A 72089-nucleotide genomic window follows, 5' to 3' on the forward strand; every position below is an offset into this window, starting at 1 on the left:
CCCAACCCAGTCTCACGGCATTTCGTGTTCACCAACACGATTTTTAATCTATTGATTCGTGTTCACCATCACGATTTGCCCCTTTTTTTCGTGTTGTACAGCACGATTTTAAAAGCAATGTATTTCTACTGGTAACGTGTTTCGTGCCTGCAGGCTGCAGCACGTCTTTTTCTCCGGTCGGTTCGTGGGAGACCGGAAGCTGTGTGGTTCATAAAAACATGTTCTTACTCAATATCAAGCCACAATTATTGCTTTTATTTTAAATCGTATAATTTGGAACTTTTGTTGCCATCTGTGAGGAAAATAAATGGGGCTCAGAGCCTCAGGACACTGAAATCTGTATTTTTAAATATTTCTTTCCTTCTAATTTGTTATTCTTTTCAAAATAACACACAATTATCCTTGCTTTTATTTATTGGTTTAATTCCATAATCTCGGGCTTTTTTGGTGTCCGTCAGGAACTGAATTTCAAAATAAAAATAACCGGAAACAGACGTAGGCCTATAAGGGACATTTCGAACATCATTGCGATTGTCAACATTTCTGAGTTTAGGATGGCCGAAGACACTAGACTACCCATAATCCCCAGCTATCGTTTAGGACTACAGTCCTTACGCAGAACGTCAAACAGCTGTGTGAAATGGAACGAAACCACGCCAGATTATCCAAAACTGGAATCGAACACCCCTCCAGAACTACACACTACACTATTGTGTTTCGCAAAATGTTCAATGGGACGTCTCTACTGAACGTTTTCGTTTTTCCCACAATTAGAAGTTGCCATTATTAAACACATTGGTGTTATCAAATGTAAAACATATAATTAATAAATGGGTGAAAATCACTTGTGTCCATAATGCGCAGCATTAATATATACCCACATGACAGCTCATTGCTACTTTGTAATTCTACTCCACGACAATTCAGAGGTTAACCTGGTATTTTTACTCCACTGCATTTATTTGAGTTACTTTGCAGATTCTGATTAATTATGTGAAATATATAAATAACCCTTAAATCAGACTTTAGTTACACCTGAGTAAAATTCAGGTAAGGTGATTGTCAAGTGCCAACAATCAGGAGAGATATTTGATAGTTGGTGCTTGAGAAGACTAAACATGTATCTGCAATTGACATGAATGGAAACAAGTAATAAAGTATATTCATTACTCGTTATTCTCTACTAATAGTTAATTAAAGACTGTATATTATGGCTATTTTGCACATCCCTTTCAAGATTTTCAAAGGTTTATTGACATATCATACACAACTACGGTGTAGTTATGCAATGAATGAAAAACTTGGGTCACAGGTTCCTCAACAGTGCATTACAAGACATCTATCAATATGTGTGTACCTCCACCATTAAATTGTCATATTCTGCACATTTCTTATTCTATCTACATACATAAGAGTATAATTAATGTGTATAATATCAGTTAAAATAAGTGCTTCAACATAGTTAACATTGCAGGAAAGCAATATAATAGACGTTAATTACTTTGTCAGGCTTAATATTTAATGTTTAAATAAAGGTTAATCCGTTTTTCTGTTTTGCACCTCCTCCTATTAATATATTTGTACATCCTGCACTAAACTGTTTTATTGTAGAGATCACTTATAGTATCTTCTTGATTTTTTATATTCTATATTTCTATATTTATACTTTCCCCCTATGAAAGTATGTAGTCTTAATATTTTTTTTAATCAAATATAACACATAAAAACAATAATTCAATAACGTGCTTTAACCACTAGGAGGTGCACACAAGGTACACACAGCCATAACAACTTTGTATTATTAGTGTGTATGTACAACATCTGAAGATGTATAGTTTTATGCATGCTTTCACATCATTTTACAGCATATTGCTATACTATTTCAGACTCAGTATTTACATTCAAAGAAAATCAGTAATATCTTTAAAAACTACAGTCCTTTTCTATCAGCTGTGCACCGTTATGGTGTAAATATAACCTATCTATGAATTACATCAAATGTAAAAGTCAGCCGAATTAGTGTTGATACTGCAAGGAGACGTATTGTGTGAAGAGAAATTGAAGATGTTGTTTAATTGTTGATATATTTATGATCCACGTCAAGTATTCAGTTTCGGTGCCATTTCTTCCAGTTTTTCCAAAGGTCTTCTCATCAGGGCTCTCTAAATAAAGAACTACGGCAGATCTGTAATCAACGTTTTACGTTGCTTAAGGTAAGTGAACATGAAACTATTCAGCATAACTTTCAATAATAATCTATGGTATTTATTGAGTTTTGGGATATTACTTGCATACAAATCTATAAATGCCTTAAAACATACAATATGTGGTAAATTCAACAGTGGACCCAGCAAAGATTCACATTTTTGCACGATTTGTTTTTGATTTGTTGCTGTTACTTAATTTTACTTTTAATAAATTCAAGTCAAGCTTAGTTACATGTGATGGTAGCTATATGCTCTTACCTGTGTGCCTCCTCCGCAACCAGACTGTATTAAAACTCTTAAGTACCAGTTCTATCTACTTTAAACAATTAAAAAGACAAAATCAACTACATTTATTGATATACCAATCTTTATTTTTGGGGCCTCTTCTTCTTTTAAATTAAACTTTCAGACATGAGATATTGAAATACAGTAATAGTTTTGTCTATTTAAAAAAGAATGAGCCATTCCTTACAGTTAACTTCATATTTCTTATTGTCTAAAGCATTTATGACACACATTTCCCCCTCATATTCACAGTGTGGATCAATTGAGACAGCGTGCAGAGACTTTGGGAGAAACCTCAGCGTGACGGATGTCCTGTCTGTGGGTTTGGCTGGAGAAGGTGGAGAGGTCTTTCTCTGGGATGAGGATGTGGCCTGATGGAGGAGGACGTGGCCTGATGGAGGAGGACCAGGCCTGATGAAGAAACCCCCTAACTGCATCTGTGAGCCCATACTGGGCTCAGCTGCCACAAACAAATGATGGTCCTGTTTGACTTTGTGTTCACAATAAAAGTGTAGTTTCTTAGTGAATGTCCTGTATTGGTCTTTAATCTGAAATCAGCTTTTCATTTTCTTCTTGACCCTCTGAGAAAACGGTGAGGCAGTTGTGTCCTTCAGGTATGTCCTTTCCTAACAGAAATGACAAGAAACATATGACATTATTGCAGAGCAAGTGTGTTATTTATGAAACGTTTGTTTATTTAGCGGCTGTAGAAATAATGTATTTTTTAAATGTCAATGTGTTTTTTTAATTCATCACTTTGTACTACAAAGATAATCAGATTATGAATGAACAGTCTGCAGTTAATCAACATTAAAATATCTTATTAAATAATATTCAACTGCTCGGTTGTGTCACTGCAAGAACCACTTTTACCACGTCTTTTACAGACAACATGTCGAGACAAATGGTAGCAATTCTCACAATGTAAAATAATAATTGCCTTAAATACATTGAAATGTGAAAGCTGATTATAGTTGTTACTTTATCTATTTAAACCAGAACGTTTCTCGATTCTTTGTACCTTTGAGTCCATGCTGAAGTTCACTGATGTTAGGAATAGGTCTGTCTCTCGTGGTCAGCATCCTCTGGTCTGTCTGCTGCATCACCTGGAAACTTTAAACAAAAAAAAATATATATATATATGTAAAGTAACAATGTGTTGGTCACAGACTTTTTTTACATGCAAATGTCATGTGATAATCTTTTTGTTATCCTTAAAGAAAGTGCTGGATATCAAAGCCATTACTGTATCTTATCAGTTGGATTTTGTATTATTGTATAGTTGTGGTCCTTTTTATTTTAGAATCGTTTTTCATGAGACAGTCAATTTAAATATTTGTCCTATGCCATATTCACATTCATTTGTAACACACACGTAAGGGTAAAAGACAAACATCTTCAACAAATGTAATGCAATGAATAAGCTTCATTGTCACAGAAGCACACATAATGTCATATCTAATATTTAAACAAATCATTTCCTTGTCCCTAAAGCATTGACTGAGCTATTTTTCGTCCTCAAATGCAGGCATTAAGTTACATGTTCACGTTCTGCTGCCACAATAAGTCGGTTTCTCCAGTGTAATGGTAATAAAATGCTAAGTAAGTATTGGTAATAATATTAATAAAAACAACAACGTTTGGGTTCGTTCGTTTAATATGATGAACGTTAACCAGTAAGCTTCAATAATCAACTCCAGCTCAACAAACCATATTGCAATATCTACGTTAACGTCATTTCTGGAACCAACTGGAAACGTGAGTTTCATATTTTTCAGATACACAGATCTTATAGTGAGGTTAATCTCATACAGTACTCTGCTCTTCAATCAACACTAATGTGACGCTAGCTGTCTGCATCGACGAGCATAGCTATTTTAAATTAACAATAACAATCCATACAGTTACCTAACTAGCAAACTAACTAATGTACAAGCATGACCTTATTTTACCAACCTCACCGAGAAGCCTTATGTTTTACAGTATAATCCTTCTTAATGTTTTACACTTCTCCATTATGTTTGAACTTGTATGCTACGGATAGCATCGTTAGCACAGATGTAGCTTCGTCTCGCTTGTTAGCTGACTAAAAAGACAAGTAAGAAATAAAGTGCTTGAATTTCACTTACCGAATAAACTGCATTCATGGACGGTCTGTTTGAACCGCAGAGCCATACGATAAGTGCGATATTTCAATGAAGAATACTCCACCAGGCATCAACACAACAAACACTTCGGAGTAGCAGCCTGGAGCTAACGGGGCTATCAAAGAGACCACTGACTTCCGTTACATTAGAATGACTTCCGTTACAGCAAGAATCCCCTCACACACACATAGGTGAAACACATGCACATTCCATACTGAGAACCTTTCAGTAAAATATTTTTCAGGAGTGTGTGTGTGAGGTTAATTTTCAGTATTGTTTGTGTGAGGTGTTCAGTAGTGAATGTGAGAGGATTTCAGTAGTGTGTGTGCAAGGCCAGATGTTTTCAGTAGTGTGTGCGTGAGGTGTTCAGTAGTGAATGTGAGAGGATTTCAGTAGTGTGTGTGCAAGGCCAGATGTTTTCAGTAGTGTGTGTGTGAGGTGTTCAGTAGTGAATGTGAGAGGATTTCAGTAGTGTGTGTGTGAGGCTTAATTTTCAGTAGTGTGTGTGTGAGGTGTTCAGTAGTGAATGTGAGAGGATTTCAGTAGTGTGTGTGCAAGGCCAGATGTTTTCAGTAGTGTGTGTGTGAGGTGAGTTTGAATTTTGGCCTACACGGCCCTTCATAAGTACCGGCGCAGCGGCGCTGTGAAAGTCCACGGCCCACATAAGGGCGACTGTGGCTGCGAGGGAGTGCGGTCGTCTTTCAACCAGAAGGTTGTGGGTTCGATCCCAGCCCATGCAGTCAACATGTCGATGTATCCTTGGGCAAGATACTTAACCCTGAGTTGCTCCCGATGGCATGGCCAACGGTGTGTGAATGTGTGTGAGAGTAAGGTACACTGCTCTGTATGAATGGGTGAATGATATGTAGTATGTAAAGCGCTTTGAGGGGTCTTAAAAGACTGGATAAAGCGCTATATAAGTACAGTCCATTTACCATTTACCTATGCCAGAGCCAGCGGCCCACCGAAGACTGCCCACCAACGGCAGCGGCCCACCGGGAAAAGTCCCGAATCTCCCGATGGCCAATCCGAGCCTGCTCACACACAACTTAAACCAAAATAATTTACAGACATATGGAAAAATCTCTCATACACACATGTGAAACGCTCTCACACACACACACACACACATTGCAGTCGGGGAGAAAAGCAATGTGGAGCGGCATCTCACCACTTCATAAGGAGTTTAACCGTGACACTTTTAGAAATCCCGTTTGTGTCCCCCCACATTACAAATAGGCCTATGTTTATTATTATTTTTTAACGCAAGCTGTCATCGCCACGGAGGAGCACATAGCCTCTGTGAGCGAGCGAGACAGAGAGAGAGAGAGAGAGAGAGAGAGAGAGAGAGAGAGAGAGCGAGAGAGCTAGAGAGAGCGCACACTTATCTATTTAACATAGCCTAGTTATAAAAAATAAAGTAAGAAATCTACAGTGGCCCTGAAGTGCAAGACACCACAGCATTTCAGAAAACACTACAGCATTTCAGAAAACACAAAAGCATTTCAGAAAACACAACAACAATATTTCAGAAAACGCCGCAGCATTTCAGATATGGGCATAGATATGTCTCATAATTATTTGTGTGAACATAAAAATAATTTGTGTGTAAATATGTGATTTGTAAATGTACAACACCATCCACAAATGCATTTAAAAGATTTGCAAACTCACAAATAAATTTGCCAATGTAAAACGGATCTGAAAATACGCTAAATATTTTCACAAATTAAAAAAAAGATCTGTGAATATCTCTTTTATACATTTACAACTTTCGATCAGGCATTTGTGAATCCATTTTGTATTTGTCGACCATAAATGCGCTTGCGGATCTCAAATCTCTGCTCGTGGATCTCACATTTCTGCTTGTGGATCGTCTTTTTACACACACGGATTTTTTAGACATATTTTCTGCCGGTCTCGGCTAAAATCTACTCGTGTCACTCGGTTATTTTCGGAAACCACGTGATGGCCCACTGATGACGACATTTCCGCATGATTTCAAAGTAAGAGCATGATGGTTTGTTTAATGCTCTGTTTTTATATTATAATATAACAGTGGAACGTTAGATGCATTCTTTAACACCATCATGTTATAGTGATACAGTTAGTTTGTGTTAGTTTATTGGATCAATATAGCATATATCGAGCACTTTCGTTGATGTTGAAGTACAGGCTATACGCCACTTTCGGATCCCGGGGGGAGCAGCTGGCAGCGAAGCAGCCCAGATAAAACTCTTTCTTCATTGTTTGTTGTGTATTCAGTCAAGCGGGTCAAAGGAATACGCTCGTCTTTAAACTTGACCTCGATTTTGACCTCATCTACATATCCATGAAGTTTTGTGACTTCATCAGGCAGAGGTAGAAACATAAACACCTAGCAAAGCACTTAAACAGCTTATCCAGAACATTTTGCCTATATCTGTGTTGTGCTTTTGGGTTCGAGTTTGACTCTAATAGTTGTGATGGAAACCTCTGTGCAGCAATGCAGAGCCAAGGCTCAGGAAAGGATGGAAGCTGGAGCGGCTTTAGTCAAACACTGTTATTTATTGAGAGTATAATACGGCCGGAGAGATCATTTCATTTCATTTCATTTCATTTCAAACCTTTATTTAACCAGATTGGTCCCATTGAGATCATAGATCTCTTTTTCAAGGGAGACCTGCAAAGATCACAAAGTATATCACATGTTCATGTGAGCCAACCAAGCACACTCTGAAGACAAAGAGTGAAAACATGGATCTGTATATCCCAAAAGGAGGGACCTAAAACCCCCGCCTTTCCTACCTTAATCATTACCAGACATTGGAACAAAGACCTGTTTGTGTTACAAACTCACATGAGCCAAACTTCTCCCCCACAGGAAGGCAGAGGACCTCTTGACCTGTGTCCTCCTCAAGTTACAGGCAGGAGCATATGCGACTTAACGAAAAGCATGTCTTTGTAATTTAACAGTTTCTCAGAAAAGCTGAGAACCTCTAGACACAAAGAGATCGGATTAAAATATTCTCTGACAGTTCCATTCTTTTTATCAATATATGATAACCAATTAACATTAGTCTAAGAATATTTCAGTCAATACTTAAATCAATAAGCATCTTCAGTGTTGTGTGGGCTCACATACATCAATTACATCAAAAGTAAAACAAGATTGAAAACATTTCAATCACCATGATTGAACACAGTCAATCATAATAGAAAAAACCATCTCTCTTCAGTGTTTGGCATCATTTGTCAAAAGCACAATAATAAACACACATGAAATACAAAAATATAATAGCAAAATATATGTTTAAAAAATAAGATCTTTTATCATTTATCACTCAGTTAATCTCATTCATCAAACACAAATTCAAAATCATCTTACATCTCAAAGATTTACTTCAAGGCAATTACTTATTAAAACACAATTAGAATTTAGGATTATAAGAAATCCAATTGAGGTATAAAATCAGAATCATGAGAGATCCAGTTAAAATTTCCAGTTAAGGTATAAATTCACAGTGATGAATCGATCAATCTGTAATCTGTAAAGTTGCAGTGTCCTCAATCTTTAACATTACTTTACGTTTACTTTATTACACTTTATTCAAGAGTAATGCACTTAGTAGTACATATATTTCATTCAAATACATTTGTTCAAAATCTGAAAAGGAAGAATCAGACATGTATTGTATAACAACCTGAAAAGGAAAAATCAAAACATATGTTCTTTATTCTGAGTGTCAACTGTAATCAATTTGTCAATCGCTGAATGGGGGTACCCATGGTGCAGAAACTGCGATGGAGACCCATGGATCACCTCTGATGAGACCCTGGAAACACAATAATACAGTTGGATGAGTCACATATTGAAGTTGGGCAGTTAAAATAAATAGTCTCTGATTTACGATCAGGGAGGGAGACAATCCTCCTGATTCTTCCTCATTTTCTCTCTCTTTGTGTCTCTCGCACCATACTGAATGTCTGTGTGGTGATCGGATACAACCTGTCCTTGTCGCTAGGCACTTATTTGCCCGTTGGTGTTGTTTTGCCCTCAGGGTCTGGGCCCTGAGTGGTCAAGTCGTCTGCGCTCTTAGATAAGAGCAGCTTATTTTCTCCCTCAGAGGGGCGAGAGCCCTCGCCACCTGTCGTTGGGATTTTCACAGCTTCATCTAGCAGGGCGTCCTTGGCCAGGTATAGTAAACCCAGAATGATAATGATGATGACTGCCTTCACACGCCAGCATCCGGTAGAGGAGAGAGACGACATCTGGAGGCGTGAATCCACTCCGCTCTACCTTGTATTCTCAGGGCTGTTCTGGTCACTATTAACACCTGGAAAGGACCTTTCCACCTGGGAGACACGAGATTTGATTAATACATCATCACCAATCTGAAAAGGGTGAGTGAGCTCCTCTCCAGGCTGAGGGAGCCTGTCAGCCACCTGCCTGTCAAACTTTCTCAACATGTAAGTTAGATATTTTACATAGTTAGTCATGTAATCATCTGTCCACAAAATAGTGAGTTTGTGGGGTGTTACTGGGGGGCTAGACCCTGTGAACATTACCCTTCCCATCAATACTTCGTGTGGGCTAAGCCCTGTCGTTGCATTTGGTGAGCTTCGGATGGAGCACAGAACTAGCGGCAGCGCGTCTACCCATTTTAGTCCTGTGGTCAACATTGTTTTAGTGAGTTTCTCCTTTATAGTCAAGTTCATTCTCTCAACCTGAGCTCTGTGGGTGATAGGGAACATGCAATTACCATTTGAACCATAACACTATAGCTAGACTCTGGGTTATCTTAGAAATGAATGCTGGACCTCTGTCACTGTTAATCCCTGCTGGAACACCAAATCTAGGGATAACATCTTTGAGAAGACACTTTACAACTGTTCTAGCATCTTCTTTTCTGGTAGGGTAGGCCTCTACCCATTTGGAGAACTGGAACACTATTACCAAAATATATTTGAATCCTTGGCATGGTGGCATATGCGAAAAGGCAATTTGCATATTTACAAAGGGCCCCGAGGGGGGCGGTAAGTGTTCATGCTGAACTGGACCACTTCTTCTTCTTGTCTGCTGGCATATCATGCATCTATCTACAAGGGTCTGTGTAGCTAGTGTGATGCCTGGAGCAAACCATTGTGACTTTATAATCCCATTCATCCCTCCTTTTCCTACATGTGATTTGTCATGTGCAACATGTGCCAAAACATGGAGGAACGAACGGGGACAAACCATCCGTCCGTCTGGGTGGAGCCACAAGCTGGACTCAGCGTCAAGTGTACAACCTCGTCTTAGCCATAAATCGTTCTCCCTAACATCAGCGCGGGCTTGCATGTCATTAAAGGAAGGCAAACAAATGGGTTCTGCGGGTTGTGTTGAGGGACATTGGAGCACCATAGAAGAGCAGGAAACTGCTGCTTGTTTAGCCGCGGTGTCGGCTAACGCATTTCCACGCAAAATAGGATCATCAGAATTTGTGTGAGCAGCACATTTAACTACTTCTAGCTGTGCATGGAGAAGGATAGCGTCTAATAGCTCAGCTACTAACGCATGATGTTGAATAGGCTTACCAGCCGATGTTAAGAAACCGTGCATTTTCCCGTCTGTGTATAGAATCATATCTGAATTAGGGATAGGAGTTTGCAACATATCAGTTCTGGGGGAAGAAGACATGTCAATCGTTGTGATTAGTGCTGCGTACCGGTACGCCGAACCGGTACTGGACTTGTAAAAAGTTTCGGTTCAAGTCCGGTTAAAACCGGAACGTCAGGAACCGGTACTTGGACTCGCAAAAAAACTAGCACTTACGTATATTCTGGTGTCTGTGGTTATTTAAACATTCCCTGATAAACGTTATTCAGTGTCAATAAATGAGTGCTAATCCCAGTGTGCTCAGTGTACAACATCATATGTCATTTCACCTTCGATTCACGGTTTAAAGACGTAGCATTTCGCCACATGCTAATGCTAACCGGAAGTGAAGACTTTTCAGAATAAAAGTATTAAGTAAATAGTGTGAACTTCCGGATTTTCAGAATAAAACTGATTTAAATTAAATAGTGTATTTAATTCAAAATGACGCCATATCAACATTGATTTTAATTTCTAACAGTATGTATGTATGTACATCACTATGTATGTAGTATGTACTGTTTAATGTAAACATGTAGAGTTGTAGAAAAGACATGGTGTACAGACAGTACAGTACACTCTGACTGTACAGTCACTACAGTGTAGCCTATACTGTATAGTAGGTGTGTAACAGTGTAATGCGTATAGTCTACTCTACACTCTACCTTTCAGCAACGTTTTAGGGATTTAGGCTCAGTCAGCTCAGGGACTGTTTGGTTACTTTAGTTTGGTAAATGAAATAAATGTTTGAACTTTGTAGTAGTTCACTGTAGTTGCTGTCATAAGTCATTTGTAGACTAAGTGGCACATGTACTTTGTAGAGAAATGTAGACACAAGTTGGAAGGGAGCACAATAAACCTGACGAGTTTGAATTTGAGTTGTTTATGAGTTAATTTCAATTGATAATTAGCTCACAATAAGTTCACTTTAGTTACTCGCACAACTTGACACAAGCCATGGGTTCAGGTCCGGACTTATAAGTCCGGACCTGCAGAGACGCAGAGACGCAGCATGTAATGCTCCTCTCCAAGGTTAATTAGATTAGGTGGGTGTGCGTGAGGGAGAGAAGCTGTTGCAGCTCCCAACCGAGCATGGCAGTAGGCTGCCATAGCCCCCACCTCCTTAGGACTACTGCCTGGAGTGACAGCTAGTGTGACGTGAGGGATAGTTTCTACAGCTAGAAGAGCCTGCTGTGGGGGTGTGAGCCTAAGAGGCAACGCGCATCCTTGTGGTCCTAAAAACAAAATGCTCGCATTCCAACTGATCTGAGCTGTTGCAAAAACCTCTTACTGATAGCGCATAGTCATCTGATGGGTTAAAAGCAGCTGTGCAGTGACAATTCAACACAGGCCGCATACGAGACATTAAGGAAGCACACACAGGGGAAATGCTAGCAATTTTCTGAATCCCTGTTGTGGAAAAAACAGAAATCATGTTGAAATCTGGAAATGACCAACAATAAAGGTTGTCTTGAGATGATTGAATGAATTGGACAGCTTGATAGACTTTGCTGTCAGGAATAGTCAAAAACAATCCATCTGGAGTGCAATGTATTGTTGCCTGTAACTTACAAAGTAAGTCTCTGCCCATTAAATTAATAGGACTTCCATCTGAAATAATGAAAGAGTTTTGCACATTTGACCCATCGATTGAAACATTAGTACTCTCTGAAATGGGCTCGGACATAGGAATGCCAGAAACGCCCATTGTTGTAACAAAATCATTAGTTGCTTCACACACTTTCTCCTTAGTACGTACTGCAGACAATGTGGCTCCACTGTCAATCAAAAATATCTACAGCCGTACCACTAAAATCAATAATCGGATCTTCACGCGGGTTATTGGAAAGGCGAATTGTTGCTGCTTGAATGGGGAAATGCTGTGAATCTGATCCTATTTCTCCATGGTACTCCTATCTTCTATTAAATCCACTTTGCTGACCGTTTTCCCCATGTTGAGCCTGTCTGTCATAGTGTGGGGGCGGCAATAATGCGGGATGCCGGGGGGGCTGGGGGAGAGCAGGCAAGGATTGTGTGTTCTGCTGAGCTCCCCATCTCTTTTCGCACTGCCCCGCCCAGTGGTCCGTTGCACCGCAAACATGACATGGCATTAACTTTTTGGAATTTTTGTTCTGCTGCTGTCTGCTCTTGTTTTGATAACCCTGTGATCTTCCCTGATTTTGATACTGCTGTGTGCGGTTTTGTCCCTGAAACTGCTGGGAGTTATCCGCACTCTGATAAGCCTGTGTATTTTGAGGCAATTGTTGCAGCAGCTGGGCAATTCTGGGGGTCAGAAATATCTGGCTCCTATGCAGGGCACGCATTGTGGCTATCGTGAGTTTCCAGGTTTTAACTTGCCAGTCAGGAGTAGCCATCATGTAGGCTTGAGCTGTCTCTGGGATTAAGTTATGTAACAAGCTCTGTATGGCGAACAAATCATTGCCCTCCCTTTTAATGCCCGCATTATTATCCCACACTGTCATGAAACGCTGGATAAATTCTGGGACAGTTTCTGTTGGGCTCTGTACGCAAGCCATCACTTGGGAAAAATCTGTGTGAGTCTTAGCGCATGCTCTAATAGCCAAAGCAGCGACGTTCTGAATCCACATGTCGCGTGTCTGTGTCAGAGGCCAATCACCTGCAGGCGTACACTCAGGAAATTTAAACTCCTCTCTGCACGTGGGCCAATCTGCCTTGTATGTTAGGATTATCAGCTGTTTAACATCATGAACCAAACAGTTATAAACTGAGCAGACATTAGTCAACCACGACAGATACTCATCTGGGCTTTTAGTGGGACTGGGAGCGTGATTAGTGACATCAATGACCTCAGCGGGTGTCCAAGGCTTAAAAACTGGAACCTCTCCTTTCAGAATTTTCGGGGCGGTCACAGTTTCAGCAGAATTATTATTCTGAGATGTTTGCGTTCTCGTGATCATTCTACGTTGGACAGTCTTTGGAAAACTTCTGCCGTACGGCGTCCCTGGGTAATCGTGTAAATGGAGTGGCGGAGGAAGCGGAGAGGGGGTTCGTAACGGGCTGCCGTCTGAAGAATCCCCTTCACCCTCCGCTGCACTCTGCTCCTGCTGCTCCAAATCTAGTTCTCTATAATGTCCTGGCTGATATCTCAACCTATTTTCATTAATGATAGCTGCAGCTGTCATTAACAGATCATCATCGGAGTTTCTCGCAACAGGATTTGAGAGTTCTGTCGCGGGAATCATTTTTGTACAGAGAGACACAGCCTGCTTTTCCTCCAGCAGCCCAGCGTCTGTTAAAATGCAAATGAGCTGAGAGGGGCTGGGAGACTTTCCTTGTCTTTTCAACCAATCGTACATCACTGACTTAGCAATGGCTGCAACATCCTTTCCGTGTCTTTCCTTAATTCTGGACATGTTCTCTGATTTAACATCAAAAGCAGCCTCTAGGCTAAGCAAATGACAACTCGCCGCACATTTAGAAACCCTATCAATCAACGCTTTGAGCTCAATGGAGCCTCGCTCGGCGCCAACTGATTTTTCAGTCTTTCATGTATCCTATGTCCCAGGAGGAATTTGGATCATTTTCAACATGTTTAAATGCCTGCCACAACACGCCCATGTCAAAAGTACCGGTTAAAGGCCAATCAAATTGAATCTTCCCTTTCTGATTATTCTGTTGTGAGTGTTCACAAAGTAACGAGGTAAACGGCATAACTTTAGACCAATCCAAGCTTCTTCCGACAATTCCAGATGGCATATTAGGCGAAAAGATATGAGTGTAGTGGCTGTCTGTAATTGGATTTTTTTAGAAGGTGTCTTGGTGCGTGAATTCGTTTTCCTCTTACCAACTGAATCGTTTCGTTTTGGAGACAGTATTACCCATGTTTAACGGTTAGTACAATAAAACAAACACTGCAATTAGACAAACAAACATGAACTCGTAACAAACATCAGCGTGACAGCAAAGCTCATCCATCTTAATTTAATCCGAATAGAGAGGTTTCAGAGGGGGTAGGGAAATATCTGTTTAATATGAGTGCCTTCTTACTCATATATACTTGTACAAGTGCTAAGAACGGAATCTGTTGAAGAGCAATAACTAACTTATTCTCAATCAACAACCACTATGCCAATTTAGTGGTGCTTTGCCCCCCCCCCCCGATCCGGAGAGCATAGACTTTTTATTTATCCAGTACCCTTTCTTCTCCAACAACAACCACATTTAACAACCCATCAGTTCATTACAACGATGAAACACAGCGCTATGTCACATTCTCGCGTACCACCCTTCCCATTAATGACCAATTAACCTATATTCTGATGTGTGCACCCCGGGCAGACACCCAGTTTCTCCAGCAAGTAGGAAACTGCGGCGCGCCAGGCGACGCACGCACTTAGTTGTCTGCCCCAGTCTTGCCAGCAAAATAGTAGAAGACGGTCGCAGACAAAAAGAAATGCTTTTAGACCGTTCTGTTTAAAAAAAAAAAAATTAAAAAAAAATCGGCAATGGTGTGAGGAAAAGATATGTGACACTCTGTGCTTTTCTTCCTCTTCGCCTGCGGCCCCCGCAGGGGGGGGGGGTGAAATTAAACACACACCCTGCAGCAGCTGCAGGCAGATTCGAGGCGATGCCTGCTGTTGATTTAACCAGTTGACCGCTGAAACCTCCAGAATTCGGCGATTTGTTTCAATACAAATCTATCACATTGCTCCTAATGCAGAAGTTCACTTTACTGATGCTCTCTTTAAGGTCTCTCCGAATATTTGCTGTGTGTAATTGTCTGGTAATTTAATTCCAAGAAACACACACAGAGGAAATCAGTCAAAATCGATATTCCTAGGTTATTATTACCCCCAAATATTCGTATTGTTTTTTACATGAGCTGTATTTGCTCTGAAGGCACATGCCCCAGCAGCAATCACAGGGAAAATCGGCCAGGACGAAATCCCCTTAGACACCGATTCCCCAGGTTATCATTAAAACCCCAAATGTAAAGAGTAGAGAAACCAAAAAAAATGCAGCCGCTCAGTTTCACAGGTAATTTTTTATGATACCGTCAATCACAGATTCTGGTAAGGCAATGTCCAAATATAGATTTGAAATTACACTTACCAGTTCTGAAGATCTTTTGGTATTTTTTTTTTTTTTTTGATTTTGATATACTTTATTACTCCCCGTGGGGAAATTGTTTCTCTGCATTTGACCCATCCTAGTGTTAGGAGCAGTGTGCTGCCATTTTGAACGGCACCCGGGGAGCAGTGTGGGGAACGGTGCCTTGCTCAGGGACACCTCGGTAGCACTTGGTCTTGCCGGGACTTGAACTGGTGACCTTCCAGTTGCCAAGCCAAGTCCCAATCGACTTCCCAATCTACTTCGCCACCACCGCTCCTGCCGACAACGCCAATTTGTGATGGAAACTTATGTGCAGCAATGCAGAGCCAAGGCTCAGGAAAGGATGGAAGCTGGAGCGGCTTTAGTCAAACACTGTTATTTATTGAGAGTATAATACGGCCGGAGAGATCACAAAGTAAATCACATGTTCATGTGAGCCAACCAAGCAAACTCTGAAGACAAAGAGTGAAAACATGGATCTGTATATCCCAAAAGGAGGGACCTAAAACGCCCGCCTTTCCTACCTTAATCATTACCAGACATTGGAACAAAGACCTGTTTGTGTTACAAACTCACATGAGCCAAACTTCTCCCCCACAGGAAGGCAGAGGACCTGTGTCCTCCTCAAGTTACAGGCAGGAGCATATGCGATTTAACGAAAAGCATGTCTTTGTAATTTAACAGTTTCTCAGAAAAGCTGAGAACCTCTAGACACAAAGAGATCGGATTAAAATATTCTCTGACACTAGTAAACCTGTTATTATGTATTTATTTATAGAAGGACCATGCATTCAAATACATTAATCTCAGCAAAGAGAAGAGATGCAATATGCCAGATTATAGCTAATAGCTCATTTCCATCTGTGGTCCTCAGGCAGGTTCATAACAATCAATAAACAAATAATAACATTGCATGATCTCTATCAGTCAAACCATTTTAAAACCTGATTTAAGTACCGTTCAATAAATTAATACATAGTACACTTGAAATAATTATAAAGCCTGATTTAAATACAGGTTACGAACATAATACTTAGTACACTTCAAATACACTTAAATAAAATATCTAAGATATAGTATGACAATACAGTTCAAATTAAAAAAACTCAGATTACAATGTAATTAATGTTGGCATGACAGGTTGCTTAATATCATTTTTTTTTGCACCATAAGAAAACAAGTTAAAATCAGTACAGGTTTTAAGTTCAACTGGAAGAGTATTCCAGTGCTTGATGGCCGTAACTGAAAATGCTGATTGTGCAAAGGCAGTGCGCCTCAGAGGGATGGTTAGATTACATTACATTACATTACATTGCATTTAGCTGACGCTTTTATCCAAAGCGACTTACAATAAGTACATTCGACCAGGAAGACACAACCTTGAAGAAAACAGAATCATATAAGAACATCAGGTTTCAAAGAGCCAATCGTTTCAAGTGCTACTCAACTGGCTTTAGATAAGCCAGTCCTTTATTAGTATATAAGTGCTCTGTTAGCAGTTCTTTGTTAGTCATTCTATCGCTCGAAGTGGAGTCGAAAGAGATGAGTTTTCAGTCTGCGCCGGAAGGTGTGTAAGCTTTCTGCGGTCCTGATTTCAATGGGGAGCTCATTCCACCATTTTGGAGCGAGGATAGCAAATCCACGTGTTTTTGCTGATGGGAACTCGGGTCCCCCTCGCAGCGAGGGTGCAGCGAGTCGTTTGGCTGATGCAGAGCGAAGTGCACGTGCTGGGGTATACGGTTTAACCATGTCCTGGATGTAGGAAGGGCCAGATCCATTCGCAGCATGGTACGCAAGTACCAGTGTCTTGAAGTGGATTCTAGCAGTTACCGGAAGCCAGTGAAGGGAGCGGAGGAGCGGCGTGGTGTGGGAGAATTTTGGAAGGTTGAAGACCAGACGAGCCGCTGCATTCTGGATGAGCTGCAGAGGTCGGATGGCACATGCAGGTAGACCAGCCAGGAGGGAGTTGCAGTAGTCTAGGCGTGAGGTGACGAGAGCCTGGACCAGAACCTGCGTCGCTTTCTGGGTCAGCTGGGGACGTATCTTCCTGATGTTGAAAAGCGTGTATCTGCAGCAGCGGGTTGTAGCAGCGATATTTGCAGTGAAGGACAGGTTGTTATCCAGGATCACACCCAGATTCCTTGCAGTCTGAGTCGGGGAAACAACAGAGGTGCCGATGTTGATAGTCAGGTCAAGAGAGGGACAATCTTTTCCCGGAAGGAAAAGCACTTCAGTTTTGTCAAGGTTGAGCTTGAGATGATGAGCGGACATCCACTGAGAGATGTCAGCTAAACAAGCAGAGATGCGTGCGACGACCTGGGTCTCTGAGCGGGGAAAGGACAAAATTAATTGGGTGTTGTCAGCGTAGCAGTGGTATGAAAAACCATGCGGGCTAATGACAGATCCGAGCGAGTTTGTGTACAGGGAGAAGAGGAGGGGACCAAGAACAGAGCCCTGAGGGACCCCTGTAGTTAATTGACAAGGGTCGGATTCGGACCCTCTCCAGGTTACCCTGTAGGTGCGGTCTTTGAGGTATGAGGTGAGGAGGGAAAGTGCAGAGCCTGAGACTCCAAGTTCTTGGAGAGTGCGAAGGAGGATCTGATGATTCACCGTGTCGAATGCAGCAGACAGGTCCAACAGGATGAGGACAGAGGAGAGGGAGGCTGCTTTAGCAGTGTGCAGTTCCTCAGTGACAGCAATGAGGGCAGTTTCTGTGGAGTGACCTGCCTTGAAACCAGACTGGTGCGGATCCAGAAGGTTGTTCTGATGGAGATAACAGGAGAGTTGTTTAAAGACAGCGCGTTCAAGTGTTTTAGACAGGAACGGGAGGAGAGAGACAGGCCTGTAGTTTATAACATCAGACGGGTTGAGAGTGGGTTTCTTCAGGAGAGGGTTTACTCTTGCCTCCTTGAGACTGTTTGGAAAGTGACCATAAGTTAGAGAAGTGTTGATAAAATGGGTGAGAAACGGTAGAATGTCAGGAGCGATAGTCTGAAGGAGGTTTGAAGGGATAGGGTCCAGAGGACAGGTGGTAGGGCGGGCAGAGGTAATGAGGGTAAGAACCTCACTTGGAGAGAGAGGGGAAAAGGAGGTTAGTGTGCCGGTTGAAGGTGGCTCAGGTGATCCGGTGGTGAGTAGAGGTGAGTCACTGACAGGTTGAAATTGTTGAGTTTTGATAAAAGTTTGGTATGGTTTACTGTGTCAAATGCTTTTCGCAGGTCAAGGAACATTGCTCCAACTATCCCTCCTTTGTCTAACTTAGCCTTGATTCCTTCCACTAAATAGCAGCATGCAGTCTCAGTAGAATAATTGGTCCTAGAACCTCACAGACATCTCCGCATTTTGTCATAATGACACACACAATTTAATTTGTGTGAATGTTAGCTTCCTTGAGCAATTGACACCTTGCTATGTATGAATGGGGTTTGAATGGGTGAATGATGATGACTTGTAAATGTGAATGCCCTTTGAGAGGTCCGAAAGACTGGATAAAGCGCCATATAAATACATTCAGTTTACAATTACATTTTTGAGAGGGTAAGAGCTACAAAAGCAACTCGTTTTGACACTATTCACACTAGTGGTTAAGTCCAGTGCAGCTAACCAAAATCTAAAATGTTTTGCAGTTTAGTGTAGATGTATACCAACAACAGGAAATGGACGTCAATTGGATCTGCCAGAGAGTTTGTTTCGCATACATTTTTATTATAACATGCGTCCTATAGTAAAAGCTGTTTCTGCTGACAAGCATAAACAAGAGAGTAATTCATACAAAAAAACACAACAATGCATTTTCATTTATCAAAAGCTTGGTGTATTGATGTAGTCACCATGTCTGCTGATCTGCCTGATTACACCAGTGCAGTATATCTCAAGTGCTTGTGTGCCACGTTTTGACCTAGAGGGCATGGAAGTGCATACTGCTACATCAGTAAGTCCCTGTCTGGTCTCTCATCTGGGAACCAGTATTGCTCAAGGGCACCTGTCTCATGGATCCACACATGACTCCAAAGAAATATTACAGTGGGCCTTGCTCGAAGGAAGTAGGATGTTTCTTATTTAGAACATAAATATACAATAAGAATGTGTAGTTCACCATGAAAAAATGCTCGATATGATCTGGACTAGCACAAATGCAGAGCCAATGATAAAAGTGTGACTGCCTAAGGTAAAGATTCTGAAGATGTGGTTCCTAAGGCCTTCCGCTGATCTTCCCATAAGAACAAACTTCCAACAGGAGTCATTTGGGGGGGCTCTTGGTAAAAAAGGTTGGGAACCACTGCTTTACATCATAAAGACATGATACACACAGCATAATAAGGGTGTAAATGGCTTGACATGTACTTCCAATGTGTCCCCAAGTCACATGCTATCACACACACACAGACACACACACACACACACACACACACACACACACACACACACACACACACACACACACACACACACACACACACACACACACACACACACACACACACACACACACACACACACACACACACACACACACACACACACACACACACACACACACACACACACACACACACACACACACACAGTAGCACATGCCCTGGGGGCCTCAGGGAAGCACCAAATGTTAGCAGTCAGGAATGAGTGGTGGGCATGGCAGTCATGTGCTCAGTGTGTGTGTGTGTGTGTGTGTGTGTGTGTGTGTGTGTGTGTGTGTGTGTGTGTGTGTGTGTGTGTGTGTGTGTGTGTGTGTGTGTGTGTGTGTGTGTGTGTGTGTGTGTGTGTGCGTGTGTGTGTATGTGTGTGTGTGTGTGTGTAATCTTCTTGTGTCAATGGTAAGTTTACTTGTGTAAGTGACAATCTTCAGAAGCAGAAATAGTGAAACATTAGCAAACAGAGCGCCATTTGTGTTATAACAATTTAAAGGTCGTAGATCTTATTTCTTTGTAACAATTAAAGGGAAATGTAATAATTTCTAACCTAAAATGATAGCCTGACGTGATTTGACAGGTATGTAGGAGATGTTCAGAGGACTGTTTAGTATGGTGGCTGACCCATGCAAACGTGCTACAATGTACCAAAACACTTTCATTAGGAGAAATGCTCTGCACTTTCAAAAACACATGCAAATGAAGAAACATCTTCATCAACTTGACAACACATGCAGCATTAAGAAAACATTCACCAACTTGACCAAACATGCCTTATTTTGTGATTGCATTTATCCTTCCACTATTATTGCAGATCTGCTGTAAGCTAGCTAGCTAACATACTGTAGCTAGTAATTTCAAATATACTGACAAAACACTTACACCTACTGTATGAAACAAACTAACTAGATTCCCCAACCTCTAGAAGCCTTCCGGTCCCTGTGTGCATCACTGTTGAGTGTATCTCCTAATGGAAGTGTTTTAGGCCACTGTAACAAATGTGCCCCCGTCAGCCAGCGTTAAAGCCACAATAAAACCAACTTCTGTAAAAAAAAAAAAGGTTTTCTAAGAAAAGCCATAACTGATCAATTCCTAGAAATCCAGATATACAAGTCAAGATCAAAGATATGAACATTTGGGGAAGAAAAACAGGATGAGTTGAATTATATGAGCAAGCACTTTTGAGCATGCTTGGGGAGTAAAGGATTAGGCTACATGTAACAGGGTTACGTAAACAGGATACCAAAAACAGTAACTGTATTACCTTACAGTTAAAAAAACAGTAATCAGAGTACTGTTACATTTTAAAAAATTGCGGATGAGGCAGGATTACAATTTTACAAAAAAAAGAACATAGGCTATAGTGTTTGATTTAAAGGATCAGATGTTATCTCTTCTCTGAAAGCTGTACTGTTCTGTAGGCTAATACTTTGTGTGAATCTATACGCCTACTGCTTGCATCTACATTATGGTTCTCACTTTCTTTGGTTCATTTGTTCTGTTTTTAATTCAGCAGGTGAACTATATGTTCATTAAATAGTGTGTGTGAGCTTAACTGTGTGTATTAAACTAAAACAGAGCATTTTCTGTCAGCTCAGATTTTATTTCTGCTTTTTAGAATGTGATCATGAGTTTCATTGTTGGGGTATAAACCACTGCCTGAATATGCTAAATGAAAAATAGGTTTTCCTATAAATGAAATCCCTGAGCAGAGTACACTTTTTTGACACAAATATCTTGGTTTCTTCTTTACTAAGGTCACATTGTTCTGTTGTTGTACATAAGGCGATGATCGGTACATTTTTCTATTTAACTGAATCAAAATATTGCTTGAATTGTTGAAAATGTTACAAAGCTCTGGAGAAGCTGAAGACTACTGGCTAGCTAAAGGTTATTTGGACAACGACAGTAGTCAGCTGACATGTGTGGACATGCGTGTTTGTAGATGCTGGGAAGGGAAATGAATATCACAATATGCTGACAGATGCTCGGAAAAAGCTGACACCCACAGCAGAAACCGGCCTTGATGGATCCACATGTCAATTGGAAACATTGTCTCAGCTAGGAAATAATTAGAAGTCATTGGGATGAAGGATAAGATTTTTTATTTAACCAGAGGGCCAGCCCATTCATAAGAGCGGAAGGCATACAAACAGAGACTGATAGTGTGAAAGCAATATAAAGGAATCATAATTAGAATCAGAATACTTGATTTATCCCAGGGAGAATTGGGTTTAGTGACAGATGCTCTATTTTAGAATTAAAGACAAAAAAGAAAATAATGGAAGAGAAATATTGATATAATCATAAGAAGTTAAAGTACACAATTCAGAATGTAAAATAAAAGATTAAATAAAAAAGAATAAATTAAAATATTTATATAAGTATCATTAGTTAAATCAAATGTGAAAAACATGTGAAACGAACATTTAAAAATTAAAATGTGCAATAAAGTATAACAACTAAATGTTAAATAACCTGCCTGAGATCGAATGCTGTGGTTTTATTAAATGTCCCAACTGCTAGGACTGTCTTAGGGAAGACAGCTTTTAGATGCGCAGCTCCTCTGTCTTGGAATAGTCTGCAAATTAAATGGAAACTGAACAATCTGGTGCCACTAAATGTTTTTAAAGCTCGGTTGGATGCTACTCAATCGGAAGCTATTGGTACCTGTTTATGTGGATAATTTTGTAAATGATGCTGGATGATGTCCTTTTGTTGTTCTGTTTATGTTTTTATGTTTCATGTGGAACTACTTTAGCAGGTCTCCCTTGGAAAAGAGATCAATTATCTCAATGGGATTTTATCTGTATAAATAAAGGTTTGAAATGAAATGAAATGAAACCTAAAAATGTAAAATGTGCAAATTGTATGACTATGTAAATGCATAACATATTACAATATATCAGTGGTGTCATAGTATCAAGAATTGTAAGAAATCATATATCATTAAACAATATCTAGGTGTCGTTTTAGTTTTATCTCTATGAGTGTCAGGCACTAAAACATTTCTCAGCCTCTTATTATCAAAGCAGATTCACACAAATGACCCTGCAGGTGCCTTGCTGTCGTAATGCTGTGCTTCAAGTCATTCGCATTTTTAATGACTGGCTCGAAAAACAACACACAGCTGCCCTCCTCTGGATATAAACAGAACTGCCCTCCTTTTTTAAAGTGTCACTTACTCCTTAACTTTCTGTTTCCCCATGGTGTTCACTTCATTATTGAGAAAATACGTTAATTGACTTTCATATCAAAGCATCATATTTTAGCTGAATATTATCTGTTGCAACATAACAGGAGTTATCCCTTGCAGCTGAGGTCATGCAGAGGCTTTACAGTGACAAACCAATGTCATATTAAGGTGTCACTCTCCTGCTTATTAGCACCTGTCCTTTCTCTCTGTGACATTCCACATACGCTGATGATAAATGGACACGTGTATTAATTAGGGGTGTTGAAAATAATCGTTTCTACGATGCATTGCGATGCGGACGTGGACGATTCGGTCTCGATGCAGTGACGGAAGATAATCGGTTATAGAGTAGTAACGTTGCTTCCTGATTTTCCGGCCGCGGCTTTACTATAACATTTTTTCTGTCACTTTAATATCAAATCGGTCGGTGACGCAGAGATCAGGGAACAGACGTGACAGCGGCATAGCAACACGGAGCAGTCTGCTTTATCCACCAACACAAGAACACCAGTCCAGAACCGACAGCAGAAGGACCCGCTCTCAATCACTCCGTGTCAGAGACACAGGGTCCCTGTGTCTCTGAGCCGCAGCGACACGGAGTGTGACAGGGATTTATGTTTTTCCAATCATGTCAGGTTTTTGGTGGATTTAATTAAGTCTTGGATTGCAAAGTATGAATGTCCTCTAGCAATTTTCAGACGATATATACGTGTGTAAAGTTTGTGAAGGCAGGAGGAAAAAAGCTTCCGCGATCACCGTCTCCTCTCCGTTCCTCCAAGCCCCGCCCCCTCCCTGAAAATAATGAGTGACAGGCTGATAGTGACCCGATAGAAACTTTGTTATTCACTTAATCACTGAGATATAATGAAGCTAATTTAATCTCATACATTCATGGGATTTATGTAACAGTAAGACAGAGAATGTAAGTGTGCACCCACATGCACTATTTTTGTTTGTATATGCTGTTGTAAATACTCCTGTTGTCTGCTGTGTTCAGACTCAAGTCCTGTATGTGATGCCACATTCAGGACCTTCAGCGTCCTTTCTTAACAGAAGGCTGTGGCTAGAAGCTGCAGCTAGACTGCAGAAGCATTAGCTTTTTGTTTTTGAGGATGGAACAACTTCACACACGGAGGCTAGACCTATACAATTCATTTATTTTGGTTTATAAATTAATGTCAAGACATTTATGTTATTGATTTCTGAAGCACTTTCTAAATAATAAAAAGAGAGTTCATATGTATTTACTGCATGTATGCGTTGATGAAAAATAAGCCATGTGCAGTAATATAGAAAATTGAGGATGCAACGCATTGGTATGAATCGTGATGCACCGGGATATCGAACCGAATCGAATCGTTGACAGGATAATCGTAATCGAATCGAATCGTGAGACCAGTGAAGATGCACAGCCCTAGTATTAATACATGCAAACAGTTCATGTTTAGAGCGTGTACTGTATACCTTTGTGAGCAGTAAAGTCTATATGGAAGTGCAAAACCTGCAGTTGGCCATTTGAGTTCGGATCTAAAATGGAGCAATCTCCAAAGACCCCTATTATTATTATTATTATTATTATTAATAATAATGTGTTAAAAGGGCCCTATTAGGCTTTTGGTGGTTTTCCCTTTCCTGTAGTGTGTTAAATAGGTTGTTGTGCCTGTAAATGGTTAAGCTAATCCCTCCAGAGGGAGTTTCTCTCCTGAAAGGACGGGACATCTGAGCAACTGACCATTCACAACAGAGCCAGTCAGCTAACCAATCAGAGCAGACTGGGCTCTGGTTTCAGACAGAGGGTGAAAAGAGGTGCTGCAGCACAGGCAGTATGAGAACAATTAAAACGTTTTTGAACATTAAGGCATGGAAACATGTTACAGTAGAGGCAGATAATACAATTTTGAACATGAAAATGAGCAGAACAGGACCCCTTTAATACATCCACAACCTGACCCCAGTTCAGAGCAAAGCAAGTGGAGCTGCCCTGACTCAAGCAGACTCAAGTGCTTGTCAATATTATATCCGTAAACACTGCAGAATTTGTTTTGATGATATCCAAAATGAATCATAGCGGTGGTTGGGAGGCGGACAATGCTTCCAGTAGGCTGGATGTGGGGCTTTGTTTAGTGACTCATAAGACCCATGAGGTCACCTTATTGTTATTTCATATCAATTAAGGGAATCGGCACCATGCTTGTATGAGGAGTACCTGGGGCCTATACGAAGCTGGTTCAACCTAACCTGGGGGGTATACTGCGAAGCAGGATTTTCGCTTAGCCGGCTAAATTCAGGAGAAACTCCGGCTTTCCGGTCATCCGAAACTGGTTCTCTTTTTAGCGGGCTAGATCTCCATGGTAATATATGCTAAGCAGCTAACCTGGTCGGGACCAGGTTAGGTTGCAGGCTAAGAGCTCAACTCAGTGAAAGCACCGCCTGCTGACCAATCAGAGCTCAGTGTGCGGAGTTTAAAGCGATCAAGTCATATTACAGGAGAAAGGAAATACAGAAAAACTGCCGTCGCAGGAAAGACGGTCGGCAAAAATCACCGACTGTGTGAACGTGAACATTAATAGAATATCACCTCCCATCTTCAGAGCAATCTGACTATTATAACATTAGCGTTAAGAAAGCTTACTTAAATATCGGCCACAACATAAGTAACCGGATCAGAGTACATTAAGTACAGTCCGCGGCATATCACTTCATAATGTATCATATATCTCCTTATCTGAGTCAGCTGAGCCGTATCTGGCCGTGCAACACTCACAGTGTCACATACTGTATGCAGAAGTATTATTTTAAGCAACACATAAGTTGACGAAACACTCGAGACAAATGTAATTGAAGTCAGATCGTGTTTTAGACGGGGCAGTGATATCATAAACCTGTTAATGTACGCATTCAAACACTTGTTCTGTTCCAGCTGTATTCACCTTGCAGGTGCAGCTATGTGGCTTTTATCCTGGATAAAGTGTTTAAGTCATGGATGTTTAAAGTTTAACTTCTTCATTTTTGACTAGTATTAAAGTTCACTTTTCATTCAGGAAGTATGACGCTGCGCTGTCAGTATGCTACTCCATGTTTGTGATTGGTCGAATGCTCCAGATACCACCCCTTTCATGTGAACGCGCACCTAACTAGATAGGAAACGGCTGGCTTGAGCGATCCACTTGATAACCAGCGTCGTAGTACAGTTTAGCGAGAGCGCGTATGTTTTGGATTAGGCCAACCGGCTAACTCAAACATATCCAGGTTAGGTTGAACCAGGTTCGTAGTATAGGCCTCATTTTTAGGTGTTTACTAACTAATAGGGACACCATGCATGCATCGACAAGTACCGTCTCTAGTGAAATGTGTGCCTTTGTTTGTGTGCTCTGCGTTAATAAATAGCCTAATATTCTACCATAAAATTAAACACTGGCAAGCAAGCACACAGTCAAAGTTTAGATATCATATTGATCAATATGATAAAAGGATCATTTACAAAAAAGTCATGATACTGTAGAAAAAGGAAGAACAGGGCAAACAAAAAGTAAAGAAGAAGAACATCTGCTTACATGTGTTTTCTTTACATTCTAACATAAATTAGCAATATGAAACGTATGAAGAGAATACAATGTAAATATTAAAAGATCTATCATCTGCATTATCACAGTAACAAATACAATATTTAGGGTTAAAAGAGGAGAAATAATTAGAAGCTTAAAAATAGTCCATCCATAATTTGACAAACAAAAAAGGTAATAAATAGTTTATACATCTTGTGTTGACAAAGAAACAAGAAATGTCAATGTCTGTAAATGTAGCGATAAAACAATTAGCAGGGTCAATTACATTTAAAATGTTGTATTTCGTAGATCTCAAGAAAATAAAACCTTGCAGCTGGGTTATTCTTTATTAAAGTTCTGTGAAAATAGCTTATTGTTAAAGAATATAGTTGTTAGTTTTATTCCTGGCACTAAAGGCTATTCGATTTGTAATAGCCAATAAATTAGAGATTTAAATGGTGGTCTATGTGTCCTCCTTCCCGCCAGAAGGCGCTGTTGCTTACGTTACGTTTGTTGCAGGAAGTCAACCCCACTTAGGGGGAAAGGAAATAATTCAGCATGCGAGTTTGTTTAGAACTCCATGTGACAGCGACTTCATTTAAAATAACAGATACAACCCGCTAAATTGAACGCTTTTCCGGCAGTTTATCACAGCAGTCATGGGCAAAAAAGGCAAGAACGAGAAGAAGGTGAAGGGAGCGGAGAAGACGGCCGCCAAAATGGAGAAAAAGGTTTCAAAGAGGTCCAAAAGAGAGGAGGTAACACTGAACTGTTAGCCTTGTGTTCAATTCTGTTCATTTCACATCATAAAAAGTAGCTTCGCACACATGTTTAGTAATAGGTTTAAAAAAGCAATAGCAAAAATAGCAATAATGCTAATGTGAAATATAGCAATATTGTTAGTACCCACAACTATGGCATATTTGTGCAAGCCATTTACATCCTTTTGGTTTGTTGTTATTACCTTCCCTCCTCTCTGTCTGCAGGAGGACTTGGAGGCGATGATCGCTGAGTTTCAGAATCTGGATGCAAAGAAGACAACAGTTGTAGAGACAACCTGTCCTCCTCCATCAGCAAGGTGATAGACTTGATCCCTTTCTATACGTTTGAATGTATTGTCCCTATCGGGAAAGTCGTCTTGCATATCCAGACCGCACAGAAGATGATCACATTCATGAAACACACACTTGTGTCAGCAGCGCTGTGACTGGCCCCGTCTCAGGTCGGTTAAATTAAATTCTTGCTTTCCTCACTTGTGTCGCTTCCCTGCCTCTAGTCCCTCCCACCAGGGAAGCATGGAGAGACGCAAGGAAACCACAAGAAGCAGGGAAATGAGTTTTTAAGAGCAATGGGACGTCCTTTCTAGGGCTGCAACAAACGACTAATTGGATAATCGATTAATCTATCGATTAATGAAACGATTAATCGATTATTCGGATTATGCCTTGCACAATTTCTCAAACGCTCTTATTTAGCCATCAACTTTTAGATTTAGCTTGAGGTTGTTTTAGGCATGTGGAAACTAGCAATGAAGACAAAGATGAATACTTGATTCAAAAATACATATATTATTAAACTTTCTGCTGAAAGATGAATAAAAAATCTGTCCGTCAACATTTTAAACCAAGGATAGCAGATCAGATAAGATAAAAGATAACCTTTTTCACATTGTCAAGTAGGGATGAGTATCGTTAAGGTTTTAACTGTTCTACTACTTTTATCGATAGCGCTTATCGATCCGGTCCTTTAACGGTACTCTTAACTAGTCTTTTGAAAGAAAAATAAAGGTAAACTAACTAAACAAATTGTGAACAAAACTAACATTGCTTTTTATTTAAATTAAATAAATAATAGTTCACATCAAAAGAACCAACAATGTTTTAACAAATCGTATTAAATAATGTGATGACAGAACTGTAAGCAGAAGAGCTGAAACTTTAACAAACTAAATAACTCTGTTACCTCTACTCATAAACCCATGTTTGTATAATGCAGTTAACTCCGTGTGTTGCTGCTAGCATACAGAACACCTGATGTGGAAACGTTCCTCGTGGACGGGGCTACAGAGCTGCTAGAAAGACAGTGGAACCCGGTGCATTCCTCCGTCTGAATGTGGAGCACTTTTTCTAAATGTTTAGACAAATTGCTCGTGTTACCGCCCTTACATGCTAAACTCTTATTGCACTTTTGGCAACGAGGATTGTCCCCATCGAGACGGGTAAAGTGTAACCACACCTCGGAGCGCGTTCTCTCCGCCATCTCCACCGCGTGTGTGTTGCATGCATGTAGCAGCCGTGTGTGTGTTGCATGCATGTAGCAGCCGTGTGTGTTGCATGCATGTAGCAGCCATGTGTGTGTTGTATGCATGTAGCAGCCGCGTGTGTGTTGCATGCATGTAGCAGCCGCGTGTGTGTTGCATGCATGTAGCAGCCGCGTGTGTGTTGCATGCATGTAGCAGCCGTGTGTGTGTTGCATGCATGTAGCAGCCGCGTGTGTGTTGCATGCATGTAGCAGCCGCGTGTGTGTTGCATGCATGTAGCAGCCGCGTGTGTGTTGCATGCATGTAGCAGCCGTGTGTGTGTTGTATGCATGTAGCAGCCGCGTGTGTGTTGCATGCATGTAGCAGCCGCGTGTGTGTTGCATGCATGTAGCAGCCGCGTGTGTGTTGCATGCATGTAGCAGCCGTGTGTGTGTTGCATGCATGTTGTATGTGAGTAAACTGCCCCACCCCCTCGCACACAGACAGGGGTGAAAGATCTCTCGTCTGGATTGGAAGGATCGAAAATACATCATAGACGCATTTTGTAGTCTTATTGCATATTAGAAACGGAGTTGGCGACACTAAGACTGCGATATAATGCTTATGTAGCAATAATGACATAATGTTTTAAATACCGATATAAAGACCGATAACGTTGGAGCTTAACGGCGCGTAAAACACACGCTATGACGTCACCAACGAATCGACGACTGAATTAGTTGGCAACTAATTTGAGTTTGGCAATTTACTTGTTCCCATTTTTCACTTGTTCAGAATGGACAAAAATTGGGGCCACTGGAATCTTCTTCTTCGTCAACGTATTTTACATTTTCCCACGGTTTTTACGACACCGCTCAACGTAAGTGAGCGGTAAGATTTTACTGCATCACACATAGGCCTGGGTATCGTTTGGATCTTAACGATTCCGGTTCTGCTTTTCGATTCCGGCAAGTAAATTGCCAAACTCACTTGCTACAGCCGTTGTGTATTTTATTATGTGAAGCACTAAATGGTTTTAGAAAAATATCGACTCTTTGTAGAGGCCTGTTATACTGAGTGATATATATTATACACACTGCTCTGCTTTCTGCACGGACCTCACAGCTGTTCTCTCTGGAAACATCGCGTTGCGATGAAAGCAGTTTCTAAAATAATATCCAGGGGATGCATGCAGAGCTGTCATTGGCTGAGATAAGTCCGGCCGTGCGTCACAAGTCTTTGAAACATCTCTGTTCCTGGAAATGCATCCGCGGAGGAGCCGTGGAGGACCCATCAGTGTCTCCTCGGTTAGAGCTCCTCCAGAGAGCCTCCTCGACGCTCGATCCTCGGTCCTCGAAGTGCATTTAGAGAAATGAGATGTCCTTCAACATGGCGTGCTGAAATTAATTTCCGGGTCACCACCGGAGGACCGAGGAGTCGAGGAGGGGGATTTGATGAAATGAGAAAGGGCCACTGACTCCGCCACTGACAGCCGGCACACACGCACGCACGCACACACACACACACACACACACACACACACACACACACACACACACACACACACACACACACACACACACACACACACACACACACACACACACACACACACACACACACACACACACACACACACACACACACACACACACACACACACACACACACACCAAACATTTCCTGCTCTCTTCCGTGAAATGAACCATGCAATTTCTTATTTATTTTGTGTTTGTTAATTATGGGGAATGATTGTGTTAAGAGGTAGTTAACCTGTTTATGTTTGGGTCAGATTTTTATGTTGACAATGTGGTTTTCAGTTAATTGTGTCACCTGTTGACGGTAAGCCTGTGGGAGGGGCTATGGGTTCAAAAGGGACGGGGTTTGGCCCTGGAAGGGGTCACTCGGGGGAATGTTGCAGTGAAGGCAACAGCTGGGACGTGTTCGGGAGTTTGTTGCAGAGAAGCCAACAGCAGAACACGTTTACTCTCCATGAGTGATGGACGGCCTGATTTGGACTTTTATTTTGTTTGTTTAAGTTGTGCAGTTTCGCTATTTCTTTGTTGCTGCTGTAATTAAAGTTTTGGAGTTTAAAACAACCGACTGGGCCAGTGTTTCGAACGGACAAATAGAACCCCGTCACAAGCCCACATAAAACAACGAGTATCAGTAAGTAAAAGATAAAATAAGATGGACCTTTATTAATCCCTGTGGGGAAATTCAGATAGCTAACACCCTAATCATCAGCGATTAAAGCAGGGGCATTTAACTGTTTAAAGACACGAGAGATATAATAATTTCCTCTGACTTTTCATCTTGGAGATAAAGCCTCCATTTGTAACCATTGCCGCAAAGCCTGTTGAGAGATCACTACACCAAGTAGTTATGGATTATATGAATGAACAGTATAATAGGGCTCTGCAATTAATTGTATTTTAATCTCGATTACGATTTTGGCTTGCAACGATTACGAAAACAACGTAAGCGAAATAAAACGATTATTTTTATTTAAAAAAAAAAGAAAAGTTAATATCATTTTTATTTTTGTATTGGTTTTTCAGTTGAATTATACTTAAAGTTCAGGGTAATCGACTGTTAAAAATATACTGTTCAATTTTTTTTTTTTAAATTGTTGTTTTCAAAGTAAATGGATAATCGTTTTTAATAATTGTGATATCAATTATTGACCAAAATAATCGTGATTATGATTTTTGCCATAATCGAGCAGCCCTACAATATAAATGTACAGTATTAGTTGTTATACTCTATAATAATACCAACCACAACAAATATAAACATAAAAGTGTATATTGAGTTTTACAGACAGACCAGTTTACTTAAAGGTGGGGTATGTAATTTATTTCAGAAACACTTTTTGTTATATTCCATGGAATGCTCTTAACATCCCGATAGCAATGAATATCTTAAGTGCTTTGACAATAAATCCATCAAAACATGTCATCTGTGGAAGCCGTAGTGCTGTAAAAAGCACGACCAATAATTTGAGCCGGCCCGGCTAAAATAGCTGGAAGGCCTACCTGCCTGTCAGCCTTCCATCTGGGCACAAACTTATCTCGTGCCCTGATTGGTCATATGCGCGTTCGTGTGTTGGAGGAGGGGCTCTGTGAGGAAGTCTGAAGGAAGAGGCAGATTTTTTCCGGTTGTGTATTTTCAAATTCTAGCGCACTCGAGCTGGTTTCTCCAAAATTACATACCCCACCTTTAAGCTAAAAGGGTAGTTCCTATGCTAAAGCGCTAATGTTTAAAAGGTATACTATTAACCATTTACAAACAAAAATGGATTGGAGCACGAGCACCCTGATTGACTTGCAGCTTTTATTTGAGTAAAGTTGAAGGTTAAAACGATATTACAAATCACCCTGAAAGAGACAAAAGTTGTGCACCAAATATCAAGACAGTCAAGTAGTTGATTAGGTTTTTTAGTCAGAACAGAAAATGACAACATCATGGTCACATGCATAGATCATCAGGGTTGATCCTCTGATAAAGGGACATGTTCCACATGTTTTCCCATTCCCTACAATAGATGTTGAGAGATTTGACAGACTAAGTGATTTGTCAGGATAAGTGCTGAGGCTCTGGGAACCATTTCAAAGGGGAGATCGTGACATCATGCATAATCTTAATTTCTGATGTCTTGTGATTTTTTTTTTTTAAGGCTGAGCGCGTCCATCTCCGCCCATCCTGAGAAGGATGAACTCATCCTGTTTGGAGGAGAATTCTTCAATGGAAGGAAGGTAGGAGAAAAGACTTGATGTCCACCCGGCTCACACTGTCTGATTTTGGGATGATTTGGAAAACGTATTTAAAGCATGGCCTGTCTTATTGTTTTTTCAATACATTTTCATACTGTGGTGTACAGGGGCTATTGTAGGAAAAACAAGGATGGACCTTGCAAATTGAAGCAATTGGTGTTTTAGTCAAAAGAAAATAAGATTGTATTCATGTAAATGTCATTTTAAATGCGTATAAATCAGAAAATGTCAATTTTTTATGAATGAAATCTGTTTTGGTTTTTTTCCTGAAATGACTTGCCTCCCCAGGACCGTCATTTTATTTTTAAACCTACAATGGCCTTAATAAGCTGTCATCATTTCACAATCATCAACATTGTACAAACTGTTTATGAAGCTCACACTCTTTGATGCATTTGTTCTTTTTTCCCCCTATATTTTACAACTGAAACTTTGTTGAATACATTCCTAATTTGAAAACCTTTTGTTGCCTTTTTCTGCAGACGTACCTGTACAATGATTTGTTTTTCTACAACATCAAGAAGAACAACTGGGTTAAATCAGAGATCCCCAACCCCCCTCCCCCGCGCTGCGCTCACCAGGTAACCCTAACTGTGTGTGTCCTCAGATGAATGGTGTTTTAGGTGATTCTCAGAACCAAGTAACTCTTCCAAATAAACAAAACCATGGGACTTAAATCCAAACAACACATTTCATAATAAGTTTAGCCATATTGAATAGACCTGGGTGGTGCAACATTTGCTCTACAGCAAGGGTGTCCAAACATTTCTCACTGAGAGCCACATACAGAAAAACATACAAAGGGCTGGGCCACTCACTAGAGGTATATTGCCTCATAAGTTCAGTTATAAGTTAACAAAATCAATCAAATGTAGGTACAATATGGTTGATACTTGAATGTGCTTTAAGAAAAACAACATCCTACATCACAGCAGAGGTGGGGACTCGAGTCACATGACTTGAGTCGCATATTTTTTGACTTGAGACTTGCTTGACTAACATTGATAAAAGACTTGACTTGACTTTGACTTGGTATTCATGACTTGAGACTTGACTTAAGCTTGAGATAGATGACTTGAAAGGACTTGACTGTTTAAAATTAAATATTTGCGTTTTTTCGAAAAACGTGATTATAGCGCCGTGCGCACAAACCTGGCAACCCACTAGAAGGCAGGAGTGTCAGTTAACATGGCAGCAGCTAGCTTTACTCCACAAATAATGAAGTTTGGATTCAAGGATTATTTTGTCGATGACGCTAATAAGAAGAGAACAGCGATATGCAGGGTTTGCAGCATACAGATCAGTGACACGACCACCACAACATCCAACTTCATTCGTCACTACAAAAAACCCCACAGAGAAAGGTGCGTGCATGTGTTGTGTTAGCTAGAAAGCTAACGTTAAGTTTAAGCTATGTTAGACTTGGTTTCAAATCGATTAAGCAAAGAGAAGACAAAACGGTAAATGAACACTAGAACCGCCAAGGGAGAGAGAGAGAGAGAAAAAGAGAGACACGGTGAAACGATGCCTCGTTTATTTCCCCTGTGTTATTATCAGAAGTTACTGTAAACTTTTGAATAATGTAGTTCATCTACTTTTAGTAATTTGTTTAAATGTTTTAATTACATAGCCGCGGGAAGTAGGGGTGCCGGGGGTGCTGTAGCACCCCCTGTTGGCGAGTGGTGTACATTTGAAAAACTGAGTGACCACCTAAATAAAAATGATTAAACTGCATAAAATAGTTATGATTTTACTTAAAATAAAATTAGCTGTATACAGTAGCATATAATAGTCATAGTATATATTTGTATCAGTCAGGTGGCTTGGATTTATTTTCCAAATAAAATCCGAGTCATCTAGGTCGTGGGAGAGTGATGTAATTGACACGACACACACACACTGCAGAGTGACAACTTTCGAGAATGGCGCAAAAAAGGATTTTGGATTTTTTTTCTCCAACAAACAACGCAATAAAAAGAGTGGACCACCAGCTACTCCTCAGCCCACCACCTAAGTAATATGACACAGAAGAGACTGACACATCTGACTTTGATGCATGTCCATAGTAACATTTTGGACAATGTGGATGTATCTGCTCTAATGAGGGTCTTCATTAGTGCCACCCCAGGCTACATTTGGAGTTTTGTGAAGCCCCAACACAAGGTAAGACGATTATTTCTTTAATGCTGCTGCCGCTGTGCAGTGTTTTGCCTTGTCAATCAGTTAAAATTGAATTCATAGTTTTATTAATATTGTAAATAATATTTTCTGACTATGACTAATGTTATGTAGGTTTGTAAGACCCATAGTTAGCATGTGGGCATATGCAGCTGTTAAGTGATGTAGGCATACTTGCCAACCTTGAGACCTCAGAAATCGGGAGCATTTCAAAACCACCGCGGGTGGGGGTGGTAGTGGATCGCGGGGGTGGTTGTGGATCGCCGGAGCTGTATTAGATTAACACTAACTAACATGCTTATTGTAGTGGTAAGTGCACTGCCTTGCGGCCTGTAGCACCATCCTTGATGGAGCATATGTGTAGGCTGGACCTGTATTTTACAGGAAAGGAGTGAGCAGAGGGTAGAGTTGTCGATTCTTGTTCTATTTTATGTGACTATCTGCCTCACCCTCTCAGACTTTCAGTTGCGCGCGCTACTAAAGAGACGCGCTACCATGGAAACCAAACAATGGTGTAGCTGTATTAAAGTCCGAGTGGAAACCGTCCTGAGTAAATCTGATTTTGTCAGAAATCGGGAGAAATATGACCCCGGGAGGAAACCGGGAGAGGGCAGTGAAATCGGGAGTCTCCCGCGAAAATCGGGAGGGTTGGCGAGTATGGATGTAGGTCTATAATGGTTTATTAAGCCTAACAGTTAAGGCGAGACACCCCAGGTGAATAGGGTAATTTCTCCAGTTAATTACCTACAATAAGGCAATTGTTTCTTGTATTACAAGTTTTCTGAAGATGCAAATGAGCCATTATCTCATAAAATTTGCGCATATTTTAACACATTTCAGGAACCGAAATCTGAACTTTGGATAAAGCCAGGTTCAAAATTCTCGTTTCATTTTGTAGTCATATTAGCATCTAAGGCTTTTACAGAAGGGATTTTGGATATTTCTTTTTATCACTCCATAAATCAGAAAATACTGTCAACAGCCCTAAATTATCAATTTTCGCCATGTTTCTAGGTATAAAATCTTATATAATTCAGGCTATGAATGATATATGAACAAACCCTTCTGTAAAAGCCTTCATAATATTGATAGGAATATAACTGGAAGATTTGGTGTATGTAAGTGCAACTGAAGTGGAAATTTCGGACTCAGAGTAGGAGAAAAAACTCATTTTGAGAAAACAACCTTTAAAGATTGCAGTGTGGCGCTAGCTAAACCCTCCTGTTCTTTGGATGACTCGACGCACTCCGTGAAGGTATTTCATGTTCGGGTTCGGCTGCTGTAGCACCCCCTGTTGGCGAGTGGTGTACATTTGAAAAACTGAGTGACCACCTAAATAAAAATGATTAAACTGCATAAAATAGTTATGATTTTACTTAAAATAAAATTAGCTGTATACAGTAGCATATAATAGTCATAGTATATATTTGTATCAGTCAGGTGGCTTGGATTTATTTTCCAAATAAAATCCGAGTCATCTAGGTCGTGGGAGAGTGATGTAATTGACACGACACACACACACTGCAGAGTGACAACTTTCGAGAATGGCGCAAAAAAGGATTTTGGATTTTTTTTCTCCAACAAACAACGCAATAAAAAGAGTGGACCACCAGCTACTCCTCAGCCCACCACCTAAGTAATATGACACAGAAGAGACTGACACATCTGACTTTGATGCATGTCCATAGTAACATTTGGACAATGTGGATGTATCTGCTCTAATGAGGGTCTTCATTAGTGCCACCCCAGGCTACATTTGGAGTTTTGTGAAGCCCCAACACAAGGTAAGACGATTATTTCTTTAATGCTGCTGCCGCTGTGCAGTGTTTTGCCTTGTCAATCAGTTAAAATTGAATTCATAGTTTTATTAATATTGTAAATAATATTTTCTGACTATGACTAATGTTATGTAGGTTTGTAAGACCCATAGTTAGCATGTGGGCATATGCAGCTGTTAAGTGATGTAGGCATACTTGCCAACCTTGAGACCTCAGAAATCGGGAGCATTTCAAAACCACCGCGGGTGGGGGTGGTAGTGGATCGCGGGGGTGGTTGTGGATCGCCGGAGCTGTATTAGATTAACACTAACTAACATGCTTATTGTAGTGGTAAGTGCACTGCCTTGCGGCCTGTAGCACCATCCTTGATGGAGCATATGTGTAGGCTGGACCTGTATTTTACAGGAAAGGAGTGAGCAGAGGGTAGAGTTGTCGATTCTTGTTCTATTTTATGTGACTATCTGCCTCACCCTCTCAGACTTTCAGTTGCGCGCGCTACTAAAGAGACGCGCTACCATGGAAACCAAACAATGGTGTAGCTGTATTAAAGTCCGAGTGGAAACCGTCCTGAGTAAATCTGATTTTGTCAGAAATCGGGAGAAATATGACCCCGGGAGGAAACCGGGAGAGGGCAGTGAAATCGGGAGTCTCCCGCGAAAATCGGGAGGGTTGGCGAGTATGGATGTAGGTCTATAATGGTTTATTAAGCCTAACAGTTAAGGCGAGACACCCCAGGTGAATAGGGTAATTTCTCCAGTTAATTACCTACAATAAGGCAATTGTTTCTTGTATTACAAGTTTTCTGAAGATGCAAATGAGCCATTATCTCATAAAATTTGCGCATATTTTAACACATTTCAGGAACCGAAATCTGAACTTTGGATAAAGCCAGGTTCAAAATTCTCGTTTCATTTTGTAGTCATATTAGCATCTAAGGCTTTTACAGAAGGGATTTTGGATATTTCTTTTTATCACTCCATAAATCAGAAAATACTGTCAACAGCCCTAAATTATCAATTTTCGCCATGTTTCTAGGTATAAAATCTTATATAATTCAGGCTATGAATGATATATGAACAAACCCTTCTGTAAAAGCCTTCATAATATTGATAGGAATATAACTGGAAGATTTGGTGTATGTAAGTGCAACTGAAGTGGAAATTTCGGACTCAGAGTAGGAGAAAAAACTCATTTTGAGAAAACAACCTTTAAAGATTGCAGTGTGGCGCTAGCTAAACCCTCCTGTTCTTTGGATGACTCGACGCACTCCGTGAAGGTATTTCATGTTCGGGTTCATTTTTTTTTTGTATAACCTTGCTTCGTGCAAGTGACAATAGTTGTTTTCTTCTCTGTGAACGTTTTTTTCGCCGTTCTTTTGCCATTTTGAGATTTCAATTTCTAGCGGAAAGCTAACCAGGAAGTGTTTTAGCACACCATGTGACACATCTGAACGAATCACGTTGTCAGAAGTTGACATCAGCCAATGAGATTTCGTTTCTTGGTTTAAGACCCTTTTGTACTTTCACGATTGGTTGCTGATAAAAAGGAAATGACCATATTTGGATCTGATGAGATTGTGCAGGAGAGACGGAGCTTTCCAACGATATCTCTGATGACATGTTGAAAACAGTGGTCGCGGTACTTTATGTTACGTTAGAATGCTATTTTTTGGTGAATTTAGGAGAAATATACAGACAAACTATAGTAAAATGAACACTTAAATGTGTATTTTGTACGTTTTCCTTCCAAAAGCCTGAAAGAAAACATGTTATGGAATCAAAATAGCACAACATCTCAAAATTGACCAGTGCATGAAATACGATGTTTTTGCCTGCCGTGTCTCGCCTTTAACAAACAATTTATGCGGCTCGTATCGCCCGGCACCGCCTTTTTTATTTTAAGCAAGCGGCTCCCTCCCCACTTTTGGCAGCACCCCCTGAGCAAAATGTTAATTAAGTGAGTTTTAAATCGTCCTACTGGGTGGGCCCAGGAGTTTACTCATTGGCCCACCCTGAGAAAGCTTCGGTGTCATTTAAAAAATTATTAATTTTTTTGAGAGAGAGAGAGAGAGAGGAGAGAGAGAGAGAGAGAGAGAGAGAGAGAGAGAGGAGAGAGAGAGAGAGAGAGAGAGAGAGAGAGAGAGGAGAGAGATGAGAAGCGAGAGAGAGCGATCCGAGCGATCTGAGGATCCTCTCTCCCCTTCCTCTCGAGCTAAGCTCTCCTCTCTCCTCTCTCCTCTCTCGAGCCTCTCTCTCCTCGCCTATCGCCGCGCTCTCCTCTCGAGAGCCCTCTCAAATTAAATGATAATTCATTCTATTTAGGGGCGCCTTTCAAAGCACCCAAGGACACCTTACAATTCATAACATATTCTAAGGAAAGGTTTGAATGCAGTAAAAAGAATGCAGTCCGGGTGATGTGTGGGTGCAGTTGAGAGAGCTGTCCAGAATTACACCAAGATGTCGTGTTTGAATTCTTGATAAGCCATAAAACAGTAAAATACGTGTCTCCTGTTCACCAAAACATACCCATCTGTTATGGAAAAAGAAAGTATTCCAAAAGTAATCTGCCACCGGTACCGGCGGGGATTGTTGTTAGCTTCTAATTTTTACAGGCCCACCCTAAAGTACATTTCTGCCTACGCTACTGCTATGTAGGCGCTGACGCTGTTGGCGGTTCTAGTGTTAACAGAAATTTAAATTAAATATGTGTAATGGCAAATGCAAATTAGTCGCTTTTCGGCGCCCCATTAATTTTGTTTAAAACGGGAGCCTCAGATTGCTTATCATAAGAGGAAATAGGAAGGGTTTATTTCAAGCGTGTTATGAAAATAAGTTATTGGGCTTTTTTCTTATCAACTTAGATTTTTATAGAAAACGTTTTCAACTTCAATTGACTGAATTTGTTTGAAGAGTGGGCTTCTTAACAGTAGTAGTAACCATGCTGCTTCAATCACATTCGTATGCATGAAAAAGTGACAGGTGACACGCCCCCAATTATGCAAATGAGCTAAGTCCGTCTCCCATTGGCCAATGAGCTAAGTCCCGCCTCCCATTGTTGGAGTGAAAGGCCCCCCGGCGTAGTTCTTTGATGTATTGATTAAGACAGTCTCTTTGAAGTTAAGGTATTTGACCCCTGCCCCTCAGAGTTGAGTAATTAACCTTGTAATCAGATAGGAGTGAAATGCCCCACGGCGTAGTGCCTTTGTTGTATAGTTCTTTGATGTATTGATTAAGTCAGTCTCTCTGACCCCTGCCCCTCAGAGCCCTTTGTTGTCTAATCTAATTAGCCTTTGATGTTTGCCCTTTGATGTGATGTGTTATAACAGGCAGGTGTGATTTCACACTGGTGAAAGCCTTTGATGTTAATCTCTGTATATCTTTTGAAGCTATGTGTGAGAATGCCTACCCTCCCCCCTCCCAGCCTCCCCCCTTCTCCCCACCCCTCCTGAGGCTATGAGCCAACAGAGTAGTGTATAGAGATATGCTCAAACTAAATAAAAAAAAGACAGGCAATTCCACTTACCTAGTCACTTTTCAAAAAAGAAAATGGCCAAGAGACGCCTCGAATTGGGTTTAATCAGCCTGTGTGACAACTTACAGCCACCCGTCCGAAGCGCCAGTCAAGAAACGAATGCAGCATCTGCGAGGGGTTCAGACGCCTACCTGCCTGTCAGCCTGTGCACAAACTTATCTCGTGCCCTCTTTTGGTCATGTGCGCATTCATGTGTGTTGGAGGAGGGACTCTGTGAGGAAGTGACAGATTTCCCCCCTCGGTCTGACTGTAAAAGACTCTCAGGAGCTGGCCTTTTGATGTGGGGGTAGAGATAAGCTTGGAATGTATGCTGATTTAGGACACTATCTGTGAGATGAGAAGCGCATTACATCTATAAAAAAACACATTTTCATTTTGTAATGGTTGTTTAATTGAAAACATTTTCATAAAAACACATTACATTTTACCAAGTTACTGCCGTACTGCATACATGGTAATAGACTTAACGATTTGCACTGCTACTTCTCTCCGCGTTTCGTTTACAGTGATCGGTTTATCGTTCAATTCACACTGCCCAAGTAGATGTTTAGGAGTCTCTTGGAAGTATACGAATGCAGTATATGTTTTACAAAGGGGGTATTCATGTTATTTTTAAAAGATCTTATTTAGGTTTTTTAATAGTGATACCTGAGGATATTCTCTTTTTTTAATTGTAGGGACTGTGAACTAATGTGTAATTACTTTTTTACTAACTATAAGAAAAGTCTCTCTGAAGAGGGGAAATAATAAAACAATTTTAAAAACATGATCTTTGTCTTTTTATAATTATTTTACACCACTATAAGGAAACCCAATATTAAGTTTGTGTGAGGTTGTACTAGGGATAATATTAGAATGTTGCTGTATTCATAAAGAGAAGTTTTCTTAAAATGTGTTTCTGCTCCATTTCACTCCATGAAGCCTCCAGCTTGTACAAGGGCTCCGCCTCCCCCTCAACATAACAACTCCCCGCCCTACTCACCAGATCATTTAAAAGTAAGGACCCCTCAAGGACATTTGTTGAACACTAACAATGGATCTGAGAAAAAACAAGTCTCTCCCCGCGAGTTACAGCCTGGAGCAAACGCCTGGAGGACCCCCATCCTCTAAAACAATCTGGACATCCGATCTCGACAGCGCTATGGCTGACATTGATATGGCTGACACTGATATGTATCAACCTCCATCTACTTCATCCGAGTCTCCAGGGGAATCAACAACTTGGTGTTCATTCGGTTCAATACGGCCATTCGGGACGCTCTACAACCAGGGCCTCGTACGTCACATATGGTGACATAAGATATTTGCAGTAAAAAGCAAAGAAAACGCAGACAGCATGCGAGATCAAAGAAGAGTTTTCACCGCTGCCCCTCAAGGTGGAGGAAGAAGAAGGAGATATTTCCCCGCCGACAGAAGTAAGAAGAGTCTTGACAAGCACCGTCTGGGAAACTAAAAGCGGACCATCGGGGCGATGGTATTACCGTGCAAGCCGTATGGTGACGCTGGGGAAGGACCCCTCTGATGATTTTGTTTGAGTATTTCAACTCTACATGCTGGGTTTTTTTCAGACATCCTTGCGGGTGCCTCTGACTGCTTGGCTGAAAATGATTGATGGAAAAGCTACAAAGCTTAAAGAACTTTTTTTAAACAGAGTCAGACATCGATGGACATTATACTGGTGAAAAAGACTCACTTTTGCAGAGGACTCCGCCTCCCACTCAACATAACAAGTCACACCCTACTCACCAGATCATTTAAAACTAAGGACCCCTCAAAGAAAAACCTTGTGTATTCTACTTATGTAAAAAGAGCGTCAGGGTTGTCTTACGAAAATGTGTTATCTCTGTATCAAGATGATGTGTTTAAAAATGAATTTTGTGAAAAATACCAACTGTGTGAGAGACGTCATAAAGACACTCATTTTAACCACAGTGTTTGTTCTCTACAAATGTTACAAAATGTAAAAAATAAAAATAAAAGGTCTGGAGACAAAATTAATTCAGGTGACTGGCTTTATTAGGAAAACAAAAATATAATACAAATGGTTTAGAGGGTAACAATGTAACCATCTTGGACTTAATAGTCTAACAAAATACTTTATCTGAATACATTTGTTCTTTTCTTTTTAAGTGCACTTTTTGAAATTATTTATTTATTATTTCAGTGGAACAATCCAGTTTTTGTTAACATCAATGCTTTTTTCTCTTTTCTTGTGTTACTAAGACACTTTTAGACACACTTTGGCGTATGCAACACTTGTTCAGTTAAACAAGGTTTTTTCTTTTCTGATAAACTTACATATTTTAGTTATTTTCTGCTACCAAGATACTTTAAGATACACCTTGATGTACGCAACACTTAACAAAGGGTATAATATGAAGTACTTGGTAAGGAAGGGGTTTTTCTTTAAGGGGTGCAAAACTTTAGAACAGGGTAAAATATTCATAATTTGTAATGAATTGAGTTTTCTTTCTTTTGATTTTCAACATACTACGCCGGGGGGGGCTTTCACTCCAATCTGATAACACACACATCAAAGAATGGGAGGCGGGACAATGGGAGGCGGGACTTAGCTCATTGGCCAATGGGAGACGGACTTGGCTCATTTGCATAATTGGGGGCGTGTCACCTGTCACCTTTTCATGCATACTAATGTGATTGAAGCAACATGGTTACTACTACTCTTAACACATGAATTCTGTGTAATTTATTTGAACATGTATATTTAAGAAGTACAATACAATACAATACAAGACACGCACAAGTTTCATTTTTGGGCCATACTCCATTATACTTTTTGAATTTGCTGAGGGCCGATTCAAAATGGGGAAGCTTCATACTGCCTGTGCTGCAGCCCTGCCCGGGGGCCATAGTTTGGACACCCCTGCTCTACAAGAACCTCATGTTGCTTGTAGGTCCCTGCTCAAATGTGTGATCCTTCATCTAAACACATGGGGGCACACTGCTGCAGCACTGAGGAGCAGAAACTTTATAAGCATATCATCATGGCTGCTAGAAAACCAATCAAATCTAAGGACACTAAACCTCCTTCATCCCCTTCTCTCTCGCCTCCTTTTCTTCTCCCCTCTGTCTCCCCCTCAGGCGGTGGTCGTTCCCCAGGGCGGGGGACAGCTCTGGGTGTTCGGGGGAGAGTTTGCCTCTCCCAACGGGGAACAGTTCTACCACTACAAGGACCTCTGGGTGCTGCACCTGGCTACACACACTTGGGAGAACATCAAGTATGTGTGGATGGAGGCTCATAAAAACAAATGTGATTATAAATGAAGGGCATCATAATGATGTTTGAACACAGGGATCTGATGGTAGCTATAAATACTATTTTATATCCAATGAAGTTATGAGGACACCTTAATTAGTTCATTATATCCTGTAATGTCCAATCAGTGGATAATCAATCAATCAATCAATCAATCAATGTTTATTTATATAGCCCAATATCACAAATGTTACATTTGTCTCAGTGGTCTTCACAGTGTGTACAGAATATCAGTATGACAATACGACACCCTCTGTCCTTAGACCCTCACATCGTACAAGGAAAAACTTCCAAAGAAAACCCAGTTTAAAGGGAAAAATGGGAGAAACCTCAGGGAGAGCAACAGAGGAGGGATCCCTCTCCCAGGACGGACAGACGTGCAATAGATGCCGTGTGGATAAGTTGATTGTCTAGGTAATACAAAAGGACAGCTCCATAAAAGGAGTTCCAGAGGTGCCGATAATTATCGGTCCGATATTAGGAATTATATTGACGTCATCCCGATAAACTCGATACCAGTATTAATAGCCCCGATAATATACAATATATTTTTTGGGTAAGAAAAAAATACTGCGGTGTGGGTGGATTGGGATGAGGGGTGCTTGTTTTTCACTCGGCTCCTCCCGTTTTGCCAGTACTGTGGTATTAGTGGTTTAGGAAGAGGGGAGTTCTTCCAAATCCAGCGCTCCCTAATACTTCGAACTGGATCAGTCACCTGAAACATTGCCATCGCTACGATGGTGTGTTAAAAGCGTACGAAGACAATAATACAATACAAAGTGCGTGTGTGTGTGTGTGTGTGTGTGTGTGTGTGTGTGTGTGTGTGTGTGTGTGTGTGTGTGTGTGTGTGTGTGTGTGTGTGTGTGTGTGTGTGTGTGTGTGTGTGTGTGTGTGTGTGTGTGTGTGTGTGTGTGTGTGTGTGTGTGTGTGTGTGTGTGTGTGTGTGTGTGTGTGTGTGTGTGTGCGCGCGCGCGTGCGTTGGAGCTATATGCAACTCAAGGCATATGCTCGAACCGGAGCTGCCTGGACGCTGCAATCATGTTGCGCACTATCCGTGCTGAGTGTGCTGACTCTTCGTACAATGTCCCACTGTCTGCTTCCTGCATAAAGTCAAGTGCTCGGCGCAGTTGTGGCGAAATGTCGCTCCTCTGTTTTCATTTAAACAGCTCCTTATATCCGTTAGCGCAGCTAGCTAGCACCAGATGTTAACAACAACAATACACGTAAGGTCTCTCTCGCTTGCTCGGGCCACACATACACACACCCTCCCGGTCCTCCCGATGGCCAGTCGGTGCCTGCCGGTGAGCGTGGAAGTGTGGTCTGCCACAAGCGGGCGGCAGGAGCGGGGCTGTCAGCATCAGCTTGTAGATGGTATTTTAAACTCGATGCGCTCTGAAACTACGGGGCGGCCAGGTAAAAAAATACACATGCGTTAATCGCGTTAAAATAATTAGTGGCGTACATTTTTTTTTATTATCGGTCTTGAGAAGCAGGAAGTTATCGGTATCGGTTTCAAAAAACCAATATCGTGCATCCCTATATCTAATGATCCTTTTTACAGACATGAGTGACCAGAAATGATTTTGTGTCTCTCCAGGGCGCCCGGGGGTCCATCAGGGCGCAGCGGCCACAGGATGGTGCTCAGCAAGAAGCAGCTGCTGGTGTTCGGAGGTTTCCATGAGAGCAACAGGTAGGCAGCAGTTACTGAAAGATAAACAAGGATACATGCTGTAATGGAGGGGATGGTGCACAGGTAACACTGTTGTTTAGAGCATTACTTCCACGTCTGTAATGATTCTTGGGAGACTGTTCCAAATACGGTTCATTTCAATGTTTTATTGGAGCATTTTGAAGCTGCCGAGCTAATACAGTTGGATACCTAATCATTGGGTTAGCTTATTGGACAACTGCGTGTGTGTGTTTGATCATAGTCAATCAAACTTTATTTATACAGCACCTAAAGACAGCTGCTAATATTCAACATTTTAGCAATTCTAAATAATGCATACATTATTTTATATATATAATATACATACATTATAAGAAAAACTCAAGAAAACATTTTATTAAAAAATTAAATAAACCTGATATTATTTAGACAAAATTTAATAAGATATACAAAAAGTGTCTATGAACCATTCTTACTTAAAGGTCTTGTTTTTAGTTTTTCTTTCAAAAATGTCATTCAGTTTCAGCCCTCTCCTCTCCCCACCTGCAGGGATTTCATCTACTACAACGACGTCTACTCCTTCTCCCTGGACACCTTCTCCTGGTCCCGCCTCTCTCCATCAGGCACCGCCCCCTTACCTCGCTCCGCCTGTCTCATGACCTCCACGCCCGATGGCGTGGGCGTCATCGTCTACGGGGGATATTCTAAAGTGGTGAGTGTGTTTGCTCCCCACATATTCATAACACGTCATATTTAGTGATGTTTTCGACCTAATGCATGCGTTTGTTTTATCTAGAGAGTGAAGAAGGACGTAGAGAAGGGGACCATCCACTCAGACATGTTCCTTCTCAAGAGAGAGGGGAAAGACGGCCAAGGTACAAAACATTTTAATTATTAACTATTAGGCCTTTTTCAGGAAAATATGTATTTGTTTCCCTTTCACAAAAGTGTACCAACAAATTGAATTTCCCCTAGAAAGATATATAAAGTATGTCTTCTTCTGCTTCTTCTTCTTTCTTTCTGCTTCTGTTTCTCTGTCTTCCAGAGAAGTGGTTGTGGTCCAGGCTGAGCCCTTCCGGGAGCAAGCCCCCTCCTCGCTCTGGTTTCTCTTCGGCGATGGGCCCTGCAGGGCGGGCGCTGCTGTTTGGTGGTGTGTGTGACGAGGAAGAGGAGGAGACTCTAGAGGGCGACTTCTACAACGACCTGTACCTGTACGACACAGTGAAGAACCGCTGGTTCCCCGGCGTGCTGCGGGTGAGCTGCAGGGCCGTGAAGCTTCTGAGACAAAGAGACTTTCTGTTCATTATTATTAATAATATTATTATTACATGTGACTTAGCTGGAGATTGTACCACTGAACCTCGGATTGCTAGAACCCATTCATGTGTCTGTTGCCTTTTTTTGTCACATTTACAGAATTTGAAATGAGCCCATATTTAAATGTATTTGTGGTAGTGGAGGCAGCAGGAGACACTTCTAACTATTCAGGCTTTTATCTAGACCCTAATAACATTTTGTATACGTTTGAGTATAAATATCAAACTGAGATTTACTTCACTTAGTCATGTTGTTTTCTCATAATCTTGTTTTTTAAGAGCATTTTCAGTTTACCTTTAAGAATTTTGTCTTCACACGGATTACAAATTAAGTTTGTTATTTTAAATCAAATGCTATTTGGTATGCTGTGCTGTCAAAACTGCTTAACATTTTAATTTTTGTTGGATGTAATGAAATGAAAGGTATTTCAGTACTCTACAACGTCACTGCTGGGCTTGGCTAAAGGAGCCCTATTAGGCTTGCTTTGGGGGTTTCCCTTTTCATGTAGTGTGTTGTATACTACCGCTGCCCGACTCCTTTGTTTACTTACATAGGGACATCATGTAACACGCACACTTGCGCTCCAGCAAATTGTACACGATAGGCTAAGGGGAGGGACATCTTTTACAATTTGATGTACCGTAGGAAAAAATGTCCCATGTTACAAAGTGAACATACTATTGACTAGCCAACACATTGACTTCCTGAATGGTGTTACTTTGCAGCACGAGTAGAGGCTGGCTAAAACATTTTTTAGCTGGAAGCTGCCGGAAGACTACAGGGTATGGATGTTTCGATATTTGTGATTATTAATTGTTTTGGTTCTCTGTCCAGGGAAACAAGTCAGAGAAAAAGAAACGAAGAAGGGGGAAGAAGGGTGGAGCTGAGGGGGAAGGAGCAGAGAAGAAGGGAGAGGAGGAGGAAGAGGGGGCATCTCAAGGACCTACTGAGGTCATCAAGGAGATTATCGCGGAGGACGGTACAGTGATGACCATCAAGGAATTGATCCCCGGAGCTCAGCAGGAGGAGGAGGAGGAAGAGGACGAAGGAGAAGAGGACGACGAAGATGGTAAGATTACATACACGTATTTAAGTTATGAAAGAAATAGCAAAAATACAGATATTTTGGAAAATCACATATTCATTTCTTCCTGTTCAGCCTGGGCCCCCCTTGTGGAGCCCTGCGCACGGTCCAGCTCCATGGCAACGGTGCGCCAGGGCAAGATGTTCCTGTTTGGAGGGATGTTTGAGGTCGGTGACCGCCAGTTCACCCTGAACGACTTCTACTCTCTGGACCTCAACAAGATGGACCAGTGGGAGGTTCTGGTGGAGATGGACCCAAGTGAGTGAGAAAGACTTCTCAAGAATGCTGAAGCAAAGTAACAATATCTCCAGAATGGTTAACAAAGAAATGCATGAAGACACACATTTGTATGAAATGTATTCAGCTCAACAGATGGCTGCAAAGGAGCAGATGTGTCTTGTTTCATTGCTGTGTGACGCAGCAGGGAAGTATGTGAGATTTCATTTGGATTTATGATTTTGTTTTCTCCACAGAGACACAGGAGTGGCTGGATGAGTCTGAGTCAGAGGAAGATGAAGAGGAGGAGGAGGAGGAGGAAGAGGGGGCGGCGGCGGCGAAAGGAGCAGAAGGGGAGAAGGAGTCTGAAGAGGAAAGCGAGGATGAGGAAGGCGAGGATGAGGAAGGCAAGTGATTATTCTGCCGCTTCACTGTCTATTGCTTTTCTTTCTTTTACAATTTACCTTCAAAAGCAGTTTATATTGAGCAACAAATACAGTGTGTATTTCAGGAAAAGCTTGGCATTAAACAGATTATGATATTCCAACATTCCAAATACATGTTAAAACATCTCAGAGAGACATGTCCCAGTAGAGGAACAAACTACAAAAATGAACCTGAAACGAGCAGAATGTCCTCTTTCACGTTCAAAAGATATTGCTGATAAATAACCATCAGTTTTATTGCTTGAATTCCACATCTTTCTGCATCTCTATCCACTATTTGCTTCCCCATGTTTTTTGGCTAAAAATGTGTAAAAACCTTAATAGTTTATCTTTCTCAGAATGTATTAAGCTTCTCCCCTGCCAAAGAAAAGACGGGTCTGTTTAAATCATATGTTGAGAAAAAATATATGTTTGTCTACCCAGAATTCCCCAATGCTAACCCTAGCCACCACTGGTCGCTTGAATATATCAAATATGCTCATTTTGAGCAACTGGGCTCCTTTTTAGGAGGTGATTTTTTTGCAACAGTTTAAACCTCTCTCCCTGTGGGTGTAACTTTCCAGATGAAGAGGAGCACCCCACAGTGCAGGAGGCAGAGACTCTGGTGGATTACCAGAGTCGCACAGAGCAGTATTGGACAGGACTGTCCCGTGTCAACCTGGGCCCCGACGCCAAGGACAAAAAGGTGGCCAAGATCGCCCTCGCCATGGCTAAAGTCTTCTTTGAGGACCAATAGTGTGTGTGTGTGTGTGTGACAAACAATAGAGAAAGATCCCAGATTGTGTTTGTTGGCATATGCACATGTGTCCTCAGTATGTTCCAAGGACCGTGTGTGTGGTCGTATGTAATGAACATTTTATAAAACATCTCGTTTAAAAACTGTGCTGTAATGCAGATTGAATTATATTTAATTTGAAAACACAAACTTGTTTTCTCCCACTGATCTATTGTGAATTTAACAATACATTAGCTGGTAGATAATGGATTGTTGAGCACAACAGTTTTCATTCATTTTCAATAAGTAACCTCAACGATAACATTGTTTATCCAAAATGCTGCTACCAATTCTGAGCAGTGTGGTGAAGCAAAGTGAAGGAGACATCTTAGTGCAGGGGAGCATTACATTAAATCACATGTGGTGTGGGTTTTGTGAGAACTGACAAGTTGTAGAAGTTATACATCTCTTTGACATGGTTCTTTGGTTACACATATTAATCATCTGTCCATTTCTGTAGCTTTTCTCTGTTTTGCTGTTTACAATTCCAGTTAGTGATGTCATAGAGCAGTCACACAATTACAACTTGTCTGAACTTAAACTGGTTTAACACACAGACCACAGTGTAAATTCATCTTTAACATATTATCATTATGTTAAGTTATATTGTGAATAGCGAAACAGCTTCCTATTCACACACCTGTTTCTGGGCCCTTGCCAAACAATATTTACTCTCCTTTTAGCTGTGCTTGTATGTTTACCAGCTACTTGCTAACTTTGGCTGCTCTTTGGTGGGGGACATCTCTTGTACAGTGGGTTGATCAGAGATGTTTACCTTAATAAAAAGGCTATTTACTGTGGTTGGAAACAAGGATGACAAGATCGATGAGAATAAACCAAAACATTAAAGTAGCGGTCAGTAAGCCATGTGCTGAAAGACGCACACTGAATGTTCCGTAGAGCTGAGCGAAACTCTGAGAAACAATTCTCTTCCTTTTCACACAGTAATTTGATTGTTAGTATGATAATATTGATCAATGCAGCCTAAATGTATTTGTTCTGATGCTTAATCAGACGTGCAGTTGTTATTACTGTCATTCTAAGCCGTCAGCAGCACAACATAAGCGTGTATTGGATGTAACACATTTTGAATGCATGGAACACAATCAAAAGATGATAATGCAGGATACTCTGAGAACATCATTCACAACATTTAAAATAAAGTGTTGAATCACCGCTGGGCCTTTATTTAATACTGTCAAAGAAAAAATAAATACATTTATGATACAACCACTCTTTCTCTGCAAATGTTATTTTTAAGATCTGGCTTTTCAACAACAAAAATCCCGAAGATACATGTTTATTTCTCCGTAGGCTTTACCCCCATCTTGTGGACATGTTTGACACTGCAGTCAGTCAGAGGTGGAAATAAATGGTATCAGTTTAAATTGCTTTACAAAGTTCCAAATATGCTGGGGATATGCAAGCAAAAGCATTGTGCTTTACGTACGTTTACTGAACAAATTAAAATATACGTGGGGTCATTTTTGTTTTCTCCTTTAAGTCTATTGTGAATTAGCTCCACCTGAGACTAAACCGTCTCCTTGGAGCATATAGGGAAAAGTACATGATCTGGTATTTATTTAGTTTGCTCTTGTTTAACTTTCCCACGTGGCTACTGGTCATCCTTTTCACCATTCCAGCTAAGTTTATTTTCCAACAACTTCTTGTAGGCCCTTATTTTCTTCCCAGGTAACTGATTCACAGATGTGATGGATTGTGTGCCCCCTGCAGATTGCTGGCAGCAACACAGCTCCTTTGTTTGAGTTTAACTCCTTGACAACAGGCAGCGGAGAGAATAGGAAGAGAGGAAGGTGAGCTGAACAGAGGCCAGTATTCAGGAATCATCATAGGACGTGAGAGGTGGGAGGAAGAAGAGGTATAGAGTGGATGAGAAAGATGGGATGCTAAGACAGTGGTGGCAGGGAAGAAAAGGGAGAGGAGTAGCGAGGGGTTAGGGAAGGAGGAGACAAGTGCACGACGTGACTGGGAAGACATCAGTCACCGTGCGAGCACCAGCCTTTCCCTCTGACCTATTTTATCCTCCATCAGCATGTTGAACGAGGGATGAGAAGAGGCTGATGAATAATAGAGGAGAGGGAGAGATGGATGAGAATGAGGCTGCTTTCCCCTCTTCACAGCCCCCCCCTCCCTTATTCCGTTTCTTTCCTGCAACCCCCTTTTTTATTTTAACTCTGGGACAAAAAAAGATTTGATAAATAACTAAAGAGTGGAGATTGTTTTGTGTGCACTGCGTGGGGTACGTAACATGTAATCGTCAGAGACACGTCCGTCGTGTGTGCGAGAGAGAAACAGGTATGTAGCTCATATAGCAGTGGTTCTCAAACGTTTTTCGATAATGTACCCCCTTTGAAAAAAAATTCAGCCAAGTACCCCCTGATCAGCGCAAAAACTATTTGTTAGGGACAAAATGCCGATATATAAAGAGGTACACAGTGGTGGCTGGTGGAAAATATTTTAGGAGGGGCTGTGGAAATGGTGACCAAACAATACTAGGGGGGTCCGGGGGGATGCTCACCCGGTAAATTTTTTTGAGAAAAGACCCCTTAAATGATGACTTCTGGTGATGTTAGAGGGGGGGGGGGGAGAAGACTGATCAATACCTCCATAATCTTCAGTGTGGTTAGCTATGAATCTTCCAAAACTTCCAAACACCTTGTCCTGGACATAGTTTCTACAGTAAACTGTGCAACAGTACAGTAGGCCCACAAACTGCAGAACACCGGGGCTTTGGGAACACTCAAAATTACTTAAAATGATTTAATTCCCATGTAACCTGTTAAGGGGCTTTTTCCCCCCGTTTTTTTTCTCACGAAACTGTGAAACATGGGCTTCTTAAAATTTAATAAACTATTCATGTGTCCTACTCATTTAATGGGAAGAAACTCAGCTAACTGATGATATGAACCATGTTTCCCGAAACAAAACAAGTCTCACAAGAAGCGTCTAAATGAGCCCTGAGCGAAAAAATGCTAACGCACTCTAGGTATAAATCAATCGATATACTTATCGCATATGCACAAACAAGCTTAGCTAACAAACTGAGATTCTAGAAATATAAGTATCATCACTGAGCGATCAGAACTCGCAACAGGGGAAGCAAATACAGACATCACACGACGTAGCTTTAGGTAGCAAAACACGGAGATATGCTCACCTTTTGCTGTTATTCTGATAAAAAACGAGAAACGCGGCTGAAGGTTAATCCATAGGTTAATCCAATGTGTCTGTCACTTTGAAAAAATTATTGATAATCCATAATTCCATTTTTATGTCAAAAACTGAGTTTTCATATTAGCTGCTAATGATAGCTTCCAGAGTGTATGACAGCTTCCTGTTTTGTCTCCTTGGATACGAGTCAAAACGACACAGACTGCACCGGGCGCTGACGTAGGCGCCCTGTGACCATCAGATTTGACGACGCTGATTGACTGAAATTATGTTTCGGCGGCATAGTTTAAAGATAGCAACAGTTGGCTTCTGCTGCACTTGCTGCACTGGGCGCTGTGCATAGCCCAGACGAGAGAGGGTAATGATACACGGGCAAGGCCAGGCAGGAAACATGTGACTTATCAGTAACTTTAGACATCGTAACACAATTTTAAACAAGATTTTATTGTAGATTATACATTTCACTGATACCAATTATATAATATTTACCTTGTTTATTAAAAATAAAAAAATAAAATAAAAATGTATTGTATAAATATATTTATTTATTTTTTTATGTGGGAAGAGGGGAGGCGGCGCCCCTATGGGCCGGCCGCCACTGGATGTACAGTACAGTGCTGCACCATCAGTGTCTGATTTATTAAAACAACAACATTGTAACTGAGAAACACTTAAATGCTACATTTCAAATGTTTACAATCCATCACTAAATTCATGGCAAATCAATTTTAACATCATGCAATAACACTAAGACGACATTAGTTGCATTGAACGGATCTTTTTAATAAGTTGTACTTACAATTTAGTGAGAAACATGGGCTTGTCATTCTCTGTGACAGGAAGGCCACTGCAGTTATTACACTTCGCGTTTTGAAAATATGTGTAACTGTTAATATAAAACCCACACTGCTCAAACTTCGTTACTTTTCCTAAAATTGGTATATTTATTTATTTTGGGGCGTGGGGAATGAAGAGAAAAAAATATATGAGCATGGAATTTTGACCCCTCATATAAACATACAACAACAACAGCTATACTTTGCGGCCACACGCCGCTGCCAAGCAACGCTTATTGTTTAGGTCCTTTGATAAGCAGGCAGTCATATCATTAGCTAGATCTGATAGATTTGGACATAAACCGAGTGAAGTCTAACCGGACGCGAGAGAGAGGGGTCAGAGATCAGATCAGCTGCTGCTGACGGAGAACACGCAGCTCTTCCGGATCAAAGCTCCCCCGCTGTGACGGACCGTTGAGCGGAGTTAGACCCAACACTACTCTGGAACTAGCTAAACTAGTTATACATATATTTATTCTTTACTGTCGGATCACTTATTACAGGTTCAGCGAGCTGCACGAGACTGACGGGCTGTCAGGAGAGGGAGAGGAAAAGAGAGCACCCCGTTTATTTTTCCCATTTTATTATCCAGAATTACTGTCAACTTTTGAATACAGTAGTTAATCTACTATTAGTAGTTTGTTTAAATGCATTAATGTTTTTTCCCATTAACATAAAATAAATCTCACGTACCCCCTGCAGTACTCCAACGTACCCCTAGGGGTCCGCTTACCCCCATTTGAGAACCACTGAATACTGTAGGAACAGGGGTGTTTCTAGCTTTTTCTGAACTTCGTGTTCCTTCTTTTGCAAAGATACATGATCACACTAAGTAATATTAAAGTATATAAGAAGGTGTAAAAGTGGCCACAACTAGCAACCCCTAATTTCCTTAAAAGTATTAGTCACACGAATAACATTTAACCAGTAACCTAATCTGTGTATCACAATATAAAAGTGACGTCACCTTATGTTACTTTTGGATAACCGCTATATTAAAAGGTCCTTTTATGCTTTTGGGGGTTTTCCCTTTCCTATAGTGTGTTCTATAGGTTTTTGTATGTAAGTGTTCTGCAAAAGCTAAACACCCAGAGTTCCCTCCAGACGGAGTTTCTCCCACACACTCCCCCCGAACTGCCTGAAACGCCTTCATTGGACTCCTTTGTTTACTTTCGCGAAATAGTGACATCACTTCGTAGTACTCCGCTTCTATTGGCTAGACGTGAGGCTAAGGGGCGGGACATCTCTAAGCGGTTGACCAATCACAACAGAGCCTGCCAGCTAACCAATCAGAGGGCTCTGGTTTACAAATGAATTAAAAATAAAGAGTGTCAATAGCCTAAATGAAAACCACAAATAGAAAATCAGGAAGGACGTCTACCGATAATATATCAATCTTTATTTGAATATATATAATCCTGCTCCAAACAATGCTTCCCTCTTTCAACAAGGTTTTTATTTGAGTTATTCTTCTAACTTCATTAAATAATAATGCAAACAAGGTACCAGAAAACAACAATGAGATAAAGCGGTCGGCTGGAAAGCATATCTTACATCCTGCTTCATTCAAAGACAGACAAACAAAGTGAACCAAAACGTAATCATTGTAGAGATAATAATACATAACCACACTGAAACAGCAGACGGTTTAATCTGATATAGTTCACTACATACAGTATATATGACACCCCTAACTTGTGTGAGAGTTAAATGTTGAATTGGGACCTATATATTCCTTCATGCACAATTTTCACATATTTTATTTATTTGACCCAGTGACCTTTATCCATGCGTTTGTCAGTGTTTTCTTATTCCCTCACTTCTGTTTCTTGTGGATGACGTCATGGGTTTTTGTGCTCAGACACTTGTGTTACTAACTTCTCTAAATCCTAATCCCTGTGTTGTGGTCATGAAATCTCTCTAACCGCCCTCTCAATCACCTGCTCACCTTTTCCCTCCCCCCGCACTTCCTCTTCCCTTCTTCCCCTCTTTCTCTCTCCCTACTACCAGTGTGTTTAGAGGCCTAAGCCTTAATCCGTAGCCTCAGTGATTTTATTACTCTAATCTGGGCTGGAATTGGCTTAACTTCTCTCAGACAGTGGCAGACAGAAGGACAAGGACAACAACGGCAACAAGACAGCTGCAGGCAGGAGCTGAACAGGAACAGGAAGGCGTGGGAGGAAGTGGTACAGAGGAAGAGAGTTTATGGTCGGAGGAGGAAGGATGAGACGACAGAGGTAGGAGGGGATAGATAAAAAGAATAGACTTTAGGGAGTTTATCTGAAATACATTTAGTATCATCTGGTGTTTACTACGGTGGCCAACCGGTGCAAACGTCTTCCAACGACCCAGAACACATCCATTCGGAGAAACGCGCTGCACTTTCAAATACAATGGAAATATAAAAGACAAATGTGTGAAAACACATGAAAATGCAGAAACATCTTCACAAAGTTGACAACACATGAGCAGCTTTTAGAAAACATTGACCATACTTGACAAAATATGCTCAGGGTTTACTTAAAGCAATGCATAAACAAACGCTTCAAATAGAAAATGCTGCAAGAAGCTCAAACCACAACAGAACAGGGACACTAAAAAGTGATGCACACAGCTGGAACCGGAGTGTTGACGTTCGGGTATTGGGAGTTGGTGAGTTTCGGTATTGTAAGTGTTTTGTTGACTAGGTTAGATACGTTAGCTAGCTATCTCACTGCAGATCTGCAATAATATGTGAATTCTAATGGAAGTGTTTTGGGCTGTTGTAGGGCGTTGCACCATCGACTGTACTGTAAATGTGAAGTGCAAATGAAGTGTAAATGTGAATTGTAAGTGAAGTGTAAATGTGAATTGCACCTGTCGGCCACCGTATTTTACTTGGAACAAAACATGTTAATTAATTAACTAATGTCCATTGAAAAAAAAAAAAAGGCAAGTGAATAAAATAGAAACATCAGTAAGGATTGCACAGTAAATAATTGTTGTGCCACTTAGTCCAATAGGAAGGACTCCAATGTATACGCTGTAAACATGAAAGCCTGAGGGAAAAACATTCACAGTATACACAAAGCAAACGTACATGGAACTAAGGAGTTCAATCTGGAAACCGTATACAGCATTAATAAAATAATACTTTTGTTTTTACCCAATATTCCCTTGAATTCTTGAAGATAAGGTTGGTTTACTTGATGCCTCCCTGGTGAACCAATAAGAAACTGAGAACCTTCTTGATGAATTGTAGTAAATGGGGGCCATATACAGCACAACTCTATCAAAACATACATTTACGAATTCTAACATGAATCTTGCGGTTTAATCCAATGTATCCTGTCGTATGCTCAATACGTCCCAAACACATGTAACTTTATTATTGAATACACTTCCGCATTAACACGTCACTGACAGTAGGTCAAAGAGATTTGATATAGCTATGCTGTTGCTAAATTCAGCCACAATTAATTTTTTAAATCCTACACTCACTCTGGAGGTTTCAAAAACACGCTGGGTGAATAACTCATGTACACATGTACATTTGGAGGGTGAAGTATTCCTTTAATTATTGAATGGATTGCCTCTGTTGCGACATTTGCAGATAAAACACAAAGCAAACCTCAAGTCAGTGTCAACTGTTGCCTGGTCCTTAGTCGTTTGTTTTCAAACACACAGTTTGAAGTATTTTAATCCAAAATGTCCCAATATTGGTTGAGAGTTTATATAGTGAACACTGCAGCAAGCGTTTTCTGATATGATCTGTCCTTTAACCCTCAACTGTAAAGCCAAAGCCTCTTAGTGGCCACCAGTGATTATCAGTGGCTGTATATGTTTGCACTTCAAATCTGGTTCATGTTGTCATTGGTGCAATCAATCAAATCAGTCATTTTAAATGCCACAAAACGGATGCCTTGGAACCATGTGCTCTGAGTTAATGAATATCAATCTCTGAGCATTTAAGCATAATATTCCGGCTTGCAGACAGTAGCAAATATGACGCAGTGTTTGCACTTCTTTTTTTCTCTATAGAAACAATACCCTAGTTTCGTGCAGTTTTTGGTAGAACGACTTACTACTACTGAAATGTTGTTTTCCTACAATATGAACTATGTTAATTACGTTGTGTAACAGGGACACTTAGTCTTCAGAAGATTTGTTGCTATGGAAAAAATGTATGTTTCAATTATTTAAGAATGATAACACACCAGACACGTTTTAGCTGCATTATTTGTTAATCTGTCTAACAGAACAAATGTTTTTTGGTTTTAATCAAAACATTCTGTCCTGACGTGGCTTCTATCTGTAGCGTCCTTTATCCAGTTTTAAAATATAGTTTTCATTCTGTATTTATCAATAGTCAGTAATAGAGTGGTGCCCAAATGAGTTCTACACCCAGAAACGAGCCAGCATGTTAGCCCTCCCTTGTCTCAAAGTCCACAAGGTATATGGTGAAAACAAGCTAATGACATTTTCACGCTTTGTTCTATGACATCAAATATGTGGTACTGGTGAACCTCTAAAGCTTTTACATGTCTTTAAATGGTGTTGTTTACAAGAGACTACTAGACGTCATCCACCAAACTTGATCTGCCTTTAGCTTGAATGTCTTGACGTGCAGCTATGCTACGGTGTAGTTCAGTTATACAGTAGCCTAACTTTAGCTTAAAGGGGACCTATCAAGCCAAATGCACTTTTGTATGTCTTTTATACATAAATATGTGTCCCCGGTGCGTCGGGGAAGTAACACAGCATCAGAAAATAAAACCCTTTCTCTTTTCCTCCGTACCCAACTCTTTCAAAAACGGGGGTACAACGAGATTTGCTGCCGATATGACGTCAAATCGGCAGCGGACCCTCAGAAAGTTGCTATCAGAAACAATGCCTGACGTGTTTTGGACGGTCTTTGTTTACATTAGCAAGCCTCGCTAACACTCAGAGCTAACCTGTACTGTAGAGCAGCGGTCCCCAACCTTTTTTGCGCCACGGACCGTTTTAATGTCAGACAATATTTTCAGGACCGGCCTTTAAGGTGTGGCGGATAAATACACAAAATAAAATGATACGACCAGCATAAAAACTGTGGTATTTTCATAAATATAATATTAAAAGTGAATCCACTGTGTACTCGTATGCAACTTTATTGTCAGCTACCTTGGAACATCGCACCAACAACATAACATGAGTAACATCCACTCTGCCCCTAACACTCTCTGGTCGCTATGGTAACGTTTAAACATGCCTTCAAAATAAGATACAACACAAAAACAAATATAAAGTGCATGAAAAATACAACTCACCATAACGCTAAATCAGTGGGAGCCCTGAACTTGTTTCTCTGCAACGAGACGTCTGTGCTCCGCGTCCATCTCCTCACAAAGCTGCTCGAACAGGCGCGAGTTAAGGGCGTGTGCTTTGATGTGGTTAATAACTTTAACGACATCATTCAATACGCTGTTAAGTTCCGGTGGCATTTTTCGGCACGCATTGTGTCATTCCCTGTGAATGACACAATGCGTAGACTCACATTCAGGTGCAACCTCCTTAATCCTGAACCGCTTTCACACCGCAGGACTTGCGATACTTTAGTGCCGGCACTAAAGTACCACTAATGGCGCGTTTCCACTGCAGCCCTCGCTCGGTTTGGTTAGGCCTTATTATGCCCGGCTCACTTTAATGCTGCGTTTCCATTACAGTTTAGGAACTGGGGCAGTAACTATAGTAACACAGTGTAGGCGGAGCCGTGACGTCATCTTCAATGAGCGCCCCAAAAAACAACACAGCCGTTAGCTCTTAGCACTCAGAGCTCACAGCTCTTCATATCTGTTCAGAAACTAGACAAAAGTTAAACAAGTACAAACCACAGACTGCCTGTGTCATGGCGAATACAGTCACTGGTGTATTTATGTCTGTATAGGCCGTTGCTGTGAGTGTGGACGGTCGGAGCATATACAACGTTAGCTTAGCCAAGCTACATTTAGAAAACACGCATTTTAAAAGGTGTTTCGCCTGCCGTCTGTCTGCAGACTTGTCAAAGCATTAATTCATGGTTTTTACTAACCGGTATCAGTATGTTGTTACTTCGGCATCATTTTGAAACGTGTATTATAATTAAATCACGGTCAAATATGTTCATCTTGTTGTAGTTGTAGCCCCCTGGCCAGCGATTCTCTCTCTAGTTTAGCATACTCAGCCTGGTTGTTCCTGGCCCTAGAACCACGATTTAGTCCGGCCAGAAAAAAGGTGAAAAAGTAGCCCCGGGCCAAAACTAGGCCAAGTGGAAACGCAACCAAAAACGGGCCCCGCACAGCTCGGCACGCTTAAAGCGAGCTACCCGCTGCAGTGGAAACGCGCCATAAAGTACCACGGCACTAAATCCGCCAGGGGGCTAGTGCCAATCGCATTCACACCGCAGTACTTTCCCTGAGGCACGATTACGCTGTCGTCACTTCGTCTTCTTCTTCTCTGGGTTTACTGGCAGGCCGCAAAACCACTTCACGGCGAGTACAACAAAAAAACGAGAGAAGAAGAACTACACGGGAGGAGGGGGTATAAAGCCCATCCGCTGTATGAGGCGTTTGTTTACTTTCAGACCTCAGACATGATGGAGTGCATAAGGGTAATTTACAAATAAAATACCCCATTATAACAATGGACTTTATCTTTATGTATTTATTATATATTACCCCCTCAGGCTGATTTTGGAAAAGGACATCAACCCTTGTTTGGTGTTTTTCCCTTATTTATCTAAAACAAATGACATGATAAATTACTTGTGTTTGTGTGTGTAAGACTTGTGTTTCTGATAAATTCAACCACCGATACCTGTCTGCTCTCACATTCTTCTATTCTGCAAATTTGGGGTGGGACACAATAAATAAAGCTTCGCCAGTTTGTTTGTTTTATTGCACAGTCAAGACATAACAATAACGGCATCATGCTGTTCCAGGTGTGTCGTATGCATGTACATTGAAGTTAAATAACAGTGTGAAATGTAAAATAAAGTGTAAGTAGTTTCAAAACAATGTAACAGTGGCAATATATATAGCAGCAGACACGCCTTAGTGCAAGTTAGGTGTCAGTATTAAAAAACAGTGGCAATATATATATATAATAACAATAGAAAATCGTTACCACTCTTATTATTGTGGTCTTTAATTTTTTTATAGTCCTGCCTGAGTTTCTTTATTTTTACCCAGCATCCGTGTGCACTCTGCACGATTCCCAGCTCAAGTAGCGAACATCGCTCAAAACATTTGGAGTTGGGAACTGCTTTCTGTAGAAGCTGCTGCATCCCGTCCTTGGAGTAAATTGCCAGAAGCGCCGACACTTCCTCATCATTCCACCGCTCCGGTGTTGTAGTACGTGTGGTCATAACTGCTTTAAAGTACAAACAAACTACTCGCTCAGGTGTGGATGTGGTTTTGTAGCGAAAAATGGCTGCCTAACAAAACAAATTCAGAGTCTAACGGGGAGTGGTTTGCAATTCGCCCAGCCAATAGAAATAGAATAGAAATTGGCACTCTTTTGTCACCAGGTTCGTACCACCTCTCTAGCAGGGACTAAAAAGTACCAAAAGAGTTCCCGGCACTGAGTAGTCCCGGCGGTGTGAACGCGACATTATTGGTACTAACGGAACTAAAGTACCAGGGAAAGTCCTGCGGTGTGAACGCGGCTCTAGTAGTTAAACCAGACAGCCGTCCGGTCATGGCAGCAGCTCCGTCTGTGCATATGCCGACACAAAAGGACCATTTCAGTTTTCCTGATATATAATCATCCAGCGACTTGAATAGTTCTGCGGCTGTGGTTTTGGTTGGCAACGATAGAGCACATAACATATCCTCATGCACATCCTCCTGATAAAGATATCGCACATAAACAAGTAGTATTGCCTTGTTGTCAATATCTGTAGACTCGTCAACCTGGAGTGCGTACCACGGTGATGTATTAATCCTCTCCAACAATTGTGTCTCAATGTCCTCTGCTATTTTCTCAATGCGCCGAGTGACGGTGCTAGCCGAAAGAGGCACCTGTGCTATCTTTTTAACCGCAGCCTCTCCTAGAAGTTCACGGCAAATGTCTTTAGTGGCGGGCAGGATCAATTCTTCACCAATGGTGAATGGCTTCTTAGCCTTAGCAATACGGTTAGCCACCAAGTATGATGCTCTCAGTACACTCGCATTTGTTGATGTGGTGGCCCTCAGGAATTGCTTCTGTCCTTCTTGTTCATGCTTTTTTCTTTCAAAATACTCCGAAGGCTTGTCTTTTAATACAGGGTGCTTGGTCTCCAAGTGGCGAAGCAGTTTTGAAGGCTTCATTGCCTCATTAGAGAGCCGGTTGCCGCATATTATGCAAAGCGGGCTTGGTGCGCGGGCATCACCTCTCGCGATAAATCCATATTTTATGTAGGACTCCTGGTATTGTCTGTTAAATGCAGCTTTTTTTTCTTGGAAGTCGTAGGCTCTTCTTCTGTCCTCACTGGGCCTTTTCCCCTTCGCAAATAAACTTTCCAAAGACGTTTGTTTTTTACTCATTTTGTTAGCTTGTGGGTTTCATTTTAGCGGCAACGGATTAGCGACAGAGACGGATGCAGTGGTGGCGCCAGGGTATGGCTGGGGTAGGCTACAGCCATACCAAGAAATGGCTTAGCCCTACCTTAGCCCGACCATGACAAATTATGTTAAAGTAAGTAAGCATGTTGAGAACACGGATTGCGAAAATCTACCGGTCGTGTCCACAACACACAAACTGATCCTGCTGTAACAACAAGTGCACGTTACTGACGCAATATGGTTGAGACCATTCGGGCTTATGCTAGAGGGGTGCAAGGAATAGTCTAAGTAGTGGGGGAGTTTTATACACTAAAAGGTGTGAAAATTCTCTGGTCTCTCGGCCGCGGTCAGATCAAAATGCCTCCGAATGCAATTTGAATAGACCTACAGCCAATCAGAGCAACGCAACATTGGGTCTGCTGCGTCATGCATTACTGATTCGTCACGTTCACAGTGAAAGTCCTCAAACTCGCGCCGAGTAAATTGCAGACAGACAGCAGAACTTCTAGGATTAATTGTATATTTCGGATGGATAGATTTGTTCTTAAACGCCCTCGCATTGAGGTACAAGTCGAACAGGTGCCAGAGTCACACGACCCACCTGAAGAGTGAATAGTGAGTTTTGAATATATTTTGTAATAATGGGTCATTTGAAAAAGTGTTTTGTATGACAATAGAGACACAGGCTACCTGTTGTGTGAACAGTCTCTCTCTGTTTACCTGTGCCTGTGTCTCTCTCTCTCCCTCTCTCTCCGTGTCAATTCTATATGTCAACTTTTCTTGTTTCTGCCGCTGCGTAGCATGTTGTAACAACGTGGAATTAGCAAAATAGGCTATAGGCTATAATAAAAGCTAATACAAGCCTCATGCTTGGCGTTTCACTGTCAAGGGGGGCGATATAGCGTGTATGTAATTACATTACAAATACTGACTTGAGCCCCACCACTGTATGGGTTAGCCCTACCATAGATTACCCAACAAAAATACTCTGGCGCCGCCACTGGACGGATGTAACAGAGGGAATCCGGTCAGTTTTCAAAATAAAACATCGTTCAGACTCAGATAATAAATAAAACGGAAATAATGTAAGTTATTTTTTTTTTCTCTGCGACCCGGTACCAAATGAGCCACGGACCGGTATCGGTTCGCGGCCCGGGGTTTGGGGACCCCTGCTGTAGAGCACATGTGTTTAAAAAGCAGGAAATAATCCTTGATGTGGTTTAGAACAGGATGGCGTTTTATCACAGCAGAATTTAACTTTATCTCCGGTAGAATTCTGATCAGGCATTAGCTCCGCCTCCTCTTCTTTTCTTTTTTTCAAGCTAAGGACCCAAAATCTGCGTTTCTCTAACAGGGCTGCAAAAGAGGGGTATGAGCAGTATGAGGCATGGCTACCATGGCAGACATGTTTTGTATAGGTATGGCCCTACAATATATTTTTCCAATATAGCATCATAGGTCCACTTTAACTGAAGATATTGTAAATAAATGTAGTGAGTAAAAGTACAAAGTCCCATCAAATGTAAATACTCAAGTTAACTACAAGCATCTCAAAATTGTTCTTAAGTATAGTACTCGAGTAAATGTACTTAGTTACTTCCCACCTCTGGCTAAGCTAAGCCGCCGTCTGCAGTATCTTTACATTTACCATAAAGGCATGAGACAATCTTCTTATTTCTCTTTTTAAAAAATGGATTAAGTGCATTTCACAAAATGTTGTGCTTTTGCTTATAGAATTTCTGACTAGAGTTTCAGATCCAGCCAGACACCTGAGAACCAACGGAGACAAGACACAGCAAGAAAGAAAAGGGTGAGTAATGAGGAAGAAGCCACAGGTGAATGAAAACACTAGAAGCTCCTCTCTGTGCTGAGCGTGTGTCTCTTTAAGAGCTGGAGCGTGCTATTGAGCAGGAGGGAGGGGGGTCGGTTGGCTGCATTGGAACAGTCCTCTTTAACGAGCAGATTTGCTGAGAGAGAGACATACACACACACATGGATCAGGAGAGAGAGAGAGAGAGTAATACAGAGAGAGAGAGAGAGAGAGAAATACAGAGATCCAGCCATAGGAGGAGAAGAGATTGTGAGACCAAGACAGGAGGCAGGCAGGCAGGCTGTGCGTCAGCCGGCACCCCATAGGGAAACATGGACACAAGCAGGAGATGCTGAAGAGGACAGAAACAGGATCATATAGATGGATGTTATTTCATCAGGCGGGCAACCTGAAGGCAGCCCACGCAGAGGATAAACCACTTATGGACGCAGTGGATTAAAGATATAGAGACAGACTGAGAGAGAGAGAGGGGGAATAGAGGAGGATAAATTAATCAATTCAGTTGTTTATTTTCATTGTCTGTGTGTGCGCACTTGCTGCCAGAACGATTGTGTGTGTGCCTACAAATCGTGTGTGTGCATCAGGCTGGAGACTGCATTGCTGCTCCCCGGCACCACAGGACGGACAACTAAAAGAAGGCAGCCAAGCAGATTACCTTATGTGATATCTGTCTCTTCCTCTCTCTATGCGTGTGTATGTGCCTTCCATGCACAACCAGGCACAGTGTGTGTGTGTGAAGGCTGAGAATAAGAAGAGGATGGGGAAGCTTGAAGTGATCTACAGATTCTAAGCCTGACTCTAAGTAGTCTTCTATTTTGTCTGATCACCAGGACCGGACTCAAAGAAAGAACTGCCTCTTTCTTCATCCCTCAACACACAGCTCAAGTGTGGGCATTGCTGTTGATCACATGGTTTGCTTCTTTGCCGGATAACTGGAGGATTGAAGGGCTGCCGCCGGAGAGTCTTCTCGACTCTACACCCAAGAGAGGTGGGGGCATCATCAGGTAGGAAGCAGCCGAACGCGGGGGTCTGAGCGCAAAGCCAGAGAGGAGATGGTGTTAACTCCTGCTGAGAGAGGATAATGGCAGCTCTGGGCCCACTCCCCTCCTCTCTCACCTGCATCTGCCACAGACCAGCTGAGCAGTGCTAGCCCATGCTACAACAGCTCAGCTAAAGGATGGTGTGAACAGCATCACCCTTCCCCACCAAGCCGGGAGACCCCTGACACCCCAGTGAGGGGCCACATTGTGTTGCTCACCTCTTGTCTCCCTGCTCTTCTGCCAACCAGCTGAACACAAGGGGTGGCATTGCTTGATTTCTGTGGGAGTTGTCTCCCCCTCCCTCCCACTCTCTCCTCCTCCTCCACACCCCTAACCTCACCCACCTCCATATTTAGCTCCATGGATTGCTTTTAGCACCAACCTGTCCGTCTTCTTTCTCCCTACGTTTTCTTTTTTTTTCCTTTTTCTTTTTGTCGAGGCTTCAGGGGAATTGCCAAGACCTGTTTCATGCATGTCCACTGGCGGCAGGTTCAACTTTGACGATGGGGGGTCATACTGCGGAGGGTGGGAGGAGGGCAAGGCGCACGGCCACGGGATCTGCACAGGACCCAAGGGCCAGGGCGAGTACTGCGGTTCCTGGGCCCATGGCTTCGAACTGCTGGGCGTCTACACCTGGCCCAGCGGGAACACCTACCAGGGCACCTGGTCTCAGGGCAAGAGACACAGCGTGGGCATCGAGAATAAAGGCCGCTGGGTGTACAAGGGCGAGTGGACGCATGGCTTTAAGGGACGCTACGGCCTGCGGGAGAGCACGGGGACGAGTGGGAAGTACGAGGGGACCTGGAACAACGGGCTGCAAGACGGATACGGAACAGAGACGTACTCAGATGGAGGTAAGATTGGAAGTTGAGACACGGGTAAATGCATTGTGGGTGTTTTGAGGGTGTATGAAGCAAACAGTTCTTGTCAAGAAGCAATCTGTGAGATTGATTGACAACTGCCGTCTGTGAAAATGACTTGATTGACCCGTCGACGAAGAGTTACAGAGGTGACAGGAATTTGTCTGGAGGTCTCCTCGGGTCATCCACACACACACACACACACACACACACACACACACACACACACACACACACACACACACACACACACACACACACACACACACACACACACACACATGCACACGCACACGCACACGCACACACACACCCAGGCAGGGGGTTGCATCAGGACAGGTAATCGTAATGATTTTCTATCTCCTCTAGTTTTCTCTCATTAACTCTTCGTCTTTTCCAGTCTCATTGTTTCCCTCTCAACCCTTACCCCTAATGTTGGCTGCATGAGGACACACTGCGTTTTTTGGAGGCCTTCAATCCAGGCCAGGCAGTCTTGGGGGATGTATAAAAGGTTGGAAGGACAGAGGAGGACAGCAGCTCCAAAGTAACAAGTCCCAAGAAAACAAGTGTTTTTGGAAAAGTGCATAGATGTTCAAATCAACGTCTCAACTTGATTTCCCCACTCTAACGTTCCACTCCAGCTTAATGACCCCTGTCGGCTACCCTCTAAAGTATCTTGTTAAATATACCACATTAGAAAGATAGACACTTCACTAGCATTTGTAGGACCTCCAAACGAGTGAAGTCCTAGTTGTAGTTATCGTGCGTCCAGACCAACAGATACTAAGGCATTTCAACAAGCCAAGACTTAGTTGGTTCCAATCGGAGTCTGGTGCGGTTTGTTTGGGCAACAAACTAATGCAGCAATCGTATCCTCGTGCGGTCTACAACAACCTGCCAACGTACACTTGCGAGAGGGGTTATGGAATGCTTCCAGTGAACCCTAGTACGCTTCAAATTGAAGGAGAAGAACATTTTGACTTTTTGGGAGAAATTGAATCAATCATTGTTGTGTGTTCGCATCAGGCCTAACTTGATACACTCAATGGATACGTGGGCCCTCATCAGAGGCGTTGCTTAGGAACACTCTGAAACACCCAAAGCACGATTACTGCCGGTATCGACAACAGAATCAGTGGTTCGTTCTGCTCCGTGATCCGCTGGCACTGTTTTCTTCATCATTTTTTATTTGAGTGAAAGGCTGAATGCAAAGTGATTTGAAGGGTCTTGAGACGGGATACAGCGTTATATAAATACAGCGCATTTACATTTACCATGATATCAACCCACTGGCATCGTGAACCCTGAAGCTGTGCAGCTCAACATTAAGCCAATAACAGTATATTTTGGACGACACGGCGACATTTTAAAATTTCAATACTGCATTTTTACACTGGCTATATACTGTATATATATATATATATATATATATATATATATATTTTAAGCGAAAGTTAATCTTAATTAAGTGTTAGCCACTTTAATGCATGTAACATATTTGAAACTATACATTTTTCTTTTATATGATATGAAAAATAATAATTAGGAGAACATTTTTACAAACCTCTTCCTTAATTATTTACAATATATATACACACATATTTCAAAATACCTTTCGTGTGTAGAATCAATTGAATCATCAGATTTGCCCTGAAATTGAAATCAATGCACTTTGAGTCTCTGAGACCGAGGCTCGGGTCAGTCACTGTTAATGAGACACCCCACACCATATGGATTCCTGTTTACAAATAGATATACACACACACACACACACACACACACACACACACACACACACACACACCACACACACACACACACACACACACACACACACACACACACACACACACACACACACACACACACACACACACACACACACACACACACACACACACACACACACACACACACACACACACACACACACACACACACACACAGGACCCTGCATGGCCATTGTGCATGCAAAGATGCACACACACAACATCTGGTGTTGAGCAACAGAGTTGAGAGTGTAGCATACATGCAGTTAAAGCTTTGTTGCATAACTCTACAACAAGGAGGCCTGGACCACACACACACACACACACACGCACGCACGCACGCACGCACGCACACACACACACACACACACACACATCAAATCTGCACACCAGACTGATTTGAAGGAGTTGAATCAGGACAAAGGAGAAGGAGGCGGCCTGTCAGATAACCAGACAGATGGACGGAAGGAGGGAAGGAGGAATAGATGACAGATGTACACATTGATGTATCAGTTAATTGATGAACTGATAATGGAAAGATGGCTGGTTGGAGTGAGGGAGATGATCATGATTACTAGGAGAGAGACTGTAATGACGGGAGAATGAGATCATTACAGTAATAAAGGAAAGGAAAGCGCCCAAAGAGGAACGTGTTGGAGAGAGCTCAGTGGAGTATCTGAAGCCACATACTGTACATGCAGCAGAGATTGGCCTAGTTCTGAGTGTGTATCCAGCTCCAACAGTACACAGTGTTCTTATTATAACAGCATGCATGTGTCCTTGATTCCGTCTAGGAGATAGAATAACATGCTCTTATAGAAAGGATTGATGATCAAGGTTGATCCTAACACAACGACATGCAACCGAGAGATAATAAGAAACATTGCTATGGTTGACCTACTCGACTAACAAGATGTTCACGTGGCCTCACTGAGCCGTCTTCACAGTGTCCTCAGCTTGATACTGTGTCTGCACATTAGGCGAGACAAACATACAAGACTTGTCTCAGGCGTTCACACAGGTATATATGTGTAATGGGCTAGTGCTACAGAAACTTTAACAACATTGAAGAGAGACATTGGTCCTTATGCAAGATCGATACACGTACACATTCTTATTTGTATTAGTCTAACAATGTACGATCGCTCAAGGGCAAACTTACAAAGGTCAGAAATAAGAAATCCTTTATTCTTTTCATCGAGGGGAAATGTACACAAAGTAAAGTGCAGATACATGCAAAAGTAAAAACAGTATTCTCTTCAGCACACCTGGGTAGGAGAAGATTTGGAAAATTAGGAATTTTTAGTGGATCTAGAACTGACTTATATTCTTTTTGTTCATAGCAGTAATTTAAGAGAAAAAGAACTGTTAAATTACATTAATTAGGAAGAGTAGTTTTAGATTCAACAGATTGGACTTGTTGTACCTTGGTGCCATCTTGTTGGAAAGAGTGAGTGAGTGAGTGAGTGAGTGAGTGAGTGAGTGAGTGAGTGTGTGTGTGTGTGTGTGTGTGTGTGTGTGTGTGTGTGTGTGTGTGTGTGTGTGTGTGTGTGTGTGTGTGAGCTTGGGAAACACAACGGGAAGTCCACCTCACACTGTCTGCTCACACCAGCCCCCCGGGCGGACTCCTGAGCTGCTCGGGGTCCGCCCTGGCAGAGGGTGTGCCTATTGTTCTATAGCTGTGTGCCAATTGGTCCATTTGGACGTGGTGACGTCAAGAGGCCCCGGAAGAAGAAAAAATGGAAAATGAGAAATCTCCAACGAGGCGTTCTGGGGCAGCATAGACACGTCTTTTCTGTGTTAGAGTTGTACTCCCTACAGGGTGTACTTGGAGGGTGTGTGACTCTGCAGACCGTTTACATGCAGAAACATCTTCATAACACACAAGGGGACGGGTGATAACCGTAAAAGCATGGCATGGGACCTTTAAGATAAACAATTCTACTTATATGGCCACTTTATTAAACGAAAGAGTATTTCGACCGTTATTATAAATGTTACATGTAGAGATGTCCCGATCCGATCACGTGATCCGGGATCGGAGCCGATCACGTGATTTTCAGAAAATCGGGGATCGGGAGAAGAAAATCGGGGATCAGGATTTTTTTTTTTTTTTTTTTATAAAATATTTTTATTTAATGTTACAAAACAAAAATGACCATGTTCACGTCTTAAAGTCATCCTGAGGACTTAGTTTTGGTTTAAAATTACACAACATCATGTATGTGTTGCTTTCTTTGGGCTTGTTTTCAGACCTGGTTGCTTATTTCTCTGAAAGCTGGCAACAGAGTGGGCGCAGTGTCTAATAGTAGCAGTAAGCTAACGAGAGGCTACGTTCAGCTGGTGACTCGGGAGTCGGGACAGAGAAAATGTCAGGAGTTTGGAAGTATTATAAAATTGAAAGCGAAGGCAGTGTAACAGCCAGATGCAATGTTTGCAAGGCAGAGGTTCCGCGTGGTGGAAAGAACAGAGCTACGTTCAACACGACCAATCTAATACGCCACCTGAGAAACAAACACCAACAACAACAGGACGAGTACACAGCGGCCACTCAGGTAACGGCACTGAAACAACCGACACTTTCAGAGACTTTCAAAAGGAAAGAGAGACTGCCCCAGAACAGTGAAAAGGCCAACACAATAACAGCCAAGATAGCTGAATTCATCGCGTTGGATGACCAGCCGTTATCTGTTACCTTTTTTTTCTCTTAATGCATTGCATAAAGATCAGATCAGGAAAAATCGGTATCGGCAGATTGTCAATATCAAATGATCGGAATCGGATCGGGAGCAAAAAAAGGTGATCGGGACATCCCTAGTTACATGTATTTTCTAATTATCATCTTACATCTCACATGTCAGCCTTTGTGATTTCTCACAGTGTACTGGACCTCAGTCATGCATACATGACAGAGGATAATCCTCAAGACTTTTTCATTGTCAAATCAAAACCCTTTAAAGGGGCCCTATTATGCACATGTTCAGGTTTCATATTTGTATTTAGTTTCTTCACCTGTGACGTGTTTACATACTTTAACATTCACAAAGTGCTTCTTTTCTCATACTGCCTGTTGGTCAACATCTCAACCACTCAAACTGCTTGGGAGAGAAACGTTGGGATGTAAGCCTCTGCAGACTATTTGCATGCACAACAACCTATTTAACACAGTCCAAAAAGCATAACAGGGCCTTGAGCAAGTGATTTGAACATGTCCATGTTCCTCTGGCATCACAAGAAGTGACCATAGGTCGTATGTCTTCACGTTGTCCTCCGATATGGCCAACCGCAGGTCGCTCTGAGACTGAAGCTGAAAACCTCGAGGCTCCGTCATGTCCGTAGCAATAAGAGTGAGGAGCCAAGATGCTCCGCTGCCTAAGTACTTTTGGAACACGCTCTGCACTTCAGAGCCAGCTATGTTTCCCACAGTCAGGTCTAACTCACTGCCAGTCCCACTCTGCCCTCCAGCTGCACCTGATGCCACCTCTCCAGGAGTCACTCCTCCTTTCTCTTAACTCTGCTGTTTGGCTTCTCTCCTCTACCTCCTCTCTCTATCCTCCCTCGCTCCACTGCCTTTCCACGGAGCCGATCGGTACAGTAGGGTTTCCATAGCAACGCTCACCGACATGCAGCAGGTCAGCGTGTCACGAGGGACTGAGTGTTCGTTGCCGCTATTGGCCTCTACCAGGCTCTGATTGGCTGGCTCGGCCTTCCGGGCTAATGGTGTTTACTGAGATGAAGAGCTAAGCTGGCTGATTACCGACCACACACACACACACACACACACACACACACACACACACACACACACACACACACACACACACACACACACACACACACACACACACACACACACACACACACACACACACACACACACACACACACACACACACACACACACACACACACACATACACATACACATACACACACACACACACACACACACACACACACACACACACACACACACACACACACACACACACACACACACACACACACACACACACACACACAAAGAGAGAGTGAAGTAGAGTAATAAGACGACAGATTGTGTAATCTTTTGAGTGAGAAAGGAAGTGAGTCACAAAGGGAGAGGCAGCACGCTGGCACTGTGCACACTGGTGCGAGCAGCTCCAGATTACAGCAGTGGTGGCTGCTGTATCTAACATCAGAAACACCACACAGTGCCAAACAGAAGCTCACGTAGACATCCCTTGTTCCATGAACACTTTACAGAAACAGAATATAAAAGAAGAAGTGCAACATTCTTTATCTCGGAGTGCATCTACATGGCAGATTCCTCATTAGATGTAACTCAGCAGCATCCTGACCCCGCCCCCCAGCTGTTTGCAGATATGCTACTACAACATTGTAATTGTCCTCCATGAACACATCTCGCTAGCGTGCTAAACGCCGCTAACTGTGCGGTAATTATTCCAGCTCTGACCATGTTATGTAAGCTGACATAATACATTCTCTCCCCACATTTAAGTACACCCAGCAACGACAGAAATTATGTTCTAGTCTGAGATATTATAGGTGGGCCAAATGAGATGAAACATAAACGCTTCCTTTGGGTCATTTCATGGTTAGATGCCACGTGTTGTAGCTCGATAACAGGTGCATGTAAAAGGCGTGTGGGAGGAGGCTACCCCCCTGTTCTCTATGATACTGTAACTAGGCGTGTTTCTATGGACCAATCAGATCAGTTGTGATTACCATTGAGAACCAATTGTATAAGTTTGCCATTCTTAGTTTGCTATTTTGACCAAGTTCTCCCTGTTTGTATTCTATGTATCTTTCAGCATTCTCTTGGCTGTCATGGTGAACATCTATCGCCTGTGACTTCCTTGTTGTTGGTGTTAAGTGCCTATCCTTCCTAAGTGCCTTTTCAAGGGTACTTTTACCTGCAGAAATGTTCTTTTTCTATATGTGCGGCTTACCTACAGTATCAATGACTTTATCAACTATAAGTTTTGGCCTTATTCCAAAAAAGACAACATTCCTCCTGAACTGGGGCTTATGCAAATAAATGTTCCACTAATATTAACATTTACATGCGGCTGTGCATACACATAAAAAAAAAAATCCACCGGTGGCGGACTTGTTGGATCGTGCGAAAACAGACAGCCTCTTCCATTCCTCTGACCGCCTTCTTCAACAGTTTGGTGCTGCAATATTTGAGCAAAACGTGTTGATAACGAAACGTGTTGATAACGAAACGTG

At 41.6% G+C, this 72089-nt stretch overlaps 2 protein-coding genes and 1 long non-coding RNA gene across 3 annotated transcripts in view; 2 read left to right on the forward strand and 1 right to left on the reverse strand.

Annotated features, from left to right (window-relative positions):
• Positions 1-2556: 2556 nt before the first annotated feature.
• LOC139433967 (uncharacterized) lies at positions 2557-3590 on the reverse strand. Its single transcript, XR_011643362.1, has 2 exons — positions 3514-3590; positions 2557-3118 (listed from the first exon to the last, which is right to left on the reverse strand). It is a non-coding gene; the product is annotated as an uncharacterized lncRNA (long non-coding RNA).
• Positions 3591-27022: 23432 nt separating this feature from the next.
• Positions 27023-50016, forward strand: klhdc4 (kelch domain containing 4). Its single transcript, XM_034085398.2, has 13 exons — positions 27023-27258; positions 27487-27578; positions 32419-32497; positions 32998-33096; positions 43105-43241; positions 44877-44969; positions 45498-45660; positions 45745-45823; positions 45994-46202; positions 47100-47334; positions 47425-47607; positions 47823-47972; positions 48575-50016. Exons 1-13 carry the CDS (start codon positions 27160-27162, stop codon positions 48745-48747), a joined length of 1791 nt encoding a protein of 596 aa, XP_033941289.1. The 5' UTR covers positions 27023-27159; the 3' UTR covers positions 48748-50016.
• A 13357-nt stretch (positions 50017-63373) lies between these two features.
• jph3b (junctophilin 3b) overlaps positions 63374-72089 on the forward strand; it is a 58309-nt gene continuing 49593 nt past the window's right edge. Inside the window, exon 1 of the mRNA XM_034086066.2 lies at positions 63374-65079. Coding sequence (XP_033941957.1) covers positions 64698-65079 — 382 coding nt within the window. The 5' untranslated portion in view covers positions 63374-64697. The remainder of the gene's footprint in view (positions 65080-72089) is intronic.

The sequence above is a fragment of the Pseudochaenichthys georgianus genome, chromosome 6, assembly GCF_902827115.2.
Source record: "Pseudochaenichthys georgianus chromosome 6, fPseGeo1.2, whole genome shotgun sequence".
Taxonomy (NCBI): domain Eukaryota; kingdom Metazoa; phylum Chordata; class Actinopteri; order Perciformes; family Channichthyidae; genus Pseudochaenichthys; species Pseudochaenichthys georgianus.

Excerpts from the sequence above, each read along its gene's own strand:
- klhdc4 (XM_034085398.2), top strand. The coding sequence starts at position 27,160 with ATGGGCAAAAAAGGCAAGAACGAGAAGAAGGTGAAGGGAGCGGAGAAG. Across the intron at positions 47,608-47,822 it reads TCTGGTGGAGATGGACCCAA|AGACACAGGAGTGGCTGGAT; the intron begins GTGAGTGAGAAA and ends TTTTCTCCACAG. Across the intron at positions 47,973-48,574 it reads GGAAGGCGAGGATGAGGAAG|ATGAAGAGGAGCACCCCACA; the intron begins GCAAGTGATTAT and ends GTAACTTTCCAG.